This window comes from Carcharodon carcharias, chromosome 5 (genome assembly GCF_017639515.1).
Source record: "Carcharodon carcharias isolate sCarCar2 chromosome 5, sCarCar2.pri, whole genome shotgun sequence".
Taxonomy (NCBI): domain Eukaryota; kingdom Metazoa; phylum Chordata; class Chondrichthyes; order Lamniformes; family Lamnidae; genus Carcharodon; species Carcharodon carcharias.
Window position 1 is genome coordinate 112,389,847 of NC_054471.1, and position 63,542 is coordinate 112,453,388.

The window sequence follows — 63,542 nt, forward strand, 5'->3', positions numbered from 1 at the left end:
GTCTTCTCAAAGGACAATGCTGCCATCCCAGGGATCAGTCTGGTGAACCTTTGTTGCACTCCCTCTATGAAAAGTATACCTTTCTGTTAGGAAATAGAGATAGTTTAAGTAAGTTATATTTGTATTTGTAGGTCGTTAGGAATGAGTTTTAGCTTTAAAGTTTAAGTTTGATTTGTATTTCTGTATTTGTGTGTTAAAAGGTCAAGTTGAGTTTCAGTTCCACTTTAAAAGGTGAAACCTGGGATTTAGTTTCATTTTTGAGGGAGAAAGCAGGTCTAAAGCTGTTTGTTTGCATGCATTTCTAATGAGTTTTACAGCTCTGAGAAAAATTAGAATAAACATGAATAGAAAAAAACTGCTGTTGCCTAGCAACAAGGGTCAAGAGGGACATGCACAAACACACACAAAAAAAACAGCAGTTTGAGTACAGTTGGAAGAAGGTGCTTGAACAGGCAGGACATGAAAAGCGACAGACAGCAAGTTCCAAGCTAAAGAAGAAAGGTCTCAAGGCGAAGGGGTGACACAGAAACAGCAGAAAGTCCCAAGAAGACCTTCTGGTCAAAGGAAGGACAGGAACCTGGAAAAAGTCCTGTTAAGTGAAGTTAAGAGTGAGGGGCAGAGGAAGGCTCCAAGCTTCAAGGAAGAAAAGCTGCAGGAAGATTTAAAGCAAAACCGGCTTGTTAGAAGTCAGAAGGTCCAAAGAGACAGCTGAAGGTCTGTAACTTTACTATGGCCATGTGATGCAGTGATGTACTGTTGGCACATGCTGAGCATTTGGGAGAGGGTGCGCGGAAGGAAGCTTAAATGCACATTGTCCGGGGGAGAGGAACATTGGAAGAAGAGTTCGAGACCCTGGAGGTGGATATTTGTGGAAGGCATCTGGGAGAAAGCATTGGTTTGGGAGGAGATTCCAAAGCGAGTTCTTGGAGACCGGAAATTGGAAGCCCTCCTGTGAAAGGCGGAGTTCAGTGAGACCGGTTGGCTCACAGTGTGACAAGTGTTTGGAGGGGGGAGTTGAGGAGAGATCCAGAGCATCTGTTTGGGGTGGCATCTGTCACTTAGTTTCAGAGTGTGGAATGTCTGACCACAGGTTGCCTATTGGTTTACACGGACTGTGTACTTACTGTACCCATTAGAGTATAAGATAGCTTTTGTAACTTGTGTTATCCTTATAAACCTGTATACATCTGTAAAGGTATAGTTGTGGATGAAGGAATAATGTAATATAGTTCATCTTTTCTTGTTTAATATAAGAAATAAGAGCAGGAGTAGGCCATTCGGCCCCTCAAGCCTGCCCTGCCATTCAATAAGATCATAGCTGTTCTGCCTTAGGCCTCAACTCCTCTTTCGTGCCCACCATCTAAAGAGTCGGGGGAGAACGCATCCCTGCCAATACCGCCTGCCCCACAACAACTTAATGCTCCAACAAACATTATCTGGCTAGAGACTGGACTTCTGCCCCTCACTCAGTAGGAAGTCCCGCCTCAGAGAGCTGCTGGCCAATCTGATTGGCTGGTAGCTCTTTAGTCCCTGCAGCAGCAGAAGCTGCAGTAGACAGGACTGGGACTGCAAGCAGTCCCCAAATATGTTTTATTCTTTTGTTAAAAGTCATCAGCTGATTCCTGTGACTCTGTTCAGTAGCTACTCTCCATGTTTCTAAACAAAAAAAATAAAAGTTAGGATCTATCAGGTTTGGCTCCAACCCAATATCAGGCTTGTCCAGTGGTAACCTCAGCTGGAATCATAACATTTCCTTAGGTAAGGAGACCAAAACTTTACGCAAACTTCAGGTGTTCTCATCAAGGCTCTATACAATTGCAGCAAGATATCTTTACTCCTGTACTCAAATATCCTTGCAATAAAGGTCATCATACCATTTGCCTTCCTAATTGCTGGCTGCACCTGCTTGTTATCTTTCACTGTCTCATGAATAAGGACACCTGGGTCCTTTTGGACATCAACACTCTCCAACCTCTTACCATTTAAGAATACTCTGCATTTGTTTTTCCTATCATAGTAGATAACTTCACATTTTCCACATTATATTCCATCTGCTATGTTTTTGCCCAGTCACTTAGCCTATCTAAATCCCCTCGAAGCCTCAGCATCCTCCTCACAACTCACGTTCCGACCTAGTTTGTGTTATCAGCAAACTTAGAAATATTATATTTGGTCCCCACATCCAAATCATTGATATAAATTGTGAAGGGCTGGGGCCCAAGCACTTCACCTTGCAGTACCCGCACTAGCCACAGTCTGCCAACCTGAGAATAAGAATGACACATTATTTCCTGCTTTCTGTGTTCTGTCCATTAACCAATACTCAACCCATACCAATATATTACCCCCAATCCCATGTGCTTTAATTTTGTTTACTAACCTTTTGATGTACCTTATCAAAAACCTTCTGAAAATCCAAATACACCACACCCACTTGTTCCCCCTTAAATATTCTGCTAGTTACATCCTCAAAAAACTTCAACAGGCATGTCAAATATGATTTCCCTTTCATAAATCCATGTTGACTGCCAAATCCCATAATTATTTTCTAAATGTTCAGTTATCACTTTCTTTGTAATAGATTCTAGCATTTTCCCTACTACTGATGTCAGACTATCAGATCTGTAGTTCCCCATTTTCTCTCTCCCTCCTTTTGTGGTTACTTTTGCTACCTTTCAATTTGTAGGAATTATTCCAGAGTTTTGAAGATGACCACCAATGCAGCCATTATCTCTACAGTCATCTCTTTCAACACTCTGAGATGTAGATCATTAAGTCCAGGGTATTTACCAACTGTCAGTCCCATTAATGTCTCCATTGCTACCCTTTTGATTAATACCAATTTCTTTCAGTTTCACATTCTCACTGGTCCCTTGGTTCTCAAGTACTTCTGGGAGGTATTTTGTGTCTTCCTCCGTGAAGACAGCCACAATGTATTTGTTTTGTTTTTCTGTCATTTCCTTATTCACCGTTAGAAATTTTTCTGTCTCTGCCTATAATGGATCCACATTTGTCATTGCTAATATCTATTCCTTTTCACATACCTTTGGTCGCTTTTACAGTACATTTTATGTTTCTCGCTAGTTTACTTTTATATTCTATTTTCTCTTTTTTTTAATCAGTTTATTAGTGTTCGTTTGCTGAATTCTAAAATGCTCTCAATCCACAGGCTTGCTAATTTACCTGGCAACTTTATAAGCCTCTTCCTTTGATCTAATACAATCTTTAACTTGTCTTGTTAACCATGGTTAGATCCCTTTTCATGTTGGGTTTTTGTGCCTCAAAGAATGCATATTTGTTGTAAACCATGTATTGATTCTTTAAATACTAGCCATTGCCTGTCTACCATCACACCTTTTATGTAGTTTCCAAATTTACCACAAGCCAACTTGCCCCTCGTGGCTTTGAAGTTTCCTTTGTTTAGATTAAGACCCTAATTTCAGATTGAACTGTATCACTTTCAGACTAAATGTAAAATTCTATTATATTATGGTCACTCTTCTCTAAAGGCTCCTTTACAATGAGATTATTAACTAGCCTTTTCTCATTGCACAGTAAAAATAGCCCATTCTCCAGTTGGTTCCTCAACATAACTGCTCTAGGAAACCATCTTGTATACATTCCAGGACTTTGTTCTTCACAAAATTAGTGCTAATTAGGTTTACCCAGTCTATATGTAGATTGAAGTCCCCCACGATTAACCTTGTTAAGTGCACCTCTAATTTCTTGAATTATGTGTTCTGCATTACCACTACTGTTTGGTGGCCTATAAACAACTCCCACCAATGTTTGCTGTCCCTTGCTGTTCTTAGTTCTACCAAATTGATTCTACATCTGATCTTCTGATCTAAGATCCTCTCTCACTAATGTACTGATCCCATCTTTTATTAACAGCACCACCCCACCTGCTCTTCCTTTTTGCCTGTTCTTCCTAAATATCGAATACCCTTGAATATGCAGTTCCCAGCCTTGGTCCCCCTGCCGACACATCTCCATAATGGCAACTAGATCATACTGTTTATTTTTATTTGTGCCATCAATCCATCTACCATGTTACGAATGCTTCGCGCAGAGTGCCTTTAATTATGTCTTTTTAAATACTTTCCCACATTTTTACCCTATTTGACACTATCCTTTGTTTCCACTGCCTTCCAATTTTGCTTACTATTTTTTTTCCTATCATTACCAACTTTGTTTCCCTCCTTTCTGAATTCCCTCCCAGGTTCCCATCCACCTGCCAAGCTAGTTTAAACCAAGTTGTGTGTTCAACTGCCTAGGCCCAAAACATTCAAATTTTCCTAAACCAATATATCTCTCTACTTCGCTTTACTCCTTTAACACCCTCTTAAAAACTCTTTTTGACTTAGCTTTTGACCCTCCAAATAGCTCATTTGTTTGCTTGTCCAAAGGCATTTCTTCCTTATGCCTCTGATGTAGCTTGGGATGTTTTCCTATGCTATAGGTGCTACATAAGTACACATTGTTAATTTTCCAATTGTAAACAGTTTTTCACATGCCAGATGTGTTACTAATCTCAATTGCAAACCAAGGGCATTATATTAGTCAATTTCAAATTTCATGAATAATAAAGGCAAAATTGACTTGCTTCACCAGGTAAGATGCAGCAGTACCACAGTACAAGTGCCATCACACAAATGAACCAAGGTCTCTTTGGCCAGTTTGATGGTTGAAATGGGTGTTAAAGACCCCATGACATTATTTGAGGGAGCAATGATATCCTTGTTGCCGGACTAGTAAAATAGAGACCCAGGGTAATGCTCTAGGGACCTGGGTACGAATCCCGCCATGGCAGCTGGTGGAATTTGAATTCAGTAGAAAATCTGGAATTAAAGTCCAACAATGACTATGAAATCATTGCTGATTGTTGTAAAAACCCATCTAGTTCACTAATTTACGGAAGGAAATCTGTCGTTCTTACCTGGTCTGGCTACATGTGACTCCAGACCCACAGCTATGTGGTTGACTCTTAAATGGCCTAGCAAGCCACTCAGTTGTAACAAAACACTACAAAGACACAAAAAAGGAATGAAACTGGACGGACCACCTGGCATCGACCTAAGCACCAGAAATGACAACGGCAATCGCAGCCCTGTCGACCCTGCAAAGTCCTCCTTACTAACATTTGGGGACTAGTGCCAAAATTGGGAGAGCTGTCTCACAGGCTGGTCAAACAACAGCCTGACATAGTCATCCTCATTGAATCATACCTTACAGATAATGTCACAGACACCACCATCACCGTCCCTGGGTATGTCCTGTCCCACTGGCAGGTCAGGCCCAGCAGAGGTGACGGCACAGTGGTATACAGTCGAGAGTGAGTTGCCCTGGGAGTCCTCAACATCGACTCCGGACCCCATGAAGTCTCATGGCATCAGGTCAAACATGGACAAGGAAACCTCCTGCTGATTACCACCTACCGCCCTTCCTCAACTCATGAATCAGTGCTCCTCCATGTTGAACATCACTTGGAGGAAGCACTGAGGGTGGTAAGGGTGCAGAATGTACTCTGGGTGGGGGACTTACATGTCCATCACCAAGAGTGACTCAGTTACGCCATTACTGACCGAGCTGGCCGAGTCCTAAAAGACATAGCTGCTAAACTGGGTCTGGGGCAGGTGGTGAGGGAACCAACAAGAGGGAAAAACATACCTGAACTCATCCTCACCAACCTGCCTGCCACAGATGCATTTGTCCATGACAGTATCAGTAGGAGTGATCACCGCACAGTCATTGCAGAGACAAAGTCCAACTTCACATTGAGGTTCTCCATTGTGTTGTGTGGCACTTCCACCATGCTAAATGAGATAGATTTCGAACAGATCTAGCAACTCAAAACTGGGCATCTATGAGGCGTTGTGAGTCATCAGCAGCAGTAGAATTGTACTGGAACACAATCTGTAACCTCATGGCCCGGCATTTCCCCCACCCTATCATTACCATCAAGCCAGCGGTCAACCCTGGTTCAATGGAGAGTGCAGGAGGGCATGCCAGGAGCAGCACCAGGCATACCTAAAAATGAGGTGTCAACCTGGTGAGACTATAAAACAGGACTACTTGCATGCCAAACAGCATAAGCAGCAACTGAAAGACAGAGATAAGTGATCCCACAACCAACGGATCAGATCTAAGCTCTGCAGTCCTGCCACATCCAGTCGTGAATGGTGGTGGACAATTAAATAACTCACTGGAGGAAGAGGCCCCACAAATATCCCAATCCTTAATGAGGGAGGAGGGCCCAGCACAGCACAGCAAAAGAAAAGGCTGAAGCATTCGCAACAATCTTCAGTCAGAAGTGCCAAGTGGATGATCCATCTCGGTCTCCTCCGGATGTCCCTGGCGTCACAGATGCCAGTCTTCAGCCAATTTGATTCACTCCACGTGATATCAAGAAACAGTTAAAGGCACTGGATACTGCAAAGGTTATGGGTCCTGACAATACTCCAGCAATAGTACTGAAGACTTGTGCTCCAGAACTTGCCACGCCCCTAGCCAAGCTGTTCCAGTACAGCTACAACACTGGCATCTACTCGGCTATGTGGAAAATTGCCCAGGTATGTCCTGTACACAAAAAGCAGGACAAATCCAACCCGGCCAATTACCACCCCATCAGTCTACTCTCGATCATCAGTAATGGAAGGGGTCATCAACAGTGCTAACAAGCGGCACTTGCTTAGCCAATAACCTGCTCACTGATGCCCAGTTGGGTTCCGCCAGGGAAACTCAGCTTCTGACCTCATCACAGCCTTGGTTCAAACATGGACAAAAGAGCTGAACTCCCGAGATAAGGTGAGAGTGACTGCCCTTGACATCAAGACAGCATTTGACCAAGGGTGGCATCAAAGAGCCCAGCAAAACTGGAGTCAATGGGAATCAGGGGGAAAGCTCTCCGCTGGTTGGAGTCATACCGAGCACAAAGGAAGATGGTTGTGGTTGTTGGAGGTCAGTCAGCTCAGCTCCAGAACATCACTGCAGGAGTTCCTCAGGGTAGTGTCCTCAGCCCAACCATCTTCATCAATGACCTTCCTTCCATCATAAGGTCAGAAGTGGGGATATTTGCTGATGATTGCGCAATGTTCAGCACCATTTGCGACTGCTCAGATACTGAAGCAGTCCATGTCCAAATATAGCAAGACCTGGACAATATCCAGGCTTGGGCTGACAAATGGCAAGTAACATTTGCATCACACAAGTGTCAGTAAATGACCATCTCCAACAAGAGAGAATTCAACCATCGCCCCTTGATGTTCAATGGCATTATTATCACTGAATCCCCCATTACCAACAGCCTGGGGGTTACCATTGGCCAGGAGCTGAACTGGACTAGCCATATAAATACTGTGGTTACATGAGCAGGGCAGAGGCTAGGAATCCTGTGATGAGTAACTGACCTCCTGATTCCCCAAAGCCTGTCCACCATCTACAAGGCACAAATCAGGAGTGAGGGAATACTTCTCACTTGTCTGGATGGCTGCAGCTCCTAAAACACTGAAGAAGCTGGACACTGTCCAGGACAAAGCAGCCCGCTTGATTGGTACCACATCCACAAACGTTCACTCCCTCCACCACCGACGCACAGTAGCAGCAGTGTGTACCATCTTCAAGATGCACTGCAGGAATTCACCAAGGCTCCTTCGACAGCACCTTCCAAAACCATGACCACTACCACCTAGAAGGATAAGGGCAGCAGATAAATGGGAACAGCATCACCTGGAAGTTCCCATCCAAGTCACTCACCATCCTGACTTAGAAATATATTGCCATTCCTTCACCGTCGCTGGGTCAAAATCCTGGAACTCCCCTCCTAACAGCACTGTGGGTGTACCTACACCACATGGACTGCAGCGGGTTCAAGAAGGCATCTCACCACCACCTTCTCAAGGGTAACTAGGGATGAGCAATAAATGCTGGTCCAGCCAGCGAAGCCCACATCCCATGAATGAATAAAAAAATCCTAGCCAACATTCCTCTCTCAACCAACATTTCCAAACAGTCATTAGTCAATGATCTTGCATAGAATTTAACATAACCAAAACAGGTCTCCACTGGTGTTTATGCTCCACATGATCCCCCTCCCAACCTTACTTCATCTCACCCCATTACCATATCCATCTCTTTCTCATGTACTTACTAATTTCCCCTTAAATACATCTAAGCCAATTGTCACAACCTCTCAATTTAGCTGAAAGGTCCACATTCTCTGAGTAAAATTTGTTTTGAATTCCTTATTGGATTTACTACCGATTTAAATTGATGGTCCCCAGATTTGGATTCCCCCACAAGTCATAACATCCCCACGTTGCCAATAGGCTACTTCTCAGTCTTCTTTTTTCTAGAGTAAAGAGCCCTCACCTATTTATTCTTTGCTGATATTGCATCCTCACAGTTCTGAAATCATCTTCTAAACTTTTTGCACTTTCTCCAGTGTTTCTATATAATGTTTGCAATATGAAGACCAGAAATATCCACAGTATCCAAAGTGTAGTCTAACCAATGTTATTAATAAGTTTAACATAACTTTTCTGCTTGCCTGTGCTTTGCTGCTGACAGAAAATGGCTGCCATGCTTGCTTACATAACACCAGAGTGGCATGAATTGTGTGGCACATTTGAGATATTTCAACATAACATATATGTATATGTGCAGTATATTAACACAACTGATTTTCTGAATCCAGTCTTTCCAGTAGCTTACTGGAACTGGGACTGTTCTCACCTGGCTCTATTTTTATCCATCCAACTGTATTGAAAGTGCCTTTTGCAAAGGCTTTCTTCCTGTACCCACACCTTTGCCTCAGGTGACTCTCAAGGATCGATCTTTGGCGTCCTTCTATTTCTCAACTACATGGTGCCCCTCAGTGACATTATCCAAAAGCACGACATTAGCTTTCAAATGAACTGACGATATCTAGCTCTACCTCTTTACATCTTTCTCAACTCCTCCACACTGTCAAATTATCAGACTGCTTATCCAACATACAGTGCTGGATGAGCAGAAATTTCCTCCAACTAAATAATGGGAAGCCTAATGCCATTGTTTTTGGTCCGCGCTACAAACTCTGATCCCTACTAGTGAATCCATTCCCTTCCTTGGCAACAGTCTAAGAATAAACCATCTGTTCAGAACCATGGTGTTATACTTGATCTTGAGATGAGCCTCCAACCACATAGTTGCACCATCACCAAAATCATCTTTTACCACCTCCGTAACGTCGCCTGACTTTGCCTGTCTCAACTCACCTGCTACTGAAACCCTCATTTAGCCTTTACTACCTTTTGACTTGACTAATCCGATGCACTCAGGACTGGACTTCCCACATTCTACCCTCCGTAAACTTGAGGTCATGAATGCTGCTGCCTGTGTCTTACTTTGCACCAAGTCCTGTTTGTCTATCACGTCAATGCTTGCTCACCAATATCCTATCAAACAACGTCTTGATTTTAAAATTCTCATCATTATTTTCAAACCCCTCCATGGTCTCACCCCTCCCTAACTCTAATCTCCTCACATCCCTCCAACATATCTGCAATCCTCAAATTTTGGCCTCATGTGCATTCCCAATTTTAACTGCTCCATCAATGGCAGCCACAGTTTCATTTGTCTAGGCCCCAAGAATTCCAATCCTGCATCTTACCAACCTCACTTTACTCTTTTAAGACACTTCTTAAAACCTACCCCTTTGACCAAGTCATCTGACTTAATATCTCTTTATGTGGCTCGGTGTCATTTCATTTTATAATGTTCCTGTGAATCACCTTGGGCCATTTCATTACGTTAAAAGCACCGTATAAATATAAGTTGTTGAATATTTCTATCTTCTTTCAAATCTGCAAAAGTACCATTCTACATGCTGATACTCTGAAATAGAAAAACTACTGCAGCATTTCCTCCTCTAAACTGTTTTTTCCCCACAATCCCCAAAAATGGAATTACCACCTTTAAGTCCTCCCTTTCTCCTATAATCGACAGATTTTTAAAACCAAAGATATGCATCACCTAATAAACACCTCTTAATTTATCATAAATTCTCTTCTACCATTTTCAACCTTGGTGATATTCTGAACTAAGGCTTCTCAATAATACAAAAATTACAATAACACAATAATTTAAAGACTGTGAAAATGACTATTAATCTTGATTTTTAATTGTTTTGATAAATTTGGAAAATAATTATCAACACAAATGTATAACAACAAACTGTGGCATTAAACAATATATCATGTATATGTACATTTAATTGACAAGGAGATAATTAAATAACTTGCATGTTGCAATGTATGTCATGGATCAAAGATGTAGCTTACGTGGAAAACATTACAGGTTACACTGTGACCCCAAATGATTGTGCATTACAGCATTAAAGATATACAATTAATTTTGTTTATTACAGCTGATATCACTTAATACAGATTATCGTGCACTAAATATAGATAACACTTATTTTTATACCCAATATTTACCAGTTAATTTAATGCAAAATAATTGTTAATAACAAGATTCCCTGCACTGTATCCAGACTTTGCTAATATCACTTACTTTTTCCTATTAATGGTTAATACACAATATAAATATAACTCAGTGGATTCTATTGCCATAATCAAACTAGATTATAAAAAGGAATATACATATATTCACAATATTGATCAGTATTGTGCCAGATACAGAAAAATGTACTTTCACAATAATAGTGTTGTTAATGTTCACAAAATAATTAGGTATCAGTGAATGAACTCTGTGCAAATAGTCAGCACACAAGAGACAATTCTGGCCTGAAATGGAAATGCTAAAACTGATAGGTTCTTGAAAAATACATTTAATCACATGACCAATCTACACTGGGAAGATCATTACTACCTTTCATTATAGGTATGAATATTGTTAATCTTTTAAAAAATATACTTATTTTCCATTACAGTTCCCTTAGCTTCAGGAGTTCAGCTAGGCCTCAGAGCAAAGATGAATTCTGAAGAAATAAAGAATTATTTGCTGGAGGGGTACAACAGTTCTTGGAAAAAGTTTTTTTTTGAGTTTTTAAAATACAACTACCTCTGATATAGGGGTGACAATAAACATGCTATGTATTGATTTTGACTAACTAGATAAATGTACATTGAAGACAGAGGTGCATTCCTGAACATTAACAACAGTCAATGTTCCACCATACTCATTACATTGCAGAATATGATTGATACAGTCCATAGAGTGAGGAAGAATGGGACCTGTGATCTCTAAACTGTAAGAGTCTGTAGAGCCAAGGCAACCTTGGACTTTTCCGCAAGTATTAGCAACCTACAAGACAGAGAAATCAAAAAAAGGTCTATAATTATATTATGTTATATATCATATACGCTAAATATTATGGAGTGCTTTCAAAAGGTTTAACATATAGGTGGCCATTTGATGTTAAAACAATAATACAGTAGTAGAGGAAGTAAGGAAATAATTGTGTGCACTCTGTCTAGATTCTTGTTCTCCTCCCCACTAAGACTAGTGAACTCAACTTAAATAGGCTTGTTCAAAACTCCCAATGGAATGGCGAGAGGGTTCAGTCTGAAAATACACAAAATCTCGGCCCCAACCACCATGAAAATGCCCTCTTCCCTTTAAAATGCAGCTGGTATTAAAATACATGCAAGTAACCAGCTCCACAGCAACCGGCCCGAAATTGTAAGATGTAAATATGCCTCCATTCCTGATATTTCGGCAGTGATTTAAGTTTCACGGCTGATGAGTTAATGAGTAGAAAGCAGCAAGTGAGGGATTCACTGAGGCTGCTTGTGGGCCAGGGATAGCTTTGAATGTTCTCAGTCCTCCTACCTACCACACCTTCCAACCGCCAATGTATCTCAGTTACCGGGGACTGTCTACAACAGACCCTGCCTATGACCTTTTACTGGCAGCTTTATCCAAATGGCAGCTAGCTGCTGAGTCTAACTGGCTGCTGAGGAGGAAGCAGAGCTGAAAAACAATGATGGCATCCTGCCTTTAAATCAGCAGACCACCACATCCCTGGCATTTCCTGACTTCCTCCATCGCTTGCAAACATGCCCCCTCGTTGCCTCCCTGTGAATATGAGGGCCATCCTTTTCTTCCCTTAGATTTCAAGACAACAGCTGACAGCAAACAACATTTCAGGCTCACAGCCATAATGAAAGCAAAATGATAATGCCCACACACAAATACACACTTTACCTGAGATTCCTCCTCAAAGTAAGTTCCATATTTAAAATTTGTTTTTCTTTTTAAATTACTAAGTGAAAAGTAATTTTTCAAAAATTGTTTTGACAGATCTTTCTTTGATTCAGTCACTTAAAATGTTTTTCAGTTCATGTAACAGAACCTACCTGGAGCAACTGTAAAGATGCTCCGGGGAAGGCCACAGGGCAAAGCAGCGTGGGTGGCAGTCCTCTTTGTATACCCTCTTGTGCGACCATATGTGGCGAGTTCATTAGAAAAGTTATTAACGATGCTGTATAGGGTCCTTCAACTGCAACCAGGAATTTCAGTTGTGTATCCTGATATTGCCGATGCCTGATCAGAATAAATTAAGGATGATATTTTCTACAATCACATGAAATATTAAGTTACTGTAATACTACTGTTAGACTATTGGAATAGCTTATATTGTACACTTGTCTTTGCACATCATGTTGTCATGGGATTTTTCTATTTTCAGTGCAGGGAGGAAGCGATGTATGTGATAAAAATGGAAGGACACATTATTGTAGTTAGTCCCACACTGATGAATATAAAATTAATGTACTAAAATGTAAAACATATAGAATTAATCATAGAAATTTAAAGCATGGAAGGAGGCTATTCAGTCCATTGTGTCCAGGCCAGCTGACAAGGAGCCAAGCAGTTTATAATCCCACTTTCCAGCTCTTGGTCCGTAATTTTGTAGTTTATGGCACTTTAACGCTCTGAGGGTTTTTGCCTCTACCACTCTTTCATGGAGTGTGTTCCGGATCCTCACCACCCTCTGGGGGAATGGACTTCCCTCAAATCCCCTCTAAACTTCCCATCTCTTAGATCTATGCCTCCTCGTTAAGGACCCCTCAACCAAGGGGAATGGAGTGTTCCTGTCCACTCTGTCCTAGACACCCTCATAATTCTATATACTTTAGTTAGGTTCCCCCTTTCGTCCTTCTCTGTGCCAAAGGAAACAACCCTAGCCTATCCAATCTTTCCTCATAACTAAAATACTTCAGACCAGGTAGCCTCTTTATAAATCTCCTGCACACCCTCTCTCGTACAATCAAATCTTTCCTATAGTGCGGTGACCAGAATTGCACGCAGTACTCCAGCTGTGGAGTAACCAGTGTTTTATACTGTTCCAGCATTACCTTCCTGTTCTTATATTCTATGTCTTGGCTCATGTATTAATGAAAGTTGCATTAGAATGTAGAGCTATTACTGGATCATAAAATTGCCATATAAATAAAGCTAACACCGAAATGTGGAAATAAAGGCACTGGAGAGATGAAACAGACTGGAACTAGAGAGAAGCTTGATTAATGACAAAAAAAAATCAATAGGTTCTATGCTCTATAACCAGATACAGAAAATAATATACTGTACTGTATGCGAAGTTAATTGGCATTCACCGGCACAAAGATTGGTTTTCATCCTTGTTAGCTATTGTAGCTAAGTATACTTATTAGTTTCACCTTATATGGACTTGTTAAACTTTTTTGGTGTAATCATATAAAGAGTAGATGTGGAACTGATCATATACACCTACATCCACAAGAGCTTAAAAGGAGAGATCTTGGGTGGCACTATGTGTACATATTCGAGAGAGCATGGAAACAAGTTAGCACCAATCCTGCTTAGCAGACTTTTTAGTAATTCCCAAATCGGTAGGAAGTTAGCTTGTTTAAGGGCTTTATGATCTGTTTCATTGTTGAATCTTTGACTTGCCAACAAAGCCTATTAAAAAGGGCTAAGTCACGCAGTGCCTTTTTTGAGAAATTGGAAGTAAATTATAGCCATATGCTTTAAAGACTCGTCTAATAAATGAGTTCAGCATTTCTTTAAAAATCTTCCTGTTTCAATAGTTGCCTTGTCTGGTTAGTTCCTGGTATACATATTCATTACTCTTTATTTAATAAATGCTTTTAATTAGTGCAACATTATGAATAAAGAAAAAAAAATGCACTTATAATACATTTTTCCAATGATCGTTTCTGTTATTCAAAGCTTGATATCATAAAAAGTATTGGATGTATTCCTTACTCAAGTCTTAAAATATAAATCCAAATATGTCATAATAACAGAATTAGATCTCTGGACGTTGTTTAATTTGCTTGAGTGATGTCGCAGAATAAAACACACTGCAACATGTTTTTGTGGAGCGAGAAACAGAGTTAATATTCAGGTCGATGACGTTTCATCAGAAAGACCAGCAACCTGAAACGTGAACTCTGTTTCATCATCCACAGATACTGCCTACCTGCTAAATATTTCCAGTGTTTTCTATTTTTATTTCAAATTTCTAGCATCTGCAATATTTTTGTAGTGATTTCTTGAGTACGATCCTAGGGGTTGATTCTTCCTGTCACAACTCAGCGCAACCCCACCACCATCAAAACTAAATCAACCAATTCAACAGAACCCAGGAATCAAATCTAAGACCTTAATGACCTACACAGTTCAGCTACGCACTGATTAAACTCAATGAGTATTGATGGAAGCTATATTGTGTACATCTATCTTAGTGTCTAATGAATAATTTATTCTGTTTCACCTCCAATTCCTATTATGTTCTGGAAACTGAACAATATCTGAACTAAATTATGGGCTCTTGCAGAAGTCTGACACCAGTAATACTCCAATTCATGAAACATCTTAAAAGGTGAATATTAATAAGCTGGACACCTATGGTTTTTTGCCACTTTTTGACACCTTGCTGGAAAGCAAATTCCAACAACATATTGAAAAGGATACAGATAACATTCTGATGAGTCCGATGTAGGAATTTCTTCTTGAGGTTCTGTCTTTATGGATGGAAAAGACTTCTGTGAATGTGAATCAGTCACTGCTTTTTTACTATTTCCTATATTATTTCTATTAAAAAGAGAAAATTAAAATATTAACGTACAGTACATTTGACTAATAAAGGAATTTGCCAGTTAAGTTACAGATTATAACCAGAAAACTGCTGAAAACCAGAAAAGTTGTGCCAAACCAATGGTAATATCATGTAACAGCGGTTTAGTAAGCACTGGTTAGCCCTCATGTATTGCCCAATTCATAAATAATAACTTTAATGGACAGAAAATTGTGAAGCCTGTGAGTCAAGCACACTGGCCTCCACGCTCATATTCCTGATGTGTTCACATCACACGAAATTCTGCACTGGAAATCTTAAATTGTAAAACTAATCCATTCAAATTTCTGGCAGCCCATGGGGTTGCATTTAATGCATTACCAGCCCCAGAATTATAAAATAGGAGCAGGAAACGACCATATGGTCCATCCTGCCTGCTCCGCCATTCAATATGACCATGGCTTCAACTCCATTTTCCACTTGCTCCCAATGTCCCTCAATTCCCAGACAGATCAAAATCCTATCTCAGCCTTAAATATTTAATAATAGTGCATTGTCCAGTCCTAAATGATTAGCCCCTTATCTTGAAATTGTGCCCTCTTGTTCTAGATTCCACAGCTGGGGAAACAAGGTCTCAGTCTCTACCCTGTCAAATCATTTCATAACTTTGAGTGTCTCAATGAGGTCACCTCTCATTCCTCTAAATTTCAGAGGGTATAGACTCAATTTACTCAGCCTCTCATCACAGGACAACCCTCTCATCCCAGAGACCAATCAAGTGAATCTTTGCTCCTCCTACAGCCTCCTATGTAAGTATACCCTTACTGAAATATGGAGACCAAAATTGCAAACTGTAGCAAGACTTCTTTATTCCTGTGCTCCAATTTCCTTGGAATAGAAATTCCAACATGCCATTTGATTTCCTAATTGCTTGCTGTACTGCATGTTAACTTTTTGTATTCCTTGTATCAGCACACCCAAGAATCTCTGAAGATCAACGCTTACAAGTTTGACACATTTTAAAAAAAATTCTGCTTTCCTGTTTTTAAGACCAAAGTGAATAACCTCACAATTCCCCACATTATACTCCATCTGTCAACTTGTTGTCCACTCAAGCTGTCAATATCTCTTTGTAGCCTCTTTGTGTCCTCCTCACAACTTGTATTTCCAGCTAGCTTTGTTTTGCCAGAAAACTTAGACAAAGAGACAGAGAGTAATATATCAGTCATTAATATAGGTTTTAAATAACTGAAGCCCCAGCACTGATCCTTGCAGCACTGCATTAGTCAGAGTCTGCCAACTTGAAAATGCCCTATTTATCCCCACTCTCTGCTTCTAACAGTTAACCATTCTTCAGTCCATGTTAATGTATCACCCCCAACTCCATGAGCCCTTATCTTATGTATTAACCTTTTGTGTGATATTTTATCGAATGCCTTTTGGAAATCCAAGTATACTACATCTACTAGTCCCCTATTATCTACCCTACTAGTTACATCCTCAAAAAACTCAAATTGTCAAACAGAATTTTCCTTTTGTAAAACCATATTGACTTCGTGTGATTGATCTATGCTTTCCTAAATATATTGTTAAGATCTCCTTAATAATGGATTCCAGCACTTCCCCAATGACTGATGTCAGGCTTACTGGTCTGTTGGTCATGGTTTTCTCTCTCCCTTCTTTCTTGAATAGCAGTGTTACATTTGCTAACCTCCAAGCTGTTTGGACCATTCTAGAATCTAGGGAAATTTGGAAATTCGTAGCCAGCACATTCACTGTCTCTGCAGCTATCTCTTTTAGATACAGGAAGACCACCAGGAGTAGGAACAGGCTTGAGACATTAAGTGACATACGAGGTGCACTCTCAAGCTCCTCTGCTACCTGCAAATACAATGCATCTGTCATATCAGGCATAGTTACTTAGGATTGACACAAGATGCATCTGAGGAGGCTAAATTTAACAAGGAGACTGCAATGGAACTGTGCTAATTTTTTCTGGAAGACTTCCAGATTATCGCTAATATCTGTATGGCACTGCCAGCTGGCAAATCACCCTGTTCATTGATTTATAAGTTTGCAGTGTCTTCCAGCTGAGCAATAGGGAGGACCTGCAGCATTACCAAGTTTTTGTCCACAGATGCATCAAGGTCACAGGTATCATCAATTTCACCCAGGGCTAGTGCAGCAACATGACTGGGTAAACCAATAAATCTATAGAATTGTCTTTCCCAAAGTCCTGGGGTCATAAATGCTTGTGCACATTCCTGTCTCTTTATAAAATGAATGGAATTTTGTTCTGTGAATGTGTATCTGGTATGTGACTACCAGCACAGAATCACCCTTCAAATATCTCAACTAAAGAAATGTTAAAGGATTTCAGTCACCTACTACATAACTTTAACCTCCAAACTGGCCTCAGCTGTACAGTCAATGACCAGCATAGCCGAGCAAGGGGATGAAAATTAAAGCAATCGATTAAACTGCAATAAACTGCACAACCAGGTGCCTTCCAAACAATGCCAGACCTGCACCATTTCATAAAACTGAAAACCACATCAGGAAAATAGATATATGAATCACCTTCTTGTGCATTTACATTTATTCAACTACCAACATAGGAACAAGAGTAGGCCATTCAGCCCATCGAGCCTGCTGTGCCATTCAATTAGATCATGGCTGATCATTTACCTCAACACCACTTTCACGTGCTATCTCCATATCCCTGATGTCATTAGTCTCCAGAAATCTATTAATTTCTGTTTTGAACATGCTTAATGATTGAGCTTCCACAGCCTTCTGGGATATAGAATTCTAAAGATTCACCACCGCCTAAGTGAAGAAATTCCTTCTCATTTGTTTTAAATTGCCTACCCTTAATCCTGAGATTATGTCCCCTGGTTTTAGACTCACCAGCCAAGGGAAATATCTTATTTATATCTACCCTGTAAGAATTTTGTAACTTTCAATGAGGTCACCCCTCATTCTTCGAAGCTGTAGAAAATACAGACCTAGTCTCCCCAATCTCACCTAATAAAACAATCCCACCATCCCAAGGATTAATCTGTTGAACCTCCATTGCTCTCCCTCTGTGGCAAGTATATCCTCCTTAGATAAGGGGACCAAAACTGCACAGAATACTTCAGATGAGGTCTCACCAAGGCCCTATGTAACTGCAGCAAGACATCTTTACTCCTGTACTCAAATCCCCTTGCGATGAAGGCCAACATGCCATTTGCCTTCCCAATTGTTTGTTGCACCTGCCTGCTAACTTTTAGTGACTCATGAACAAGGATACCCAGGTCCCTCTGGACACCCACACTTCCCAACCTCTCATCATTTAAGAAATAGTCTGCCTTTGTTTTTTCTACCAAAGTGAATAACTTCACTCTTATTCACCTTATATTCCATCTGCTATGTTCTAGCCCATTCACTTAGCCTGTCCAAGTCCTCTTGAAGCCTCCTTGCATCCTCCTCACAACTTATCTTCCCCAGTTTGGTGTCTTCAGCAAATTTGTAAATATTACAATTGGTCCCTACATCCAAATCATTTATATAGGTTGCGAGCAGCTGTGGACTGAGCACTGATCCTTGCGGTATCCCACAAGTAACAGCTTGCCTTCCTGAGAATGATCCATTCAATCCTACTTTCTGCTTTCCGTCTGCTAACCAATTCTCAAGCCATACTAGGACAGTGCTTCCCATGGCTCCTTCCCATGCAATCACAAAAGGAGCAAAAGCAAAAGAGGGTTTATCTTCTCCCTCTTCACCATCCAAGACCCCAAAGCAGCGCTTCACTTGCACCTCTTTCAATTTGGTCTACCATATTCACTGTTCCCAATGCAATCTCCTCTACACTGGGGAGACCAAATGCAGACTGGGAGATCACTTTGCAGAACACCTTCGTTCAGTCCACAAGCAGGACCAGACCTTCCTGTCGCTCGCCATTTCAACATACCATCCCGCTCTCACGCCCACAAGTCCACCTTTGGCCTGCTGCAATGTTCCAGTGAAGCCCAATACAACCTGGAGGAACAGCACCTCATCTTCCAATTAGGCACTTTACAGCCTTCCAGTCTTAACATTGAATTCAACAACTTTAGACCATGAACACTTTCCTCTATCTTTACTCCCTTTTTAACCCAACCTTTTTTTATTTAAATTTTTATTCATTATTTATCTATTTACTTTTCATCCTTCTTCCCCAACACCCCCCATCCCCCCACAAAGCCATCTGTCACATTTCTATGTTCTGCTTTCACAGAGCACTGACTCTTGTTCTGCTGTTAATACATTCTGCTATCTTACATTTATGCCACTATCAGCCCCTTCTTTAGTCTTTACCACTACCATTAACATTCCCTTTGTCTTATATCCATGACATCCTGGTCAATCTCTCCTTAGCTCCCACCTATCCCTGACCTTCCATCTTGCTCCACCTGCTCCAGCCCCCCTTAAACAGTATAAAATCCATCACATTTCTACTTCTCTTTAACTCTGAAGAAATCATACAGACTCGAAATGTTAACTCTTTCTCGCTTCACAGATTCTGCCAGATCTATTGAGTGTTTCCAGCATTTTTTGTTTTTATCTCAACCCATACTAGTATATTTCCCCCAATCCCATGTGCTCTAATTTTATTTACTAACCTCCTGTGTGGGACCTTATCAAAAGCCTTCTGAAAATCCAAATACACCACGTCCTCCAGTTCTCTTTTATCAATGCTACAAGTAATATCCTCAAAAAACTCGCATTAAGTTTATTAAACGTGATTTCCCTTTCATAAATCCATGTTGAATCTACCCAATTTTTTTTCCAAATGTCCAGTTATCACATCCTTTATAATAGATTTTAACTTTTTCCCTACTACTGATGTCAAACAAATGGGTCTATAGTTCTCCATTCTCCCTCTTCCTCCCTTCTTAAACAGTGGGGGTACAGTTGCTACTTTCCGTAGGAACATTTCCAGGATCCATAGAATTTTGAAAGATAACCACCAATGCATCCACTATCTCTCTAGCCACCATCTTCTACACTCTTGAGATGAAGCTCATCAGGGGGTTTATAAAACTTCAATCCAGTGAATTTTTCAATTACTACCTCTTTACTAATACTAATTTCTTTCAGTTCCTCATGTTCACAAGGCCCTTGTACCTAGTATTTCTGGGGAATTTTCTGTACCTTCTCTCATGAAGACAGGTGCAAAGTAATTGTTTTATTTCTCTGCCATTTTCCTGTTCTCCACTATAAATTCTCCTGTCCCACCTGTAACGGACCCATATTTGTCTGAGCTAAACTTTTACACATCACATACCTAAAGAAGCTTTTACAGTCCGCCTTTATGTTCCTCGCTAGTTTGCATTCATATTCTCTTTTCCTTTAATCAGTTCCTTGGTCCTCCTTTGCTGGGTTCTAAATTGCACCCAATCCTCAGGCTTACCACTTTTTTGGCATCTTTATAAGCCACTTCCTTTGTTCGAATGCAATCTATAACTTTAGTTAAAAACAGTTGATTTACCTTTCCCTTTGGTGCTTGTGCCTTAGAGGAATGTATATCTGTTTCAGACAGCGTAGTACTTCTTTAAATATGAACCGTTGCCTGTCTACCGTCAAATCTTTTAGTGTATTTTCCCAATCCAACATAGCCAACTTGTCCCCTCGTACCTTCATAATTTCCTTTCTTCAGATTTAAAACCCTAGTTTCAGAATGAACTATATCGCATTGAAACTTAATGTAAAATTCCATCATATTATGGTCAGTATTTCCCAAAGACTCCTTTACAGCAACATTATTAATTAGCCCTTTCTCATTACACAACACTAAGTCCAAAACAGTCCAATCCCTAATTGGCTCCTCAATGTACTGTTCCAGAAGCCCATCTCATACACACTTCAGGAATTCATCTTTCAGAGCATTAGTGCTGATTTGGTTAACCCAGTCTGTGTGTAAATTGAAGGTGCCCATTATTATTGTATTATCCACATTACATGCATCTCTAATTTTCTGATTTATACCATGCCCAACATGAGCACTACAGTTTGTTGGCCTATAAACAATTCCCTTTAATATTTGCTGCCCGTTGCTGTTTCTTAGCTCCACTCAAACTGATTCTACACTTTGATCCTTCGATCTAAGATTATCTCTATACTATTATATTGATCTCGTCCTTGATTTAGAGTGCCACACTACCTCCTTTTCCTTTTTGCCTATCCCTCCTAAATGCCAAATATCCTTGGATATTCAGTTCCCAATCTTGGTCACCCTGTAGCCACGTCTCCGTAATGGCAATTAAATCATTTACCTCATTTTGTGCATTCAAATCATCAACTTTTTTGCGAATGCTACAAGCATTCAACAGAGTGCCTTTAATTCTGCATTATTAACATTATTCTCTATTCTGATCCTACTTAATGCTTGCCTATGCTCTGCCTGTGCTCTATTTTAGCTTTCTTACTTTTCTATTTCCTTTTACCAGTTTTGTGTCGCTTGAATCTGAGCTCTCTCTCGGGTTTCCACCCCCCTGCCAATCTAGTTTAAACCCTCCCCAACTACACTAGTGAATCTTACTCTGAAGAAGTTAGTCCTGGTCCTGCTAAGATGCAGCTCGTCCATCTTGTACAGGTCCCATCAACCTCAGAACCGGTCAATGCCTCAGAAATCTGATACCCTCACTCCTACACCAGCTCTCCAGCCATGCGTTCCATCACTCAATTCTCCTGTTTCTATGCTCTCTAGCAAATGGGACTGGAAATAATCCTGAATTACTGCTTTACAATCCCCTTCCCAGTTCTTTGAAATCTGCTTTCAGGGCCTCATCCCCCTACCTACCTAAGTTATCGGTACCGACATGGATCATGACCTCTAACCGTTCACCATCCCCCAGAAGAATGTTCTGCAGCCGCTCCATACCATCCTTGAAACCGGCACCAGGGAGGCAACATCTGCTATACAGAAGCACCTGTCTGTTTCTCTAATTAACGAATCCCCTGTAACTACTGCTCTTCCCCTCTTCTTCCTCCCCTCTTGTACAGTGAGCTGCCCATAGTGCCACGAACTTGGTTTCTCAGTCACAGCAACACCCTCACTAGTATCCAAAACAGAAAACCCATTAGCAAGCGGGACCTCAGGGGACTCCTGCACTACCTGACTAGTTCTCTCGGAATGCTTGATGGTCACCCTTTTTGCCTCCATGCTCCTAGCCTGCCACCGCCCAAGCTCAAGTTTCTGCACCTGGTGACACTTCCTACATATGTAGTCATCTAGGTCACCAGTAGCATCCATGACTCCCCACATATTACAGGACATGCATTCCACATAACTGAGCTGCCCTGCCATGTCTTAACATGGCTCCACTTACGTTACCATTATTTTACTTTGCTTTACTTATATTAATCTTACTTGCCTTAACTTAATAAAGTTACGATTACTGATAAATCCAACTAATACTTAACGCACTTTACGAGTCGCAATAAACCTTACTTAAGCACCTCTTTCCACCATGCACAGAAATCCCATGTGAACCTAATTCACTATTCATTTGGTATCTGTCTCACTCAGGGGTTGTCTACTAACCGTGCACCCCTTACTTGTCTCCTGACCCTGCGCCCCTGATTCGTCTCCTGACCATGCACTCCTTACTGATTGACATCTCTTCTGTGCTTTTTGTTTTACTGTAACCAATGGCAAATAAAAATTCAATATAATGTTGAAGTCAGATGCAATGCATTTATTTTGTCAATTGTTATGTGATGGTTCTTGGCTTTTTGGACCCAATTAGAAAACAGCATACCTTCTAAAACTACTAAAAAAAATTGAAACACCATAAAACTCTTGCTCAGTAGCAACTGCAATCAAAATGCTCAATTTTGAAATCCCATGTTCATAAATTTGATTTGCAGCCACTGATCTACCATCATCATTCCTTGATTTAGTTACTAGACAGGATACTCTGTTTTTGTTCCTTTTACATGTAGAGAGAAGTGAAAAGAGTTACTGTTCATATGCCAGCTCAGGAGAAAGGGACTAACTGACATACTGTTTGTTTGGCCTCACCATATTGCTATCTGGCAATATAGAGTAGTTATGTCAGGAAAACAATAATGCAAAGTATGCAAATATAAACAGCAATAGGGAATGTAAAGGAACTACTGGCATAGTAAAAAAAAAAATTAGGCTACTCACAAACAAGCTGGGTTAAGATGCACTAACCCACGTCCATCTGGTGAAGAAAGATTCATGTTACCAGTTTCCTGAGAGTGCTCCACTAAATATGTTGAAAACACAACTTCTGCAAAATATGAAATAAATTCATAGGCAAAGTCTATTGAAAAGATGTAATCATTTAATCCATTCATCTCCATAAAACTTCAAAATTTTGAAAGCATTATTACTTAATATTTTTCCATTTATAAACACGCTTGTTCCAAGGTTACATTATTTCTGGATTATTAGCTTTCATAAATTTTCAGTATCTACATTTTTGGTTATGTTTATGCAATTGTTTCAGTCACAGCTGACAATGGTGCAAATGAATAAAATTGTTACGCAAAACAGTGCAGCAACTGTTGGCAAGCATGCGTCATCAATACTCACAGGAGTGAAGAATTTTTTCAATACTCCACATTTAGAATTTCATTATTAGTGCTACTCAATTCCCATTAATTTCAATGCAATTGTGCTCAATCCAAAGTGGATACTGCAAAATAAATCATTTACCTGACAATCTCATTGCTTCTAAAACTTCCACATTTGCTGGGTACAACAAGGCAGTAATTGATTCTTTTCTGGATTCCTGAGCAGCCCTGAAGAGCACTGTGAATTGGTATGTACAGATGTAAAAGAAAGGGCACTGACCAGACTGAAGAAGGTCAAAGAGTGAGCTAAAGGTCGACAACCTAAAATAGAATTTATTACAGATTTCAATATGTGAAAAACTAAAACAAGTTTAAAAAATATAAGGTGATGATTTTGTATTCCTTTGGCCAGAAACACTGACACTCTTAACAGTTTTAAATGTAATGTTTATTTTGTTATTGCTGAAAAAAAAAATGCTGAAACTTTTCGTTTTGTACTCAGGACACTTTGCAAGAACGCCAATAAAAGGGGAAAACAACATTTTATACTGTATGAGAAGAGTGTGCTGATTGGTTGGAGTCCACTTGCCAACCAATCAGCACTCTCTTCTCATACAGTATAAATTGTTGTTTTCCCCTTACGTTGGCATTCTTGCAAAGTGTCCTGATGAGCACAAGAAGAAAAGCTTCAGCATATCTCTTTTTTCAGCAATACTCAAGTTCTGTATTACCAAATGACTGTTTATTTTATTCCCATGAAGAAAAAAATAATTTCTAAATATTGCTAATTTACCATGTTTACAGCACAAATTCTGCAAATCTCTAACAGCATAATTTATCATTAGATATAAACTTGTGTTTTGTTGGCATGGTGAATGTGCTGCCCAAGGATATGATTGCATGAAACAGGCTGGATGGACCAGTGGGACTTTTCCAGTCTGCCAATTTAATAAGTTCATACACAGGCAAGAAAGGCCATGTCACATTGTACTTCAACTATCCAGAAAAGGCTACACCCATCACAGCATCCAGAATTCCATTCTACATTCACTGGGCAGAATTTAATGCTCGGGGTGGTGGGCCCATCCACCAGCTGGACAGCCCTTGACAAATCCACTGCAGTCAATTTGGGGAGCCCCATCGAGATTAAATCCCAGTCAGACAGTCTGCTGACTGCTGGAATTTCCTGCCACTGAGAGCTGCTGGCCAATAAGGGGCCAGTAGTTCTCCAGTACAACAGTGGCCGCTGTCGGTGCTACAGTAGGCCTGTGGAGGAGAAGAGCACTGCAGAACTGGATTACAAGCAAATGGCCAGAGTCACAGGGGCCAGTTGCAGAGCTCCAGCAAGGTGGGTGGTGGGTGGGGGGTAGGGGGTCAGTGTACAGGGCATGGGGTATTTTCCCATGGGGGCAGCTCTTGCCGCCAGCAGGTCCTTCTGTTGGGCAGAGGGTGCCTGAGAAGGAGGGGCCTCCTAACCAGGCTGCAGATGCATACCAAGATACTCAACTGCATGGTGTGGCCCCAACTGCACTAGTTGAACAGCTGTCTCAATGGGCTGAGGTCCTTAAGTGGCCATTTAAGGGCCTCAAATTGGCCTCTGAGCAGGAAGGCTGTCCACGATCCTTCCCATCCCTGGCTTAATTGGGAAGTGGGGCAAGTTAGGTAGGCAACAGTCTCTCCATCCCAAGCCTTCCTACACCAGTATACAGCCACGTCCTGGGGTGGGGTGGGAAGGGCATTAAATTTCACCCATTTTGCGGGAACAATGACTGATGCCAGTCTAAATTCAATAATAATTTACTCTGTAATAATCTACTGATGGTAAAAAAAGAGCAATGGCATTGGACACTTTATATTTTGCGTAGTCTTCTAAAAGTAGAAAAATTCAGGAAAATTTTAGAACAAAAATTCATTACATATGTAAATATACAAACACATGAACACATAGAAGCACTCTAGATAAATTGTTGTAAGTAAATAATCTGCAAGGCACAAACTTTAGCTATTCTAATCTTTGCTAAAAGAAGGATTTGATTTTGTTCCTCATGCATTTCATTCATGGAAGAGCACACATTTCTGGAACTGAATACAACAATGCAAAGAGATGGATGCATTTTTTCAGAACTAAATATCTGGGCCTGGTCTGCTTCTGTCTATTTTCCCTGCATGTTGCTTCTCAGCTGGTTATAGCTGACTTACCAGTCTTTCATTAAAATATTCTGTATCTTGTAATCTGGAGACCACTGTAAACCATCATCAACTGTTACACTGTCAACACCAATTCTTGGAAAAAGCTGTAACCAGGGCAGCCTGGGGTACATCCAGTATCTCATATTCTGCTGAAAGGCACATTTTAAACTAGGGCTATCATCAGGTTCCTGAATAGGTGAATAAAGAGAATCAAAATAAAACAAATAAGTATCTTGCTTTGTACAAACGAAAAAGCTAAAGGTTTTTTATGATTTTTAGTACAGGTGAACAGTACAGTAGGCCAAACAAGGCTAAACGTACAAGACCAGTCTCCATTCATCATGCTAAATTTTTAAAAAGAGAAAATGTAATTAAAAAGTAACACATCAGTAAACTTTTCAGTGACATTGTAGTGCAGCAAGCAAGGCAATTTACAAGACAGTGGAAGTTCAAAGTTTTTGTGCACATGCAATAAGCCAGTATTTCACCCTTTTGTGAGAATCTAATTGTTGTTAATACTTGGTTTATCTGCAGAAATGAAAAAATATTGGATAAAAATCGTGTCCGTATTTTTTTCCAAACTTAGTTACATGTGGCGATTTTAATTTTGAGTTCTTGTGGGTATCGCTGTCAAAGCCAGTATTTGTTGTGTTATGATGTGGCAGGTGATATGTGCCAGGCGGACCAAATCCAAAGGGAAACTTGGCTATACTATCACAACGGCTTTGCAATTTGTATTTATTACGAGAAGATTTGTACACCGAATTCAGAAGTAGTGAGTCCACTAACAACTTTAGATATTTTAAAAATTAAATTAAAATATTTATTAACAAAAGAAAGGAATTCAAACACAGACATAAGATTACATTTACTTGATATTATAACAAATCCCAGAATCCCTAATTAACCTGACTCCCAACTACACACCCACTTTAAGGCAACAGTCCAAAATAGATCTTAAATTTAAATAAGCAACCCAGCAAGGTTACCACAGCACCCACTCAGCAGTGGAATTCCAAATGCTTTTTAACATAACTTTAGTTACTGGACATAGCAGACTTCTGCAAAAGTGGCTAGAGGCTTTACATGGTGTACCTTTCACGATGTTACACGGCCACCCCCACGTAACTTTCCACCCTTCTTACGTATGTTTCTCCCATTGTTCTACGTGACTTCAGACATTTAATTTTCCCATAATATAAAAATCTTTCATGTTGTTAATATGGCCTCTTTCCTTTTGGGAAAAGAAACATAATAACCTTGCCCTATTTATCTTGTTAGTTGTAAACATCCTACCATCCCTTTGAAAATCAAACAACCCTTCACTTATCTAAAAAAATGCAAATTTCATTCACACTTTATCCGTGGAACCCTTATCCTCAATTGTCCATCTCCATTTCAAAAGTCTACTTTACAACTAATCCTTTTGAGAATTTCAATCTTGTAGTCTATCTGACTCTAATTCAATTAAATCAGTCACACAGACAGAACCATTCACACTCACAGCCATAATCTTACAATATCCCACAATACTATTATGAAAATTATAATAGTTTTGTAACAGTTGCCCATCCCTAATTGCCCATGAATTGAGAGGCTTGCACAGCCATTTCCGAGGGCAGTTCAAAGTCAACCATTTTATTATGCGTCTGAAGTCACATGCAGGCCAGACCAGGTAAGGATGGTGGATCGCCTTCCTAAACAACATTAGTGAACCAGATGGGTTCTTATGACTGAGATTAACTTTCAATTCTAGATTTTATTAATCGAATTTAAATTCCACTAGCTGCTGTGGTGTGAATTGAACCCATGCCGCCACAGCATTAGCTTGGGCCTCTGGATTACTAATTCAATGACCACTATGCCAATGTCTCCACCTACATTACTTGTAATTAACTTTAGGCTGGTCTCCCTGTCAGTGAGATGTGCCATGGTCCCCAACGAGTGACAAGTTGTAGGTTCCCTTTTTCCCCAGTCCACATCATCTTCATTAAATAGAAATCTCAAATCAATTGTGCTCTTTAATCAGCCCCTCCCAAGGGTTACTTTTATTATGTTGTAAGCCACGATCAGCTGCTGATGTTCTTAACTCCAATTCAATGTAGGAAATTCAAAGTCATTCACACAAGGTCAAGAACTCCAGGAGGCAACTATAACTTAAATACAAAGAAAACAATGTGTACGTAAAATCAAAGAGAACTGGGGCTCCTGACTGACAATAAATTTCAACCATCACAACAATGCTCAGGCATTAAAGCAAATCAAATGTTGGGATCTACCAAAAGGTGAATATTGAGCCAAAATAGTGGGATAATGGAGCTGCTTTATAAACAATTGGTGCGACTACTATTAGAATACGATGTACTGCTCTTGTCACCAATGCACAAAAAGGATACTGTAGCTACTGAAAGAATGCAGAAAAAAGCAACCATAATGATTGAAGGGATGGACAGTTTGGATAATGAGGAGCATTCTGAAAATTGGGAATATCCTTGCTGGAAAAGAGGATAGTTGATTTAATGCTGTTTTCAGGATTCTATGGGACGTAAATGCTGTAGACCATGGCAGGGCTACAGGTTTTCACCTTGTCCGGAACAGTGGAACCAGAAGACACAGCCTGCACTTGAAGGAGGGCAAATTTGAGAAGAAATCTGTGGAAACAGCATTTCAGTGAGTGAGGGTTGATCATTCTGTAGGACAGGCTCACTTGGAAGATAGTAGAAATTACTCGCACAAACACTGAACTCACTCTAGTACAAAGTGGAGTGGGAAAATGCAGGGAGATAACTATGACTTCAATTGAGCTGTCTTAAAGTTCCACTCCAGTATTGCAGTGATCTTGCCATGCTCTGCTAAGAGAAACTGACTTATCAAATAGATTGTACTTTTTCTACAGGACAGTTGAGAGAAATCGCCAAGATGTACCTTCAGCCTAACAAACTGGTACTGTTACTAAGAAAGTCCCAACCTGGTCACTAGGTTTGAAAATGAGGAAACATTTTCCATTTTCAGTCAACACCCAGAACCTATCAAAATGTAGTCTAAATCTTTTCTAAACTGATATAATGAACTATTGAGCCAGTAGCTTCTAATGGTCTAATAACTGTCCCGTGTAATTTTAACCCAGGGCCTGTGTGGGAAAGCTGTTGAGGCTTCCTCACCAGACCAACCTGGTTGCAAGGGGAGGGCTGGAAGACTCCAGAGAGGTGAGTTAATTTTAATTTTTTTCTGCTCCCTTGTAGGCCAAAAAGAGCAGAGGTGATCCTCTAGGCCCATACAGAAACTTTTCACAGACTCACCTGTCTTTCCGATCCCATCTCTCAGCCTTCCATTCCTTTAGGTCCCTGGCAGTGACCTCCTGCCACCTGAAATTTCACCATTGCTCACAAGTCAGATAAGGCTTCCTGCTAGGTTCAAGGAGGAGACTGACAGGGCCAATGTAGACAAAGCCTCGGACTTAAATCTCCCAAGTTTCACGTTATGAATGACCAGGCTCACACAACTTCCACTGGGAGTTGTGATCAGTCCTTTTTTGAAACAAAAACTGAAAATGCTGGAAAAACTCAGCAGGTCTGACTGCATCTGTGGAGAGGGAGGCAGAGTTGACATTTCAAGTCTGTATGACTCTTCTTCAGAGCCTTTTTTGAACGTATTCTGGCACTGAAATTACAGGAGCATGGTGCTACAATAAAGTGCCGAGACTTTTATTGTCTATCTCTCTGCAGGGCATGTTAACTGACTGACACTCTGGATTCTTACCTTCTCTTGATCTTTTCATTGAGAACTGTCGGCGCGACATTAGTCGTCTCAATTTCTCTGCTCCTCTCACCCATTCTAACCTGTCTCTCTCTGAACTTAGGGCATTCCATTCTCTCAGGTCCAACCCTGGCATTGTCATCAAACCCGCTGACAAGGGTGGTGCTGTTGTTGTCTGGCGCACTGACCTCTACCTCGCGGAGGCTGAGCGTCAACTGGCAGACACTTCCTCCTACCTCTCCCTGGACCATGACCCCACCACTGAACATCAAGTCATTGTTTCCAGGACTGTCACTGACCTCATCTCCTCTGGGGATCTCCCTCCCACAGCTTCCAACCTGATAGTCGCCCAACCTCGGACGGCCCGCTTCTATCTCCTACCCAAAATCCACAAACAGAACTGCCCCGGTAGACCGATCGTCTCAGCTTGCTCCTGCCCCACAGAACTCATTTCTCGTTATCTTGACTCCTTTCTCTCTCCCCTTGTCCAGTCCCTTCCCAACTACATCCGTGATTCCTCTGACACCTTACGTCACATCAACAATTTCCAGTTCCCTGGCCCCAACCGCTTCCTCTTCACCATGGACGTCCAATCCCTCTGCACCTCCATCCCCCACCAGGATGGTCTGAGGACCCTTAGCTTCTTCCTCGAACAGAGGCCCGAATAATCCCCATCCACCACTATTCTCCTCCGTCTGGCTGAACTTGTTCTCACGCTGAACAATTTCTCCTTCAACTCCTCTCACTTCCTCCAAATAAAAGGTGTGGCTATGGGTACCCGCAAGGGCCCCAGCTATGCCTGTCTCTTTATGGGGTATGTGGAACATTCCTTGTTCCAGTCCTACTCCGGCCCCCTTCCACAACTCTTTCTCCGGTACATCGATGATTACTTCGGTGCCGCTTCATGCTCTCATCGGGACTTGGAAAAATTTATTAATTTTGCTTCCAATCTCCAGCGCTCCATCATTTTCACGTGGTCCATCTCTGACACTTCCCTTCCCTTCCTTGACCTCTCTGTCTCAATCTCTGGTGATAGACTGTCCACCAATATCCATTACAAACCCACCGACTCCCACAGCTATCTCGACTACAGCTCCTCACACCCCGCTTCCTGTAAGGACTCCATCCTATTCTCTCAGTTCCTTTGCCTCCGTCGCATCTGTTCCGATGATGCTACCTTCAAAAACAGTTCCTCTGACATGTCCTCCTTCTTCCTTAACCGAGGTTTTCCACCCACAGTCGTTGACAGGGCCCTCAACCGTGTCCAGCCCATCTCCCACGCATCCACCCTCACACCTTCTCCTCCCTCCCAGAAACTTGATAGGGTCCCCCTTGTCCTCACTTATCACCCCACCAGCCTCCGCATTCAAAGGATCATCCTCCGCCATTTCCGCCAACTCCAGCATGATGCCACCACCAAACACATCTTCCCTTCACCCCCACTATCAGCATTCCGTAGGGATTGCTCCCTCCGGGACACCCTGGTCCACTCCTCCATCACCCCCTACTCCTCAACCCCCTCCTATGGCACCACCCCATGCCCACGCAAAAGATGTAACACCTGCCCCTTCACTTCCTCTCTCCTCACCGTCCAAGGACCCAAAGACTCCTTTCAAGTGAAGCAGCATTTCACTTGCATTTCCCCCAACTTAGTCTACTGCATTCGTTGCTCCCAATGTGGTCTCCTCTACATTGGAGAGACCAAACGTAAACTGGGCGACCGCTTTGCAGAACACCTGCGGTCTGTCCGCAAGAATGACCCAAACCTCGCTGTCGCTTGCCATTTTAACACTCCACCCTGCTCTCTTGCCCACATGTCTGTCCTTGGCTTGCTGCATTGTTCCAGTGAAGCCCAACGCAAACTGGAGGAACAACACCTCATCTTCCGACTAGGCACTTTACAGCCTTCCGGACTGAATATTGAATTCAACAACTTTAGGTCGTGAGCTCCCTCCCCCTTCCCCACCCCCTTTCTGTTTCCCCCTTCCTTTTTTTTCCAATAAATTATATAGATTTTCCTTTTCCCACCTATTTCCATTATTTAAAATTTTTTTTTTTTTTAAATCTTTTATGCTCTCCCCACCCCCACTAGAGCTATACCTTGAGTGCCCTGCCATCCATTCTTAATTAGCACATTCGTTTAGATAATATCACCAACTTTAATTTTAACACCTGTGTTCTTTTGTTCTATTGTTGTTGACATCTTTTGATGATCTGCTTCTATCACTGCTTGTTCGTCCCTACAACCACACCCCCACCCCACTTCTCTCTCTCTCTCTCTCTCCACTCCCCACACACACACCTTAAACCAGCTTATATTTCAACTCTTTCTTGGACTCGAACTCAAGTTCTGTCGAAGGGTCATGAGGACTCGAAACGTCAACTCTTTTCTTCTCCGCCGATGCTGCCAGACCTGCTGAGTTTTTCCAGGTAATTCTGTTTTTGTTTTTGTTTTGGATTTCCAGCATCCGTAGTTTTTTTGTTTTTATTTCTGTCTTCCCTTCCTTCTAGCCAGAAAATTAACAGTTGACCCTTCCCCTTTGGGAAACATTTTTAATATAAATCATACAAAAAAAAATCAGAAAAATTATCAATAATTCAAAAAGTGGATAGCCATGAATTTACATATAAATACAATAGTGCAATTACCAGGGTTTCAGTAAAATGTATACATGTTGGATGTGTGAAATGTTCAGATTGTGTGTCCTCTGAAAGCATTGAGTTATAGGACCTGCCTTTCCAAACTTTAGCTGCATCTGGGGAAAGGATTTTGAGCTATACAAAACTAGATGAAGTATTGCCAAATGAAGGTCTGCACTCAGTGTAGGGAGTAATTTGATGTGATAAATTAGCAGTATCATGAGGATAGGTATTGATAAAAAAGTGTATTAGCTTAAGTGCAATTTGTTATGCACAATGTTCTAAACAGGGCTATTAACAGCAACATTTCAGTATTTAATAACATCTCCAGGTATTTACTCTCTCTGAAATTAACGGTATTTATTTATTTATTTTGCTAAATCAAACAGACCAAAGTGCTCTTGCTTCAACTTTAGGTCAACAGAGTATTTTATTGCACATACTTGATTTATCATGGTGAGAAGAATTTATGGGTTAGATGATAGATTATCTAAGATAGCTGACTTTGGGGTATTTTAATGATTTCACAAAAGTTAAAGCATTCCTTTTCAGTAAATCTTCAGCGCTCATTAAATAACAAGCTTTCATACAAACAAAACATGCTGATTTTCAGTCTTTTCAAGAAATATTTTCATCATCATTCTCCTTTTTGATTAATTGGCAGTTAAATGCTTTGGGGCATACTGAAGCCAAATAAGGAATTATATAAATGCAAGTTCTTTCTTTCAATTCCTACTCAAGCTGTTAGATACACTGTTTAAATGTTCAGAATAACGACAAATACCATAGCACCACATAAAAAGCGAAGGGCAACTTTATGGGAAAGTGCTTACCAACTGCCTCATAGACAACTCTTAGAGAGAAGGAAAGCCTGAAATGGCAGGTTTTTAATTGACTGGAAGGTTAACATGCTAATAATCATAATGGTTCCTACAAAGAAGATTTTTAAACATTTTTATTTTAGAGTATGGTTATGTGGAAGGATTTATTTATGCTTGAAGTAGAAAGTAAGTTAAAAGGTGGGATAGGGAGTGTTCTCTTAATTATTTTCATATTGTGATTCTTAGTAATAAGGTATGTCAGAAACAAAACAGGCAGGTTACTATAGAGTAGTGATATGTGCCAGCCATAAAGAATATCTTTAAAAAGGCCTCACCTGTTTAATGTAAACTTCATCAGCTTTTATTGTTGTTCTGGGAATGGATCCCATTTCTGATAACAATTTGGTACTTGATTTTGCCCAGGAGAATGGAGTAGGTGAGGTAATCAGAACTCTTGTCTTTATACTCCAGTCAGTATAGCAGTCTGGGTAAACACTAGGCTGAACTGGGCTACATTCGGTTGAAGCCTAAGAAATTAATGGTCAAAACAAATATGATGAATAGACATTTGCCACAGTGGCACTATATTCCCGTGTGGGTTATTTTCATGCAAGCATGAACCTCTCAAGTTCTGTCGAAGGATCATGAGGACTCGAAACGTCAACTCTTTTCTTCTCCGCCGATGCTGCCAGACCTGCTGAGTTTTTCCAGGTAATTCTGTTTTTGTCATGAACCACTTTATGCCATCAAGTGAAATTTTTACCCTTACTACATTTTGAATGAAAACTATTTCTTCATATCCATTCAATGATTCTGAAAATGATATCCTACTCATTTTTAATTATGAGCAACGTTGAATTTTAAAAAGAGTGGATAGGCTGGTGAAGTGATTTCCAATATCATTCTATTTATTCTTTCCCACTAGCCTGGCTGAATTTAATGTTAGGTTTATTTATTCTGAAACCTAGCTTTAAATTCAGACAGACTAGTGAGAAAGCCTCTCCATTTTAACCGGGTTAACATTGGCATTAAAATGATAAAGATCAGAGAACCCAGATTTAAAAGGGCCTAAAGGCAGCAAACTCACAGCACAAGACGGTCAGCAGTACAGTAGAAGGCTTAAATTAGGCTGAGAGCTGTTATACCAGGATTAGGACACTGCTTTGTTTCCTGGAGTTCCAGATTAGGTCTTGGCCTGAGCCCCTAAAGAAAATATGTTGTGCCTTTGGGAAATTTTATAAGGTGAACAGTAAGCACTTCAATTCCTACCATAGGGTCTTGGAGGCAGTGAGAGGTAAAATCAATCATCCAGTACAGCATTACCCATCAACCCCTTCCCCATCCTCCCCCCCCTCAGGTCTGGTGAATCATGGAGTCGTTACAGCACAGATGCTGGCTCTTTCTAGAGCAATCCAATCAGTCGCACTCCCCAACTCTGTCCCCACAGCCCTGCAAGTTTCTTTCCTTCAAGTGCTCATCCAATTTTGATTTTAAAATCATTCGCCACCTCCACTTCCACCACCCTTGGAAGCGGCCAGTTCCAGGTCAACATCACTTGTTGCATAAAAAAGTTCTTCCTCCTATCCCCCTGCATTTCTTGCCCAAAATCATAAATCTGAGACCCCTTTGTACTATTGGCTAATGGGAACAACTTTGTCTACCTTATCTAAATCTGCCATAATCTACACACTTGTATCAAATCTCTCCTTGATCTCCATTTTTCCAAGGAGAACAACCCCAGCTCCTCCAAACTAACCTTGGATAAATTTAGTGATAGCGACAATGTGAGTCCTGCCCACCAGTTAGAAAACTGCTGGGGATCCTGAGTTGCCTTTCTGTGGGAGGTCCAATGCTACTCTGACGTAATCAGACACTTACTTGGACACTGTCAGGCCTCCCACTGAATTAAGGACCGAGTAGGAAGAAAGTCCCACCCCCAGGAACTGCCAGCCAATCAGAGGCCAGCAGCTGTGCAGTACCAACTGTGCCATTGGGAATGGTGGCCACTACTGGTATTGCACTGGGGCTTACCCAGAGGATCTGTGATGGATCTTGGAGATAAGTTAAGTGTGCGCGGGATCGGGTTCCCGAGACACTGACAGGGGATGGGGGGAGGAGGTGGGGGCGTATGCGGGGAGGGGGATCAATAGCGTGGGCAAGGTGTAAAACAAAAAATGCTAGAAAAACTCTGGAGGTCTGGCAGCTCTGTGGAGTTAGTCATACGGACTGGAAACGTTAACTCTGTTTCTCTCTCCACAAATGCTGCCACACCTGCTGAGTTTTTCCAGCATTTTCAGTTTTTATTTCAGATTTCCAGCATCCATAGCATTTTGCTTTTATTTTAGCATGAGCAAGGAGGTGGCTTTCTACAGGCCTGCCCCTTCCCGGTGCCGGGTCCCTCGATTGGACACAGAATGCCTTTGATCAAGGCACTCTCCCTCGAAGATTGCAGGCAAGCCTGACAGGGTTTCTCCCTACCTGCTCATTTGTCTTGTCCCATGTTTGCACAACAACAGTTTTATACTAATCACACTTGTTTCTGTTTCTCATCGTCTTGGTGACTTCCAATTTGTTTTATGGTTTCTTCTTAAAAATAACTCACCCGAACTTTTAAAACCTTCATGACCAGCATCTGTCAAAGCTACATTCAATAAACAGTAAATTCATTTCTTAATAAAGTAAATGAAACAGAAACAACTTTATTATACACTGTAAACAGAAACAAAATGTATTTAACATTGCAAGCCACATTTTTAAGTTCAGAACTTACTTTGGTCTGCAGCCGTGGAATTGTTGAATAAATTGGAAATTGAGTGCAACATTTGGGTTCACCATCTTTAAATCTCTTCAGCTCCCCACTGATTTGATTATATTCCGCCTTTAGATATCGATGCTCATCTTTCAACCCAGCAATTTCTGTGTTCAGTTTTTCATTTATTTGCTGCAGTGCCTCACACACAGTGGTCATCTGAACACCCTCGTAGCCCGAATTAACTTTAAAGATATCTAGCAGAGTCTGTGCAGCTTCAAATCGGGCTTTCTCATCATCGCCCTCTTGGTGATTCAGTGATAGGGATGCTACAACTGATCCTTCCTTTGAAACCGTAGGACCGGCAAAAGATGTCTTGGTTCTTTTTGGAAGATCCTTCTGTTGCCTCTGGCCATATTTCTGCTTTGCCCTCTTGTGAAATGCCAAGACATTCTGGGGATAGTTAAACTGATTGCCACCTTGTGACTGCTGGTCTGAAGGAAAAAAAGAAAACTTGTTGATGTTACACTGTATAACTGTCAGCAAAAGTGTGAAATTTGTTGATATTAAGAAAATTCATGGTTAACAGAAAAAATGGTAAAATAACCAGGATGCAATTAAAATTTGTACTGTACAGAGCAGTTGTCATAGTTATATCCACATTTTGATGATTTACAGTCCCTTCTTCAAGCAGATGTTCCTAGCACTTTACAGATGCTGTCAACACTGGCTGAGAACAGCAACGCCAGTTATGTTCCTGTGAGGTGGGATTGATTTTCATAGAGTAACACTTCCCTTCTTCATAGGAGCTCAGTCAATATTTTTACATATTTTACGCCCAGATTCAAATAGCTATCGAAGCTACAATTCAAACCTGAGTCTCAATAAACACCAGGGTTTTCAGCTTTAAGAAGGAAAAATTATTTATGTCTGCTGAGTAGATAATAATTCAAGTGTTGTTATATTAATGACACAAACTGTGGTGTTTTATTCAATTACAATTAAAGATTATTCATAATATACAGTAAATGGTTTAATGGGACTACTCTCAGCTACAGATTGTAGGACTGTTCCAAGAACAAAAGTATATTGAAATTCCCATAATTCTTGATAATCTGAATTTATTCTGGAAGAAAACAGTATTTTATTAAAGGCATTTTGAGACACATCCATTTGCTGATATAGCTGTCTCTGCAATAAGCTACCCCAAATGGTCCTCTCCTCAGTGGTTATGACACAAGCCTAAGTCTGTTGAGTAACAGGATAGAGTGAAAATAATTAACTTATTCTTGGCCAATTAATAGTGATAGCTGCATCTCAAAAAGTACAGCATAAAGATCCTGTACTAAAAAGGCCTAGTGCCACTTTTGTGATGTGCTCTGGCTGCCAGGCATTGCGGTGCAGCCCACGCATCATTGCATAAGGACAATGATGCTCAAAGGTAAGTTCCTTGTATGCACTGGAAGGCTCTGTGTCAGCGCTACCCTGATGTCACACAACCGGCTGATGTGATGCCCGGATTCTAAATTTGAATGCCACAGGTTCTGTGTCGTATTCGTTCATCACTCTTCAAAGATCTGATGTAAGGCTGCAAGATGGGCTCCGAATTCTCATTCCTTGAAGAATCAAGCATCCAACTTGCAGGTAAGGTAATTTTTCACAACTCTTTCTATTGTAAAGTATCTGAAAGTACACTGGAGTGTTCCAGGATTTCTTTTGTCTTGGGCTCCTGGAGTTACTGCAGAGTTTTGCGAGGGCAGGGAAGTTGGGTGCCAGTCCACAAAAAGGCTGTACAAGGTAGGAGGCAGCAGTGGTAGTGCCCTGGGGTCTGCGGGACGGCAAGGGAATGGAGTAGAGGCTGTTGAGAGGGCAAGGTCTGCATGATGCTCTCTGCGAACTCAGGCCCGGACTGCTCCTTGGGCCTTGACAGTGACAGGAGGCTGTCTAGCAGGCCAACCAATGCTCACAGCATCTTGGTTTGCATGTCCATCAGCCCTCTCCTGTTTTCTGCCCCATCAAGGTCCTCATCTAAATCCTCTGCAACAAAATCTGTCACGCCACCCTGCAAGAAGCCAGCAAATAAACCATCTTTCACTCCTGGCTTGGCAGCATCCCACTAATGTTCAGATGACTCAACAAGTGCGGGAACATCCCAACATCCTCAATATTCTCAGTGCTGCCAATGCCAGAGGTGCTGTCACAGCTGGCTCCATGATGGTGAGAGCCATCTCCTCCATAACATTCAGCAACTGCAGGCCTCCTTGTCCCCTACCAGTTCTGCCCTGCTCCTTTTTAATGTGTCCCACCTTGTCCTGCAAGAGGGAGGGAAAAAGGTCAGTGGTTTTGTAGCAATGAGTTTGGGTGAGGTGCCTGCCATAGCTGAAGGTGCGTGGAGGCAGTGACGGTGAGCATGCGGCAAACTGCATTTTTAGGTGTCAGGGTGAGGTGGAGTATCTGGATGTTGGGCATGCTTGCTGGGTGAGTGATGTATTTAGTATCTTGAGCATAATGTTGTAGTGGTTAGGAGAGGTTGTTAAAAGATGCATTCATTAGACCTCTTGTGGCACCTCTGCCCTCAGGCCCAGACTCCAGGTGTTGACTTTCCTGACCACCTCTTCCTATCCCTTCCTGAGGGCCTCCTGGTGACCCTGCAAAGCCATGGCACCTTTCCAACTGCACTACTAACGCCTCCAACATCACCCATCAAACTGAAACCATCTCTCTGCCCTGGTGTTCAATTTTCTATGTCCTAAATTCCAGCAATTCGCTTCAGTGCAGCTTCCCATTAAGAGGCATAGCCTGCCTTTAAGAAAAGCAGGCTAGCTGCACCACATGATTTGTGAACAAAGCTACTTGGATCCCCAGCTAAGCATAGGAGAACCCAGCAGAGTTAAGAGGAAGGAAGCAATGCAGGAAGGACCCCCTTTGGCCAGACACTACAATCATGCAGATGAAGTAGGTACACCATGTTGCCCAACTCAATCTGGATGGATACAGGCAGGGCACGAATCATGACCCCTGTGCCTAAAACACAGCAAACCAATTGTTAGCCTTACATGTGTACACAGAGCCTGAAACTAACATGAACATATTTGCACATGTGGCTTTATAGCTACATAAATATATTGAATTTTCACAATAACAATTAAAATTATGGAACACTGTAACTAAAAAGAAACTAAAATAATAGAAGAAAAATCCTCTTTATTAAATAAAGGACTACTTTTTGTTCACGCAGAAAACCAGAAAAAAACACAAATTTATTACTGTGAAATGACACACATCAAAATCTTATTTCACTGCTTTTTGCATCAGGCAGGGGAGGAGATGGCGTAGCGGTATTATCACTGGACTAGTATTCTAGAGACCCAGGGTAATGCTCTGGGGACCCGGGTTTGAATCCCACCATGATGTTGAAATTTGAATTCAATAAAAATCTGGAATTAAAAGTCTAATGATGACCATGAAACCATTGTCGATCGTTGTAAAAACCCATCTGGTTCATTAATGTCCTTTCGGGAAGGAAATCTGTCGTCCTTACCTGGTCTGGCCTACATGTGACTCCAGACCAACAACAATATGGTTGACTCGTAAAGTCCTCTGAACAAGGGGAATTTGGGATGGGCAATCAATGCTGGCCTAGCCAGCAACTCCCACATCCCATGAACGAATAAAAAAATTTTTTTTAAATTTATGTGTAACATCAAAAGCTGAAAATACTACATGAGGCTTTCCTGACACTTCAATTGTAAAGACACTGCCCGATGTGGAACTGTACCAGATAGACCAAGAGGGCTCAGGTTCATTTACTGCTCTGAACTGATTCTATTGATCTCAGATGCCAATGGCATGTGTGGGTTATGGAGTGGGGCAAGTCAACCAGAATCCGAGCTCCTGAATGTTATGCAGAAGCTCCTACAGTGAAGCACCTGTGTGGGTATGTGTGGGCATGCCGCGTGTTTGAGTATGCGTTTCCCTTCCCCATGGTCAAATTGCAGGCTGACAATTCACCATCAAAGCTCAGATGTTAAGTATAGCCGCTTTGGCATGGTAAGGGGGTAGCATATTTCAGGGAACCATATTGAGCACAATTCAGTACCTGCTGGAGAAGAGAGAGGGAAAATTTGGGAAAAAAGAAGGAACTACTGATAACATATACTTATGAAGAATATGGACTAATTTATTTTGTAACAATACAGGTTACACATAATTCAAATGTGTCACACACTGCCACTGGAACTACCTTAGAATGTGTAAGTGTCGGCTCCCCTTAGCAATTTTATCAATAATAATACATAAGCAAGTTTGAATAATGGGATCACTGTCTATAAATATATGTTTGGTGAACCAAGCATTTTTCTAGGAATAAAAAGAACTAATAGTGGATTGTTTATATGGAGGTGCTCTGGAGCCGTTTGCAGGACTTAAGCCAATTTTAATCTATATGCATGCTTCAAAATTCAATCTGATGCTGTAATCGAAGGTTCAGAGAATATTTAATTGGGATCTATTTTAGGTAGGTCTCAGCTGACCTGACTCAAGAATAAAAGCATTATGCTCATGGAAATTGAAGCTAAGATTGACCTAACAATGTACAGTGTTATACTATCTTACAGTCGCTTCACTCTGTGTCGCATTCTTGAGTAACTCTTTCCTCCATATAATTTTCAGCTTTTAGATTGTGCTATAACAGTCAGCATGCATTAAAACCAAATTTCTCACTCTCTAGGGAACTACCTCATCAATTACCACAGTTCCCCATGGAATACTGCATTCGTTTTAATGCATGCTGACTCTTCCATCATGCACTATTGTCTCTGCTAGGTGCTGAAAGACTGGCACTGTGACTTCAAAGCAGACAGACAAGCACGACTAGGTCAGAAGCAGATGGATGTGCACTCCAAAAGTGAGTTACAGAACTGTCCAGCCAAATGATATGAAATCCACCAGTCCTCTCACCTGTCATTTCATCCCCTACCGTGACCTAAATTTCTTTATAGGAGGCTATATGGTAGCCTGATCATGAGTGTGCTATCATACAAAATCACTAACCTTAATTTGTCAAACATTTACTCAATGCCACTTGTGGTAGGACAGGAAAATAACCTAATATGGAACAAAAATGTAAACATAAAACATGTCTACATAAATGCAGTGTTAGTCCTATTTATAGTTTGATGCTATAGAGATTGATGGTGACTGAGAGAATTAATTCAGAGATCACTGGCTTCAGTCATGCATATGAAACCGTAGCAGGAAGATGGGTAATGTTTCACTCTGCAAGATAGTGCCTTTTTTGAACGACCAGAAATAAGACAGCACTCTCAATGATGTCTTATTTAAAATTATGGAAAGACTAAGCATAAAATGTTAGTAGGATTACTACTAAGGGTTATGCCTACTGGTATCAATGAACACTATTGGCACCAACATGCTATTGGAAAAACTGTACTTCTGATATGGTGTTAATATGCTTCTTGGTTCAATATTCTTCATTGTTCATCTCTAATTTCTGTCATCAGCACCAGTGACAGACCAATAACCATCAGGCTTCATCACAGTTTTTGTAACATTTTATTATTTTCTCATAAAATAATTTGGAAAGAAGTGTACTTTAACTGTTATGTTGTTAAAGTTTAGTATCTGTGAAAATAAAGAAAAAGGGTGGAGGGGTTCTGATTTGGCAGGTAGTTAATATGCTAGCTTTGATGTTGTTTCCTTGTGGCATGCAAGTAATTAGCAATTTGTTCTCTTGTCTCTGAAATTGACAAATATTTTATGCCTACTGTTTTGAAAAAGTTTGATCGCTTTCTGGGTGAGAACAGCCAGAATTAAAGTGAGAGGCTAGCACTAAAACAAGACAGCCTGACTTTTACAGACAGCTTACTGCACAGGCAGTCAGGCTAATAAAGGCAGGCTCATGAAAAGACAGAAGCTGGCAGGGAGAAGACATTCTTCTGTGAGCCATAGGAATGAATACAGAAGAGTTACTCAGAGTTAAATAAGATGGCTAGTTGAAGTTGAATAGTAGCGTGTTCATCGGTGCAAAGATAACTGCTGCTCTCTGTGTTCACTTCATTATATAATAAAACAGATTAGTGTCCATTTTGCATCAGTTCACCAAGCATTTGTTTAGTTTGGACAGATTGAAAAAATTGACGTGTGAAAGACATAGATATCCAACTGGAGGATGCAACTATTACACCTGAGGTTATGTTATTATGCAAGTAGCTAAAAGGTAGTGTAAGTCAACTCTCATTAAAGCAGCAACTGAGGCCACTGAACCTTACAAAGTATACATTGGCAGATGACTGACTGACGTAGATCAAAATGTTTTTATCCAAAACTTCCTAAGCTTGGGAGAAAAAAAATTCTATATTTGTACAGGTGCATGCTTTTCTGGGTCAAACATAATTTGGATGAGATTCACATTATGTTCTTCCAGCAATACACCTCAGTATCAAAATGCTTACAGCAATGCTTCCATTGCACTAGCATGCTATTTTCATGTCAAACACTCAATACTGTTCCAACCTTTGAATAACTGTGGCTCCAGTTTTTCAATATTGGCAGTTTTATGCGATCTAACTGGGCTGATACTCTTGAAGTGGCTTTATTTATCGCCATCACATCTAGAAGAGAAAATCTCATCTCAATTACGTGGCCATTCAAACCTAGATCTCTTAGGTGAAAGGACAATGTTCACCACTGTAACACCTAGTTCACTGATCACAAGCTTTTTATCTATTACTTTCCTATGCTATCTTCTCCTTCTCTACAAGATGAATTTAGATTAGGAATTACATTTAGTAGGTACACTTTAATTTTAAACATACAACTTAAAGTTTTGAATCTGCCTTAAGGTATTCTACAGCAGTGCCAAACATGCCCATTAGCAGTCTAAGCATCATATTTGTGGAGTGTAACAAAATCTCTTATTTATAATGTAGTGTAACTCAAGAATGTAACAACAGGATCTTCTAGTAATCTGATCTGTCTTTTGCAAGCACCCTTACTCATTTCTCCAATCTTTGTAAAGACAAACTGAGAAACTTTAGCCCAACAGAACAAGAGTGTGAGTGGTTAAGCTGTTTACATTAGGCAGTAAATGAATGTACAGAGTAACAGAAATAATCGAGTCTCACCTTGTTTCAATTAATTATAGAACTCTCAAGGCAAATTACACCATCTCTATTAGCAGCTTTGCTGAATCTTTCCCTAGTCAGCCTTCTGATCCTGTCCAGTTCTGGGCTCGAGAATGAGCACAGGGAAACTTGCTCAATCAGGCGAAACCTAGCTGGCTGACCCACTGTTCATCTGTTCCCAGCCTGTGAGAAGGCAGTGCCTATGACCTTCTTCCCCATTCAATGATTTGAGTGGACCCATAAGTAAAACCAGCTACCTCGCCTCTCCATTTTATTATTCCCAGAACAACTGCAATGTATAATCAATAAATTGTTGGATTCCTTTTGGCAGCATTTATAATGAAAATTTTGATTCCTTCTTAATTTTCATTATCTTGTATTTCTATTGAAATCATAGCAGAGTGTACAAAGCTATATGGAATAAAAGCAAGCAATGCAGCTCATTGTATCTTTAAAAATGGAATCAATGGTGGAATCTCTTAAATTTAACAAATAGCTGGAGGGAAGTGAACTCTGAACTTTAATTTTCAAAAAAGATAAAACTCATTTTATTTTCCCTGAGCCCTCAAACCAAATTCTAAAATATGTATTTAAAGTTAATAATTTTCAATCATAATTGAATTTCATAGCAGGAGGTACTGCATTCAACTGCCAGGCATTCAGTGTATAGAGTAGGAGACCTTTTGTTAAAATGCCAGAGATGTCACTATTCTGTCTGTGGTCATTATATGGAATTGAATTTGCTCCATTTGGTTCATAGGCACATGTGCTGAATCTCTAGCCTTTTTAAATTCACTCAGGGGGTGTGTCATTTTTCCCATTCCTAACTGGCCTTAAGAAGGTCAATGGTGGGGTGGGGGGGCAGGGTTATCTGCTGGAATCCATGGTATGCGGGGTAGGGGTAGGGGCAGGAGAGCTTATCTTACGAGGAAAGGTTAGACAGGCTGGGTCTGTATCCATTGGAGTTTAGAAATTTGAGAGGCAATCTTATTGAAACATATAAGAACCAGGGGAGGCAACAGGGCGGATGCTGAAAGGGTGTTTCCCCTTGTGGGAGAGACTAGAGCAACATAGTTTCATAATAGAGGATCTCCCATTTAAGATGGAGACAAGAAGAATTTTTTTCTCTCAGAGAGTCGTACATTTTTGGAACACTCCTCCCCAGAGAGTGGTGGAGGCAGGGTCACTGAATATTTTTAAGGCATAGGTAAATGGATTCTTGACTAATAAGGGAATCAAAGGTTATCTGGGACAAGTGGAATATGGAGTTGACGCCACAATCAGATCAGCCAAGATCTTTTGAATGGCAGAGCAAGCCCGAGGGGCTTAATGGCCTAAACCTGCTCCTAATTCATACGTTCATGTATTCATTCGTAAGGTGGTGGTGAGCCACCTTCTTGAACCCCATAAGTCCATGTGGTGTAGGTACACCCACAATGCCATTAGGGAGGGAGTTTCAAGATATTGACCCAACAACATTGAAGGAAGTCTGATATAATTCCAAGCATCTGCTGCACTTTTCCTTCGAGGTGGCAAAGGTTGCGGGTTTGAAAGGTAATGTCAAAGGAGCCTTGGTGAGTTACTGCAGTGCGTCTTGTAGATAATAACACTACAGCCACTGTACATCGGTGGTGCAGTGAATGCTGAAGGTGGTGGATGGGGTGCCAACAAAGTGGGCTGCATTGCCCTGAATGGTGTTTGAGCTTTTCTAGTGTTGTTGAAGCTGCACTCATCCAGGCAAGTAGAAAGTATTTCACCACATGCCTGACTTGTGCCTTGTAGACAGTGGACAGGCTTTGGGGAGTCAGATCAGTCACTCATCGCAGAATTTCCAGCCTACTCACAGTCACAGTGTTGATGTGGCATGTCTAGTTCAGTTTCTGTTCAATTGTGATCCCGAGGATGTTGAAGGTGGAGAATTAAACAATGATAATCCCATTGAATGTCAAGGCAAGATGGTTAGACTTTCTCTTGTTGAAAATGGTCACTGCCTGGCACTTGTAAATGCTACTTGCCATTTATCAGCCCAAGCTTGAATGTTGTCCGGGTCCTGCTACATGTGGGCACTGACTGCTTCAATATTTTTGGTGTTATGAATAATACTGATCAATCATCTGCAAACATTGCCACTTTTGACTTTATGTTGGAAAGTCATTGATGAATCAGCTAAAGATTGTTGGGCCTAGAATACTGCTGTGGGGGATTCCTGCAGTGATGTCCTGGAATTGAGATAATTAGCCTTTTACAACCATAACCACCTTTGTTTAAGCTAGGTACAACTCCAACCAGTGAAGAGCTTTCCTCCGATTCCCATTTACTTCAATTTTGTAAGACCTCCTAAATGCCACACTCAGTCATCTGCTGCCTTGGTGTGAAGTGCAGTCACTTTTATCTCACTTCTGGAACTCAGCTCTTTTGTCCGTGTATGGAACAAGGCTGTTGTGAGATAATAGGGCAAGTGCTCCTGGTAGAGCCCCAACTGAGCATGAGGGAACAAATTACTGGCAAGTACGTTGCAACTTGATAGCACCGCCAATGACACTTTCCAACACTTTGCTGAAAGGAAAAGGTAGGGCAAACAAATCCAGAGCTCGCTGGATGAAAAAGGAGGTAGAAATTAAGATAAAGAAGAAAAAATGTGCTTGTGACAGGTGTCAGGTAGAAAATACAATTGAGAAACAAGAGGAATACAGAAGGTTCAGAGGGGAGGTGAAAAAGCATTTCGGAGAAGCGAAGACAGATTATGATAAAAGACTGGCAGCCAAAATAAAGGGGAATCCCAAAGTCTTCTATAGGCATATAAATAGCAAAAGGGTGGTAAAAGGAAAAATAGGGCTGATAAGGGACCTAAAAGGGAATTTACACATGGATGAAGGGGCCATGGCTGAGGTATTTAAAGAATACTTTGCATCTGTCTTTACCAAGGAGGTAGATACTACCCAGGCCATGGTGACAGATGAGGAAACTCTGTTACTAGAAGAGTTCAAAATTGATAAGAAGGAAGTGTTGAATAGACCGTGGTTACTTAAAGTTGACAAGTCACCGGGACCAGACGAGATGCATCCAAGGATATTGAAGGAAGTAAGAGTAGAAATTGCAGGGGCGCTGGCCATAATTTTTCAGTCTTCCCTAGACTCAGGGGATGTGCCAGAGGACTGGAGAATTGCAAATATTACGCCCCTGTTCAAAAATGATTGTAAGGGTAAGCCCAGCAATTACTGACCAGTCAGTTTATCTTCAGTGGTGGGCAAGATTCTAGAAATAATTATTTGCAATAGAATTAGTAGTCACATGGAAAAATATGGTTTGATGAGGAAGAGCCAGCATGGATTTCTAAAGGGGAAATCATGTTTAACAAGCTTGCTGGAGTTTTTTGAAGAGGTAACAGAAAAGATCATTGAGGGTTGATGTGGTGCACATGGACTTTCAAAAGGCATTTGATATAGTGCCACACAACAGACTAGGGAGAAAAGTTATTGGTCATGGAATAAAAGGGATAGTAGCAACGTGGATAGAAAATTGGCTAAAAAATAGGAAGCAGAGAGTAATGGTCAATGGATATTCTTCGGGCTGGAGGAAGATTTGTAGTCGAGTTCCCCAGGGGTTGGTATTGGGACCCTTGCTTTTCCTGATTTATATTAATGACCTAGATCTCGGTATGCAGGGGACAATTTCAAAGTTTGCGGATGATATGAAACTTGTTGTAAACTGCGAGGAGGGCAGTGTAGAACTTCAAAGGGACATAGACAAGTTGGTGGAGTGGGCATATAGGTGGGAGATGAAGTTCGATGAGGAGAAGTGTGAGGTGATACATTTTGGTAGGAAGAATATGGACAGACAATAGAGAATAAGGGGTGAGATTTTGAAAGGGGTGCAGAAGCAGAGAGACTTGGCGTATATGTGCATAGATCATTGAAGGTGGCAGGACAGATGGAGAGAGCAGTTAATAAAGCATATAGTATCCTGGGCGTTATTAATAGGGGCATAGAGTGCAAGAGCAAGGAGGTTATGCTGAATTTATATAAGACACGTGTTAGACCTCAGCTGGAGTATTGTATACAGTTCTGCGCGCCACATTACAGGAAGGGTGCGAACACATTGGAAAGATTGCAGAAGAAGTTTACAAGAATGGTTCCAGGGATGAGAAACTCAGTTATGAAGATAGATTGGAGAGGTTGGGACAGTTCTCCTTGGAGTGAAGGTAGTCAAGAGCAGATTTAATAGAGATGTTCAAAATCATGGGGGTGCTGGACAGAGTAGATAGGGTGAAACTGTTCCCGCTTGTAAATGAATGAAGAATGAGAGGGCACAGATTTTAAGTGATTTGCAAAAGAAGCAAATGTGATATGAGAAAAAACGTTTTCACACAAGTACTTTGGGTCTGGAATGCACTGCCTGGAAGTGTGCTGGAGGCAGGTTCAATCAAGGCATTCGAGAGGGCATTAGATGATTATTTGAATAGAAAATGTGCAGGGGAATGGAGAAAAGGCAGGGCAATGGCACTAGGGCATACTGCTCATTTGGAGAGCCGGTGCAGGTGCAATGGGCCAAATGGCCTCCTTACGTTCAGTTAAAGTTCTGTGATAGCGAGTAGACTGAAGGGGTGGTAGTTGGCTGGATTGGACTGTTCTGTGGATAGGACATACCTGGGCAATTTACCACATCGTCAAATGTGTGCCAGTGTTGTTGCTGTACTGGAACAGTTTGGCTAATGGCCTGTCTTGTTCTACATCACAAGTCTTCAGTACTATTGCTAGGATGTTGTAAGGGTCCATAGCCTTTGACCATCCAATGCCTTCAGCCATTTCTTGATATCATGTGGAGTGAAGCAAATTGTCTGAAGAGTGGCATTTGTGATATTGGGAACCTCAGGAGGAGGCCGAGATGGATCATCCACATGGCACATCTGGCTGAAGATGATTGCTTCAGGCTTGACTTTTGCGCTGACGTGGTGGGCTCTGCCATCATTAAAGATGATGTTAACAGACCCTCCTCCTCCCTTTAGCTGTTTAATTGCCTATCACCATCCATGAGATAAAAACAAAAACAAAAACAAAAAACTGCGGATGCTGGAAATCCAAAACAAAAACAGAATTACCTGGAAAAACTCAGCAGGTCTGGCAGCACTGGCGGAGAAGAAAAGAGTTGACGTTTTGAGTCCTCATGACCCTTTGACAGAACTAGGTGAATCCCAGGGAGGGTTGAAATATAAGCTGGTTTAAGGTGGTGGGGAGGGGGGGTGGGTGGGGGGAGAGAAGTGGAGGGGGGTGGTGTGGTTGTAGGCAAAAGCAGTGATAGAAGCAGATCATCAAAAGATGTCACAGACGGCAGAACAAAAGAACACATAGGTGTCGAAGTTGGTGACATTATCTAAACGAATGTGCTAATTAAGAATGGATGGTAGGGCACTCAAGGTATAGCTCTAGTGGGGGTGGGGGGAGAATAAAAGATTTAAAAATATTTTTAAATCTTTTATGCTCCCCCCACCCCCACTAAAGCTATACCTTGAGTGCCCTACCATCCATTCTTAATTAGCACATTTGTTTAAATAATGTCACCAACTTCGACACCTATGTGTTCTTTTGTTCTGCCGTCTGTGACATCTTTTGATGATCTGCTTCTATCACTGCTTTTGCCTACAGCCACACCCCCCCCCCACTTCTCTCCCCCCACCCAACCACACCACCCCCCCCCGGCCAAACCACCTTAAACCAGCTTATATTTTTCAACCCTCCCTGGGATTCACCTAGTTCTGTCGAAGGGTCATGAGAACTCGAAACGTCAACTCTTTTCTTCTCCGCCGATGCTGCCAGACCTGCTGAGTTTTTCCAGGTAATTCTGTTTTTGTTTTGTATCACCATCCATGACCTGATGTGATAGGCCTACAGAGCTTTGTCTTCATGAGGACTGTGTGGTGATCACTCCTAACAATACTGTCACAGGCAGATGCATCAGCAACTGATATATTGCTGAGGATATGGGGAGGTGGTGTCATAGTGGTATTGTCAATGGGCTATTAATGCTCTGGGGACCCGGGTTCAAATCCCATCTCGGCAGATGGTAGAATTTGAATTCAATAAAAATCTGGAATTAAAAGTCCATTGTTGTTAAAAACCCACCTCACGTAGTCTGGATCTGTGACTCCAGGTCCATAGTAATGTGGCTGACTCAGTTGTACAAAACAGCAAAAAAAAAGGCAATAAGGAATGAAACTGGACGAAACACCCGGCATCAACCCAGAAACGACAACGGCAAACTCAGCCCTGCAAAGTCCTCCTTACTACTTTCTGGGGGTCTGTGCCAGAATTGGGAGAGCTGTCTCATAGATTAGTTAAGCAACAGCCTCACACAGCCATCCTCATGGAATCATACCTTACAGATAATGTCCCAGGCACCACCAATACCATCCCCGCAGAGGCGGTGACACAGTGGTATACAGTCAGGAGGGAGTTGCCCTGTGAGTCCTCAACATCGACTCAGTCTCATGGCATCAGGTCAGACATGGGCAAGGAGACCTCCTGCTGATTACCATCTACTGTTACCCCTCAGCTGTATCAGTGCTCCTCCATGTTGAACACCATTTGGAAGATACACTGAGGGTGGTAAGGGTGCAATATGTATCCTGGGAAGATGACTTCAATGTCCATCACCAAGAATGGCTCAGGAGCACCGCCACGGATCAAGCTGGCTGAGTCCTAAAGGACATAGCTGCTAGACTGGGTCTGTGGTAAATGGTGAGGGAACCGACAAGAGGCAAAAAACATCTTTGACTTCATCCTCAGAAACCTGCTTGCCGCAGATGCATCTGTCCATGACAGTATCAGTAGGAGTGAAGACTTCACAGTCCTTGTGGAGACCAAGTCCCATCTTCATGTCGAGGATACCCTCCATCGCGTTGTGTACCACTACCACCTTGCTAAATGGGATAGATTTCGAACAAATCTAGCAACTCAAGACTGGGCAACTATGAGACGCTGTGGGCCATCAACAGCAGCAGAATTTTACTCAACCATAATCTGTAATCTCAAGGTCCGGCATATCCCCCACTCTACCATTACCATCAAGCCAGGGGATCAACTCTGGTTTAATGAAGAGTGCAGGTGGGCATGCCAGGATTAGCATCAGGCATACCTAAAAATAAGGTGTCAACCTGGCGGAGCTATAACACAGGACTACTTGTGTGCCAAACAACATAACCAGCAAGTGATAGACAGAACTAAGCAATTCCACAACCAACGGATCAGATCTAAGCTCTGCAGTCCTGCCACATCCGGTCATGATTAGTGGTGGACAAGTAAACAACTCACTGAAGGAGGAGGCTCCATAAATATCCCCATCCTCAATGAAGGGGAAACCCAGTACACAAGTGCAAAAGATAGGGCTGAAGCACTTGCTGTCATCTTCAGCCAGAAGTGCCAAGTGGATGATCTATCTCGGCCTCCTCCGGAAACCCCAACATCACAGATGCTAATCTTCAGCCAATTTGATTCACTCCACATGATATAAGAACATAAAAACTAGGAGCAGGAGTAGGCAATTCAGCCCCTCGAGCCTGCCCCGTCATTCATTACGATTATGGCTGATCTCATTTCGGCCTCAACTCCAATTTCCCGCCCTCTCCCCATAACCTTTCAACCCATTACTAATTAAAGTTCTGCTATCTCCTCCTTAAATTTATTCAGCGTCCTGGCATCCACTGCACTCTGAGGTAGTGAATTCCACAGATTCACGACCCTTTGAGAAAAGTAATTCCTCCCCATCTCTGATTTAAATCCACCACTCCTTAGCTTAAAACTATGGCCTCTCATTCTAGAATGCCCCAGAAGGGGACGCATCCACTCCACGTCTACTTTGTCTATTCCCTTTAGCATCTTAAATACCTCAATTAGATCTCCTCTCATCCTTCTAAACTCTAGCGAGTACAGGCCTAAACTGCACAATCTCTCCTCATAAGACAAGCCCTGCATCTAGTGAACCTCCTCTGAACCGCCTCCAGTGCAATTACATCCTTCCTCAAGTAAGGGAACCAAAACTGTGCACAGTACTCCAGGTGCGGTCTCACCAATGCCTTGTCCAGTTGCAACAACCCTTCCCTATTTTTATACTCTATTCCTTTAGTAATAAATGCCAAAATTCCATTTGGCTTCCTTATTACCTGCTGTAGCTGCATACTAGCTTTCAGCGATTCATGCATGAGGACACCCAGATCCCTCTGCACTGAAGCATTCTGAAGTTTCTCTCCATTTAAATAATAAGTCACCTTTTTATTCTTCCAACCAAAATGGATAACCTCACACTTATCTACGTTAAACTCCATCTGCCAAATTTTGGCCCATTCACCTAACCTGTCCACATCCATTTGTACATTTCTTATTTCTTTATTGCAACTTACTTTCCCACCTATTTTGGTGTTATCTGCAAATTTAGCTATAGTACCTTCTATCCCTGAATCCAAGTCATTAATATAGATTGTAAGTAGTTGGGGCCCAAGGACTGAACCCTGTGGCACCTCACTAGTTACAGCTTGCCATCCAGAAAAAGACCCATTTATCCCGACTCTCTGCTTTCTGTAGGTTAGCCAATCCTCTATTCAAGCTAATATATTATCCCCACCTCCATGTGATCTAATCTTGTGTATTAATCTTTTGTGTGGCACCTTATCAAAGGCCTTCTGGAAGTCCAGATATACTACATCAACAGGATCCCCATTATCCACTTTGCTTGTCACATCTTCAAAGAACTCTAGCAAATTAGTCAAACATGATTTACTCCTCATAAAACCAGGCTGACTCTGATGGATTGCATTTGGACTTTCCAAATGCCCCATTACTACTTCCTTAATAATGGATTCCAAAAATTTCCCAACGACAGATGTTAAACTAACTGGTCTATAGTTTCCTACTTTCTGCCTCACCCCCCCTTTTTGAATAAGGGCTTTGAATTAGCATTTTTCTAATCCACTGGAACCTTTCCAGAATCCAGGGAATTTTGGACTATTATAGCCAGTGCATCCATTATCTCCATTGCCACTTCCTTTAAGACCCTGGGACATAGGCCATCAGGTCCTGGGGACTTGTCACTCTTTAATCCCAATAGTTTGCTCAGTACTTTTTCTCTAGTGATGGTGATTGTTCTAAGTTCCTCCTTCTCTATATCCTCTGCATTACCTGTTACCAATGGGGTGGTACTAGTGTCCTCCACTGTGAAAACTTAGGCAAAATATTGATTAAGGTCACTGTCATTTCTGTTTTCCCCAATATTAACTCTCCAGTCTCATCCTCCAAGGGACTAATATTCACTTTAGCTACTCGCTTTCCTTTTATATACTTGTAGATGCTTTTGCTATCAGTTTTTACATTTTGCTCTAGTTTTTTCATAATTTACCTTTGTTATTTTTATTACTTTTTTAATAACCCTTTGTTGATCTTTATAAGTTTCCCAATCTTCCAGCCTGCCACTGACCTTTGCAATTTGGAATGCCTTAGTTTATGCCTTTAAGTTATCTTTAACTTCCTTGCTTAGTCATGGATGCTTTTTCCCCCTTTTACCATCTTTCTTCCTCATTGGGATATAGTTTACTTGGGAGGAATTGAATATCTCATTAAATATTTGCCACTGTTCATCAACTGTCCTATCTCATAGTCTTCCTGCCCAGTCCACTAGGGCCAAATCTGCCCTCATACCTATGTAGTTACCTTTGTTTAACTCCAGAACACTAATATGGGACTAAGTTCCTCGCTCTCAAACTGAACTTGAAATTTTATCATGCTATGATCACTCTTCCCGAGAGGATCCTTTACTATGAGATCATTAATTAATCCCATCCCATTACACAAAATTAAATCTAGAATTGCCTGCTCCCTGGTTGGTTCCACAACTTTTTTGCTCCAAGAAACAATCTCTAATACACTCTATGAACTCTCGCTCAAGGCTACCCTTGCCAATTTGATTAGTCCGGTCTATATGCATATTAAAATCACCCATGATTATTGCCGTGCCTTTCTTACATGCTCCCAGTATTTCCTGGTTTATATTGTGCCCTACTGCTAAACTACTGTTTGGGGACCGATAGATTACTCCAACCAGGGACTTCTTTCCCTTGCTATTTCTTATTTCTACCCAGACTGACTCAACGTCTTGCTCTCCAGTGCCTATATCATTCCTCACTATAGCACTGATCTCTTCCTTTACTAACAAAGCTACACCACCTCCTTTTCTTTCCTGCCTATCCTTCTGAAACACTGAGTACCCTTGGACATTGAACTCCCAAACCTGTTCTCCCTGTAAACACGTCTCAGTAACTGCCTCCAAATCATACCTATTTATCTCTATTTGCGCTGTTAACTAATTAGTTTTATTCCGAATGCTACGTGCATTCAGATATGAAGAAATGACTAAAGACATTGGACAGTGCAAAGGCTATAGGCCCTGACAATATTCCAGCAATAGTACTGAAGACTTTGCCACACCCCCTAGCCAAGTTGTTCCAGTACAGCTACAACACTGACATCAATCCGACAATGTGGAAAATTGCCCAGGTATGTCCTGTACACAAAAAGCAGGACAAATCCATTCTGGCCAATTACCGCCCCATCGGTCTACTCTTGATCATCAGTAAAGAGATGAAAAGGGTCAGCAACAGTCAAGCGACACTCGCCTAGCAACAACCTACTCACTTTGGGTTTCAGTTTGGGTTCCCCCAGGGTCACTCAGCTCTTGACCTCATTACAGCCTTGGTTCAAACATGGACAAAAGAGCTAAACTCCAGAGGTGAGGTGAGGGTGACTGCCTTTGACATCAAGGTCACATTTGACTGAGTGTGGCATCAAGGAGCCCTAGCAAAACTGGAGTCAATGGGAATCAGGGGGAAAACTCTCCACAGGTTGGACTCATACCTAGCACAAAGGAAGATGGTTGTGGTTGTTGAAGGTCAAACATCTCAGTCCCAGGACATTACTTCAGGAGTTCCTCAGGGTAGTGTCCTAGGTCCAACCATCTTTAGCTGCTTCATCAATGACCTTCCTTCCATCATAAGGTCAGAAGTGGGGATGTTTGCTTATGATTGCACAATGTTCAGCACCATTTGTGACTCCTCAGATACTGAAGCAGTCCATGTCCAAATGCAGCAAGACCTGGACAATATCCAGGCTTGGGCTGTCAAGTGGCAAGTAACATTCGCGTCACACAAGGACCATCTCCAACAAAAGAGAACCTAACCATCGCCCCTTGACGTTCAATGGCATTACCATCACCCTGAATCCCCCACTATCAACATCCTGGGGATTACCATTGCCCAGAAACTGAACTGGACCAGCCACATAAATACTGTGACTACAAGAGCAGGTCAGAGGCTAGGAATCCTGAGGCAAGTAACTCACCTCCTGACTCCCCAAAGCCTATCTACCATCTACAAGGCACAAGTCAGCAATGTGATGGAATATCCCCCACTTGCCTGGAAGAGTACTGTTCCAACAATACTCAAGAAGCTGGACACCACCCAGGACAAAGCAGCCTGATCAATTGGCACTCCATTCACAAACATTCACTCCCTCCACCACCAACACAAATTGGCAGCAGTGTGTACCATCTACAAGATGCACTGCAGGAACTCACCAAGGCTCCTTAGACAGGACCTTCCAAACACATGACCACTACCATCTAGAGGAACAAGATTGCTAAACACATGGGAACACCACCACCTAGAAGTTCCCCTCCAAACCACTCACCACCCTGACTTTGAAATATATCGCTGTTCCTTCGCTGTCGCTGGGTCAAAATCCTGGAACTCCCTCCCTAACAGCACTGTGGGTGCACCTACACCACATGGACAGCAGTGGTCCAAGAAGGCAGCTCATCACCACCTTCTAAAGAGCAATTAGGAATGGACAAAAAATGCTGGCCTAGGCAGCGACACCCACATCCCATGAATGAATTAAAAAATATATGGTCAAATAAGTTTTTCTCTCCTGTTGGTTCTCTCAGCACCTGCCCTGCATGTCCTTCATGTAAAGGAAATATCATTTTTTTCCTAATATTACTGTGGGATACTGAAGCAGGCCTGTGTGTATGTGTGTGTGTGTGACTAATTTAATTAAACTAAAGATGGTCAGACTGCAAGGTTTGAATCATCAATGGGGTCAAGTGTAAAAAACAGGCAATTTGAAATGAAGATGGGTAGGTTAAGATGAGGTCTCACCATTTTGTAGATAAGTTGAGAGTTTGTTTGATTTTCAAAGGGACATGATAAGATGTTTTACAACTGGCAAATTAAATAAGGCAAAGTTATAAAGTTTATTTTTCTCGAAAGTGCTGGCCATAAGGACAACGTGAACAATTTTTATATTCTGAGAAAAGTAATTTCCAAAGCAAGGGTGAAACAATGGGATTTACAGATCAAAAGGGAGAAAATATATTAAAAGAAAGATGGACAGCTGTATGGTGAGTGGCCCTGTGAGATTTTGAGAGGTGGGCTGTGTGAAATAGACCTGTGAAAAAGAAGCCTCTAACCACCACAGAAAAGTGTTGGTTTGGTCCAGAGTGCAAGATTTTGTGAAAAGTCTTGGAGTTCCACTGTCGATTGAGAGGGAGAGAGAAGCTGTGAAATACCTCCCTTATTGCAACAGTGGATGCTTGTGGTAATATTGCTGGATGTTTTATAGATTAAGAATCTATTTGGACTGTTGCCTGAAAGGGGTATGTAGTTGGGAGTCTAGTTAAATAGAATTCTTATAACAGTTCCCAAAAGATTAAGTATAACTATATAACCGTAATCTTGTGTGCTTAACTATTTCTTTTCTTTTGTTAATAAATGTTTCAATTTAATCTTTAAAATCTCCAAAGGTGGTAGTGGACTCATCACTTCTGACTTTAGTGTACGTACCTTCTCAGAATAAATACAAATTGCAAAATCGTTGTGATAGCTTGACCAAGTTACACTTTGGGATTTGGTCAGCCTAACAATTACCATCTGCCATATCATAACATTCAGGGCTTGGTCCGTAGTGATGCTACTGAACCATTCTTGGCAATGGGCATTGAAGTCCCCCACATAGAGTATTTTCTGTGCCCTTGCTACCCTCATTGCTTCTTCCAAATGGTGTTCAACATGGAGGAGTACTGCTTCATCAGCTGAGGGAGGACAGTAGGTAGTAATCAGCAGGAGGTTTCCTTGTCCATTTTTGAACTGATGCTTTAACACTTCATGGGGTCGGAGTCAATGTTGTGGACTCCCAGGGCCACTCCTTCCCTCTGGTGTACCACTGTGCCACCACCTCATGTGGGTTTGTCCTGCTGTGGGACAGGATGCAACAGTCTAGAACGTTGGCTGCAAGGTATGATTCTGTGAGCAGGATTTTGTAAAGCTATTGCTGAACTAGTGTGTGGACCAACTCTCCCAAATTTAGTACAAGTACCCAGATGTTAGTGAGAAGGACTTTGCATCAACTGGGATGGGTGTATCTTTGTTGTGTCCGAATCCTGTACTCAGGTTGATGCCATATGGTCCATTCAGTTTTATTCTTATTTTTGGTTTTTGTTGCAGTTTTGATACAGCTGAATGGCTTGCTAGGCCATTTCAGAAGGCAGTTAGGAATCAACCACATTACTCTGGGTCTGGGATCATATATGACAGACTGGATAAGGACAGCAGATTTCCTTGCCTAAAGCACGTTAACAAACTAGGTGTTATTTTACAACAATTCAATAGCTTCATTATCATCATTACTGGTACTAACTTTGTATTCCAAATTTTTATTTAATTAATCAACTGAATTTAAATTCTGCAAATACAGTCGTGGAATTTAAATCTGTGTCTACAGATTATTAATTCAGGCCTCTGGATTGCTGGTCTAATAACATAACCACTATGTCACGATAAAACCCAGCCTAATTTTCCGATCAATCGTAATTGGACACAATTAATCAAAGTTTGATGATACAAGATTTCCTGATTATTTTGAACTGATATCATAAAACTTGTACAATACAGAGCAATGAAAGCAGAGGAAATAATCCTAGAAAACACTTATGGCTAGCATCTGACAGAAACACCTGGGACCTTACGAGAATCAAAGAGACAGACTTATGTAAAAGAAATGAATAGGATGTAAATAAAATATTGCGGCTGTTGATCATGTAAAATGCCAATAGCATTGAACTCTACTGTATAGTAAGTTTTGTGTAACAAAATAACAAGTGCTCACTAATAAATCTGTCACAGAATAATGTCACTGGAATAATAGCTTTTGTCTGATTTAAACCCCACCCCACAATCTTCATTAAATAACTAAGGCATTGTATTTCAATGCACTGTGCCATTGATGGCAGGATATGCAACCCAGCTGAAGTGTCCTTAGGGGAATTTCTATGAAGGATGTACCATGGGGGGTGGGGGGAGAGAGAGGAGGGAATTTTTCTATTTTTTTTCTATTTCTTTTTTTTTGCTTAATGCCTCTCATTTCTGAGATTTCTTGCCTGACCTACAAAAAGGGTCAAAAAAGGGCACGTGTCTCAGGACAATGGTCACATATAGACCAGTTGCATAATCAAGTGTTAATGGAACACATTGCTTTCCTGTTTTCTTAGTAGGGGAATAGCATGATGGAGGAAGCTAAAATTAAACCAGCTGTATCTCAGGCCCATTTGAAAAACACAACGTCATCACAAAATACTCAATAAAAATCAGTGAATTATATAACAGTTACACAGCTGAAGAGTTCAGATTACACTGTAAACAACATATTGCAGTTCGGACAGTTCAAATGGAAATCTCCACATCTGTGCAATTAATTTACAAGAGGACGAATTATATGTAACATACAAACCTGACCGCTGCACCTCAAGATCAAATGCACCACTTAAAAGAAAACAGCATTTTCAATTTTCGTCGCTAAATTCATGGGGGATTTATAAACTTTTGACTTGACCTCGGGGGGTCCATTTGCTGCAAGCGTGGAGTCGAGGACTGTACCTGGGGGTGTGTCCCTGGCACCCAGGAGCAGCAGCCTGGCCTGCTCCTTCCTGCGGGATCTCTCGACCTTCACGGGGAAGACGATGGGCACATTGTTCATGTAGGTCTTCTTGCCTCCCGCGAAGTGGGCGTCGCAGACTTTGTGATGGGTTTTGGGCTGCCACACGCTGAATTTTCTCTCGTCCAAACGGGACAGGTTCCTGATCCAAACGCCTCGCAGTGTCTCGTCTTTCGGGAAGACGTGAAAGGAGAGCTCCTTGTTCTTGAGGGTGTTGTTGAAGCAGCCCGGGACACAACAGTACGTGCCCACCATGGTCACCGGGAACTGGCCTGGGCAAGGGGGGAACTCACATCCCAGCCTGCACCGCGACAACACCAACCAGAGCATGCGCAAAGGGTGGCACCCCGCCCTCACCACGTGACCCAGACATCGTGGGAGTTGTAGTTTCTGGTCCCTACCTGAAATCCATCTTCAATTTGTCCCAATATCTTGTTTTTCTAAAAATAAAACCAAACCACAAATTTAGGTGATTTGCTGAAATTCACTCTAATATTCAGGGATAAAAAGAAAAATTGTGAATTCTGTAAAACTACATGGAGATAATAGAAATGTCGACAATGAGCTTGGAGGGATGGAGGTTAATATTTGGCTGAGACACTTCATCAGAATTTAACTCTCTCTCAGATGTTAACTAAGTGATCTAATTTCCCACTATTCTCTTTTTCTTTTAATCTCTATTGTTGCTTGAATATAACAACTTATATTTATATAGCACCTTTAAGGTAATGAAACTCCAAAGGCGCTTCACAGAGGAATTAAAAAAACAAAATATGACACCAAGCCACATAGGGAAATATTAGGTCAGATGATGAAAGCTTGGCCAAAGAGCTAGGTTTTAAGGAGTGTCTTAATGGAGGAAAGCTAGATAGTGAAGCTAGTTATAGTATAGGCAGGGAATTCCAGAGCTTAGGGCCAAGGATACTGAAGGCACAGTCACCAATGGTGAAGCGATGAAAATCGCATCAGAAAACTATTCATTTACATCTTCTGGTTCAAAAAAATTGAAAAAGCACTGCAGGTTATATGAATAGGATAAGTCTCCATAAATGAAGTGAAAACAGAGATACATACACTCGACAAGGTCATTAACTATTTGTCAATCTGTCACACACATAGATAAGTCTCAATTGTGAATCTTCATCAATTTATTTTATAAGTTTTTTTTTTATTCATTCATGGGTTGTGGGCGTCACTGGCTAGTTCATTTATCACCCATTCCTAATTGCCCTTGAGAAGGTGGTGGTGAGCTGCCTTCTTGAACCACTGCAGTCCATATGGTGCAGATACACCCACAGTCCTGTTATAGAGGGAAGTTCCAGGATTTTGATCGAGCAAGTGAAGGAAGGGCAATGTAGTTCCAAGTCAGGATGGTGAGTGGCTTGGAGAGGAACTTCCAGGTGGTGCTGTTCCCGTGTGTCCGCTGTCCTTGTGCTTCAAGATGGTGGCAGTCATGGGTTTGGAAGGTGCCATCTAAGGAGCCTTGGTGAAGGTACAAAGGCTAGAAGGCACAAGGAGCTAACTGTCAAAAAGCCAGGAAGAAAACAATATGCAACTTGTTGAAAATTGTGCCCAAACGTCCAAAACAGGGCATTGCAGAGAAAGGCAAAGCTGTTTTAATTTTTAAAATGGTGGCTAATCAAAGCTATATTTTTATATTAATTTCCAAATTATAGACTTAAAAGTACCATTCTGTTATAAAAATAGAAATTGCTGGAAATACACAAAAGGCTTGGTAGCATCTGCGGCGAGATAAACCAACGTAGTGTTTCATCAGAACTGAGAAAAGTTAGAGATGTAACAGGGTTTAGGCAAATACAGAGTGTTAGGAAATAAAGATAGTTTAAGGAAGATATATTGGTATTTGTGGGTGTTAGAAATGAGTTTTACCTTTAAAGTTTCAGTTTGATCTGTATTTCTGTATTTGTGTTAAGAAAAGTCAAATTGAATTTTAGTTTCACTTTAAAAAGCTGCTTGCATTTCTAATGAGAGTTTTCCAACTGTAAGCTAAGTTAAGCAAGCAAGAGTAGAAAAAAGTGTTGTTGTCTAGCAACAGGGGTCCAGCCAGGCAGATCCCTCCCACAGACACACAGAAGAAAAACAGCAGTTTGATTTTCAAAGCTGTTTGAGTTCAGTTGGTTTTGAAAGTAGCTGCCAGGAGAGCAAAGGAGATAGATAGCCAGTCCCAAGCTAAAGGGGAGTAGAACAGGAGAAAGTCCCAAGAAGACCTTCTAGTCAAAGGAAGGACAGGAACTTGGAAAAGGTCCTGTTAAGTAAAGTTAAGAGTGAGGGGCAGAGAGAAAGGCTCCAAGCTTCAGATTTAACGAGAAGAAAGCTGCAGAAAGCAGATTTAAAGCAAGGAAGGCTTGCAAGAAGATTCAAAGAGACAACTGAAGGTCTGTAACTCTTTGCTATGGTCATGTGAAGCAGTGGTACTGTTGATGGCTGAGTTGGTGATAGAGAGTGTGTGGAAGACAGCTTGAATGCATGTGGTGGCCCAGGGAAGAGGAACATCAGAAGGAGAGTTTGAAACCATGGAGATGAACCTTTGTAGAAGGCATCTGGGAGAAAGCATTGGTTTGGAAGAAGATTCCAAGGCAAGTTTTTGTGGAGTGGAGATTGGAAACCCTTGTGTGAAAGATGCAGTGCAGTGAGACTGGTTAGCTCACAGTGGGACAAGCATCTGGGGGAAGTTGAGGAAAGATCCATAGCATCTGGTGGAGTTGGCATCTGTCACTTGGTTTCAGAGTGTGGTGTCTCTGCCCACAGGTCGCTATAGGTTTACATGGGCTACATACTTACTGTGGACATTAGAGTATAAGATAGCTTTTGTAACTTGTGTTATCCTTACAAATCTGTATATATCTGTAAAGGTATAGTTGTGGATGAAGGAGTATTGTAATATCTTTCATCTTTTCTTGTTTAATAAATGTTTTATTCTTTTGTTAAAAGTTCATCAGCTACTCTCCATATATCTAAACAAACAAATAACAGTTAGGATCTATCAGGCTGGGTTCCACTCTGGGATCTGGCTTGTCCAGGGTTAACCTCAGCTGGGATCATAACAAGAGGCAGGGAAAGTGCAGGGGCAGGGGGTGGGGGAACAAAATGGAAGGTGAGAAATGCTGCTTTATTTGCTGAATGTTTCCAGTATTTTCTGTTTTCATGTCAGATTTCCAAAATCTACAGGTTTTTTGCTTTTGTATTATTGCTGTCTGTTAGTTTGATATATAGACTGAAAGTGACAAACATTGACAAACATATATTGTAATCCTCGAAACTGTGATGGAATTTCAAGTTCGCTCTTGAACAAAAACAAAAAGAACCGCAGATGCTGGCAATCTGAAAATAAAATAGAAAATGCTATAAACACTTAGTCAGCATCAGTGGAGAGAAGAGTCAAGTTAAAAGTTCAGATGCAGCTCCTTTATCAAAATTGGAAAATGTTATCAATGAAAAAGGTTTCAATTTTTGTCAGCCAGGCTCAGTTTGTAGCTTATATTTCACCTCTTTTCTATTTTTCCTTAGTTCTGTTGAAGAGTCAGACGAACTCAAAATGTTAATTGTGTTCCTCTCCGCAGATGCTGTCAGACCTGCTGAGTTTTTCCAGGTATTTTTATTTTTGTTTCAGTTTGTAACACTCTTGTCTCTGAGTCAGAATGTTGTTGATTCAAGTTTTGATCCAGAGACTTGAGATAATCTAGATTGACACTTCCTTGTAGTTCTGTGGGAGTGCTGCACTTTTGGGTCTGTAGTATTTTGGATGAGATGTTATTGATGTTATTCTTGTTATGGATTAAATGCCATGTGTCCTGCGGTGCACACCAGTCATAAATGGGTTAAAGGGAGCCTGACAATTTGGGTCGACCAGGTGTTTGAGAGGGGTGAACAGCTGGAGCATTCCGTCCCATTGACATAGCATCCCAGATTTGTGAATAGTGATTTTTGCCAGGGACTTATTGAACAGAAGTTCCTCTAACAAGCCTGTCTGATCTGGAAAATGGATGAACAAGTCTGTCGGTGCAGACTCGATGGGCCGAAGAAGGGCCTCTTCTGCATTCTGTGATTCTGTGAAGAAGTGTAGGAGAGAGGGTTCACAAGGTGGAAGAATCCATGAATGTTCATAACTTGGCTCAATAATTTATTCAAAGTCTAAGTGCCACGCTAGATTCTGAGTGTGTAGCAGCAAATTATACAGGGAATCTCCAAGAGAATTGTGAGGCAAAGAGCTAGCGAGGTTTATTTTTCCGAGATTGCTTTGTTTACAAGGTGAATGTAATACAAAGAACATACACACGAATATATGAATTAGGAACAGGAGTAGGCCACTCAGCCCTTCAAGCCTGCTCTGTCATTTAATAAGATGATGGCTGATCTGATTGTAACCTCAACTCCATATTCCTGCTTACCCCCGATAACCTTTCACCCCCTTGCTTATCAAGGACCTATCTACCTCTGCTTTAAAAATATTCAAAGATTCTGTCTCCACCGCCTTTTAAGGAAGAGTGTTCCAAATGTTCACGACCCTCCGAGAGAAAAAAAAATCCTCATCTCTGTTTCAAATGGGCAATGCCTTATTTTTAAACAATAACCCCTAGTTTTAGATTCTCTCACAAGAGGAAACATCCTTTCCACATCCACCCTGTTAAGTCCTCTCAGGATCGAGACGGATAATGCCTCTGGTGATAGCCATCCCTTCTCATTACAATCCAATTACAATCATCTTGGGCTCAGATAAGAAGAGTCTGATTGATCCACAGGTAGTTGCCAGGGAAATGGCTGGTGATAGTGGCTAGGGAACGGAGTTTGTGGTGGGGACAGAGACAGTGGCCTCGATCTTCCCAATATTGAATTAGAAGTTAAAATGTGAATACTGAGGCTCAGGATTCAAATACATTGACCATAAAATTTCTTGGACAGTGGAGGCCAATCATGTAACCTTCAAATAATAGCATTCTATTCATCTCTGAAAGTGTACAACATTAGTTTGTCTCTCAGCTATTCGTGGCAAATGGCACTGCATCTGCTTCCTGTTCTTCATTGGCTGGAACTACAGTATCAACACTGCCAACATCAGAGTTTCTGGCAGCCTCTGACATCCACTATCAGTACGTTCCTGATTACAAAGTTATGGAGAACGCAACAGGCGAGCACAATTTGCTAGATGATGCTGGGGCATATTCTGCAATACCCAGGATCTTATCCAGGTACCAGTATCTTTCTTTAAGCAATGGAATGGTCTTCTCAATTCTTATCTTTACCTTCATGTGTGCTTTGAGGTAGGGGGAGTGTGGTTGCTGGTGCAGCAAGAAATGGAAAAGTTGCCCAGGGCATTCCTGCTTCATTCCCTGAAGTTTCTGTAAAATCCAAGAAGATTGGAAATACTATCTGCAATGAGTCCCAAGATGTGGACAGAAGTCTTCATAAGGCATCTCAGTGGACAGTATCTCTTCAACAGAGTACTTCCACCTTCCACCTTGTTGAATAAGTTGCACAAAATTGCCTTTTACACAATGATGCATATTGTCAAAAGTCATTAGGAAGACACAAGTCCTGTAATTTATGGGTGTTGTC

The 63,542-nt window shown here is 41.3% G+C and overlaps 1 protein-coding gene across 2 annotated transcripts; it reads right to left on the reverse strand.

Annotated features, from left to right (window-relative positions):
- Positions 1-10,140: 10,140 nt before the first annotated feature.
- LOC121277634 (protein downstream neighbor of Son-like) lies at positions 10,141-58,302 on the reverse strand. Of its 2 annotated transcripts, XM_041187210.1 has the most exons (9): positions 57,911-58,302; positions 35,819-36,291; positions 33,384-33,575; positions 25,841-26,019; positions 23,784-23,962; positions 23,250-23,355; positions 14,968-15,087; positions 12,363-12,549; positions 10,141-11,307 (listed from the first exon to the last, which is right to left on the reverse strand). In XM_041187210.1, exons 1-9 carry the CDS (start codon positions 58,296-58,298, stop codon positions 11,110-11,112), a joined length of 2,022 nt encoding a protein of 673 aa, XP_041043144.1. In that variant the 5' UTR covers positions 58,299-58,302; the 3' UTR covers positions 10,141-11,109. The 2 variants fall into 2 exon arrangements, with proteins under 2 accessions (XP_041043144.1, XP_041043145.1); XM_041187211.1 differs by lacking the exon at positions 10,141-11,307 and having other exon boundaries at positions 14,968-15,017.
- Positions 58,303-63,542: the final 5,240 nt, after the last annotated feature.

Bases quoted from the DNA above. Each gene is read 5' to 3' on its own strand.
- LOC121277634 (XM_041187210.1), bottom strand. From the start codon at position 58,298: ATGCTCTGGTTGGTGTTGTCGCGGTGCAGGCTGGGATGTGAGTTCCCC. The intron at 23,356-23,783 runs GTAAATGATTTA...CATATTTTGCAG, and splicing joins AGAAGCAATGAGATTGTCAG to AAGTTGTGTTTTCAACATAT. The intron at 12,550-14,967 runs GTATCCTTTTCA...TATTCTGATCAG, and splicing joins GACTCATCAGAATGTTATCT to GCATCGGCAATATCAGGATA.